This window comes from Styela clava, chromosome 13 (genome assembly GCF_964204865.1).
Source record: "Styela clava chromosome 13, kaStyClav1.hap1.2, whole genome shotgun sequence".
NCBI lineage: Eukaryota > Metazoa > Chordata > Ascidiacea > Stolidobranchia > Styelidae > Styela > Styela clava.
In genome coordinates, this window is record NC_135262.1 from 11,607,998 (window position 1) to 11,676,520 (window position 68,523).

The 68,523-nt window shown below is 34.6% G+C and overlaps 6 protein-coding genes across 8 annotated transcripts in view; 2 read left to right on the plus strand and 4 right to left on the minus strand.

Moving 5' to 3' along the window:
• Positions 1-2,398, minus strand: part of LOC120333422 (autocrine proliferation repressor protein A-like) — a 4,611-nt gene extending 2,213 nt beyond the window's left edge. The window contains exons 1-6 of the mRNA XM_039400845.2: positions 2,204-2,398; positions 1,821-1,980; positions 1,278-1,461; positions 480-584; positions 261-411; positions 1-90 (exon numbers count right to left, since the gene is read on the minus strand). The exon at positions 1-90 is cut by the window's left edge and continues 3 nt beyond it. Of these exons, the coding sequence (XP_039256779.2) occupies positions 1-90; positions 261-411; positions 480-584; positions 1,278-1,461; positions 1,821-1,980; positions 2,204-2,221 (708 nt within the window). The 5' untranslated portion in view covers positions 2,222-2,398. The remainder of the gene's footprint in view (positions 91-260; positions 412-479; positions 585-1,277; positions 1,462-1,820; positions 1,981-2,203) is intronic.
• A 1,349-nt stretch (positions 2,399-3,747) lies between these two features.
• Positions 3,748-10,227, minus strand: LOC120333421 (autocrine proliferation repressor protein A-like). Its single transcript, XM_078119203.1, has 11 exons — positions 10,141-10,227; positions 9,910-10,072; positions 9,641-9,824; positions 9,063-9,167; positions 8,835-8,985; positions 8,406-8,498; positions 8,195-8,324; positions 7,787-7,992; positions 7,238-7,368; positions 6,756-6,918; positions 3,748-4,021 (listed from the first exon to the last, which is right to left on the minus strand). The coding sequence occupies exons 1-11, from the start codon at positions 10,168-10,170 to the stop codon at positions 3,902-3,904; spliced, it is 1,476 nt and encodes a 491-aa protein (XP_077975329.1). The 5' UTR covers positions 10,171-10,227; the 3' UTR covers positions 3,748-3,901.
• A 3,628-nt stretch (positions 10,228-13,855) lies between these two features.
• LOC120333392 (sorting nexin-13-like) lies at positions 13,856-53,284 on the plus strand. Of its 2 annotated transcripts, XM_039400808.2 has the most exons (26): positions 13,856-14,041; positions 18,854-18,969; positions 19,490-19,592; positions 20,164-20,250; positions 21,184-21,305; positions 22,161-22,269; positions 23,124-23,165; positions 27,722-27,817; positions 27,928-28,038; positions 28,541-28,618; positions 31,531-31,614; positions 32,688-32,826; positions 33,729-33,838; positions 34,824-34,920; positions 35,444-35,557; positions 36,385-36,464; positions 36,737-36,841; positions 38,243-38,389; positions 45,755-45,824; positions 46,351-46,505; positions 46,703-46,909; positions 47,589-47,801; positions 48,252-48,440; positions 48,700-48,838; positions 48,919-49,063; positions 49,174-53,284. In XM_039400808.2, exons 1-26 carry the CDS (start codon positions 14,036-14,038, stop codon positions 49,301-49,303), a joined length of 2,994 nt encoding a protein of 997 aa, XP_039256742.2. In that variant the 5' UTR covers positions 13,856-14,035; the 3' UTR covers positions 49,304-53,284. The 2 variants fall into 2 exon arrangements, with proteins under 2 accessions (XP_039256742.2, XP_039256743.2); XM_039400809.2 differs by lacking the exon at positions 23,124-23,165.
• LOC120333415 (uncharacterized) lies at positions 38,285-44,729 on the minus strand. Of its 2 annotated transcripts, none has more exons than XM_039400835.2 (7): positions 44,421-44,729; positions 43,840-43,937; positions 43,014-43,123; positions 42,271-42,546; positions 41,398-41,595; positions 40,670-40,946; positions 38,285-39,620 (listed from the first exon to the last, which is right to left on the minus strand). In XM_039400835.2, exons 1-7 carry the CDS (start codon positions 44,645-44,647, stop codon positions 39,205-39,207), a joined length of 1,602 nt encoding a protein of 533 aa, XP_039256769.2. In that variant the 5' UTR covers positions 44,648-44,729; the 3' UTR covers positions 38,285-39,204. The 2 variants fall into 2 exon arrangements, with proteins under 2 accessions (XP_039256769.2, XP_039256770.2); XM_039400836.2 differs by having other exon boundaries at positions 38,290-39,620; positions 42,271-42,543; positions 44,421-44,720.
• Positions 53,285-53,976: 692 nt separating the features above from the next.
• Positions 53,977-57,149, minus strand: LOC120333053 (4-galactosyl-N-acetylglucosaminide 3-alpha-L-fucosyltransferase FUT5-like). The gene is made up of 4 exons (XM_039400403.2): positions 56,698-57,149; positions 55,902-56,088; positions 54,898-55,028; positions 53,977-54,665 (listed from the first exon to the last, which is right to left on the minus strand). The coding sequence occupies exons 1-4, from the start codon at positions 57,147-57,149 to the stop codon at positions 54,128-54,130; spliced, it is 1,308 nt and encodes a 435-aa protein (XP_039256337.2). The 3' UTR covers positions 53,977-54,127.
• Positions 57,150-63,532: 6,383 nt separating this feature from the next.
• LOC120333431 (4-galactosyl-N-acetylglucosaminide 3-alpha-L-fucosyltransferase FUT5-like) overlaps positions 63,533-68,523 on the plus strand; it is a 6,124-nt gene continuing 1,133 nt past the window's right edge. Inside the window, exons 1-4 of the mRNA XM_039400854.2 lie at positions 63,533-64,222; positions 64,869-65,055; positions 67,988-68,118; positions 68,287-68,523. The exon at positions 68,287-68,523 is cut by the window's right edge and continues 1,133 nt beyond it. Of these exons, the coding sequence (XP_039256788.2) occupies positions 63,891-64,222; positions 64,869-65,055; positions 67,988-68,118; positions 68,287-68,523 (887 nt within the window). The 5' untranslated portion in view covers positions 63,533-63,890. The remainder of the gene's footprint in view (positions 64,223-64,868; positions 65,056-67,987; positions 68,119-68,286) is intronic.

Sequence of the window (68,523 nt, forward strand, 5' to 3'; positions counted from 1 at the left end):
AACCATGTTCAATACGTCAAGGACAATTGGAGTAATGCATTTCACTCGTTTGTAATCAACGGCGCCGGTAGTCCAAGTAGTCCATCCACGCTATGTAACAATACGTATACATATAAATATTTACAAATGTCAGTAAGTAAGGTTATTTATTAGCAGAATTAAGAGCACTCAATTATGTACATATGACAGCTTATATCAATTTTGTTTGTAGTAAAGATGCGAAGCATTTACGCTTCTTGAATAAGGCATAACAAATTTACCTTAGATGCACCGCCAACACAATAGTTTTCAACGACTTTTCCAACAGTTTTGTTGACGAAGTCAGTAACTGCATCCATTGCCTTCACTGATGCTTTTGTCATGGGCATACGTAGAAGCCATTCTGGCTTTGTAGGATCGTCGATGAAATGTCTGAGACAGATTTAGCAATTTAGTTCAATTGTTTTACTACTAATTTACATGAAATTTTCATGCTTTACCTCCAGGTATACGCGATTATTCCATCTTCCGTTCGTGATTTCTTTTCAGGGTCTTCTTTGAACATCAAATGCTCATTTGGAATTTGTTTCAAATCCGCAGTTACGCTAATAAAATCAAATTTTGTTTACAAATCTGTAATATAGAATTTTGATACATTCGGTGACACACATATTATTTCACGTGACTTTTTTCCCCAACAATCCGAATGAGGCTTTGTACACGCGCTCACTCATTCAGACATAGGAATCTTTTAGGATGGGATATGATTTTCATATCTACCTCGGAGGAGAGGGAAGCCTATAAACCGCATAATCATGTAGCAAACCATGGCCTCTCGCCCGGCTACGAGTCCATGACGGGTATTATAATAGTTACCCGGTTGTTTTGTTTTGAGATGCATGGTATGCTAGTATGTCGATAGGTATTTGTTTGTCTGTCAGGCACTTTCTTATGTTACGCGATATCTCACGAATGCTCCAAATTTTGCATGTGCATTCATCATATCTCGGACTAAAAGCCTGTTGATTTGGATGAATTATATATATAATTATTATATATATATAGTTATTAATTGATTAGTGATATGACACGCGGTGTCGCTCTTGAGTCAGAGCGAAGGAATCGAAACCGCTGATCGATAAGTCGGCGGTCTCCGATCGCTATCTAGTTCAACGCTTTTTCCTTCTTCAGTTTTTGCTAGCTTATAAATTAGTCAAAGTAACCTAAGTTGTTTTCGGCTTATAGCATTTCGTTATTTGATGTATACCCACATGATAAAAACAAACAGATATATATACCTTCCCGTCGATACTGCAATCAGACTCATAAATTCAACAAATGTATCTGTAGTATCCGGGGGAGTGTCTGTGTTACCCCCGCCGTCAATAAGCAAATATCCACTATTTTCCATGGCAGGATCGAAAACATCGGGAATGTTAATGATCAAATAATGCCACCATATTGACCTGGTTGTATCAGCATCTGTAACGTAAAATTGCAAACAAATTTTTCAATGTACCTAATACCTGGCTCTCTAGATATAGAGTACAAAGTATAGCATACTTCAAATTTCGAATCTGAGTCTCGTTTTGCTTAAAAAGCAATTGACTTAAGTTGAATCGATTCGAAGTACCGTCACATACTTTAGAATCACCCTATGGATGTTAGACTAAGGAACAGCAAGGCGAACCACCCGAGGTCTTCCCTATCCCTTATGGAAGTAAATGTAGTAATTATTAATAGGAATGACTGATCTTGGTCGTAATCGAATCGATACATCACTTGCGACATCCTAGCTTTGCTGTCAAGTGTTCAGATCTATTAGTATTCCGCCAAAGTACCTGTCAGCCACCTCTGTGACGTCATATTCAGCGTGTATGACGTAACGCCTGGTGATTTGTACGTTCGATCCCGAAGAAGCTCGTATTTGAAATACCCATCGTCTTTCCACACGTAGTCGTCTAAAGGCGTGCTGCTTACTGTGGCGATCAGAGCACAAAACTACAAAAATCAAAAGAAATGACCATTGCATGAAATAGATCACACTCCAGAATTCAGTTATAATTTTTTTTGGATAAGTTCACATTTTAAAACATCGAATAGCTGCTTGATAAAGTTATTGTTGAGGAGACAGTATAATATAAAAACTTTTGTTTGACACGGATCACATATGTACATAATCCGACATATTCTTCAAGACATTATAACAAAATAAACCACTTACCAATATCACGAATTTCATGTTTTTCTTCGTATTATCGCTATCGCTACGTTGACGTTACCTATTGCTGTGAGATATATCACAAAAGTTCATATACACTATTGAAAAATTCAATTTCCAGTTTCATTTCATCTCAAAACACTAGTGAAAATAGGAACAATCTGAAAATGAATCTTCGTATACTTGTAATAAATTTTATAAATACTGATTGCCCATAACAGAATCATGAGCACTCCTTGATCAAGTAGATATTAACAACTCGGGTCGCATTTAGATTTTGCCAGCACATAGATAATTGCTATTCCAAAAACGGTATTTTTTTTACCAGTGCTCACATTTTGTTACCATTACTATATTTAATATTATTGGATGTTCCTGCTTTTAGCAATATAATACTGGCTACACTTATTCTACCCACTCAACTTTTACCTCTTTTACATCACAGCTGATTATCCAATAAAGAATATACGTTATGCTCATAAGCAATGCCTATATTGTTTCAACCAACTTCAGCGTGTTACCCAATCGTATGCAATATTTATGTTTGATCATTTGCAAACTCAAAAATAAATATTTATACACGAGACATGCTTGATCAACAATGAATCGAGAATAGTTTTGATTTTAATTGCAAATGTTTAATTATTAGCGGCACATGTGACAAGTTAATATTTAGTCAGATGCATTGCAAATCTGTTTGTATATTATTATAGTTCAAGCATGATTTATCAAACATATTCGAATTAAATGTGTTTTACCCTAGATTGTGTTTGAGTGTATTAAATTTGAAAATGTCAGATCTTCTTGATGTACTTTGAGTGGTGTTTCAATTAAAATAAAGTCCTTGATTAGAGGTCGTTCTGATAACGATATCAACAAAATGCAATAAGGGAAGAGAAGTTTTTCGTCCGTAGCAAATAATAGAGAACAGGAAAGTGTTATAAAAATCCCTTTGCTAACAATAAATGTATTGCTCACAAAATATCATTATAAAGTTAAGTTTCAAGGTCACATTATACATTATAAAGTTTCAAGGTCATGTGTACCGACAATGTACAACACAGGATGACCCAACAAACAGAAACCAGATCATATAACAGGTAATATTTTAGAGAGAACATAACCTTTGTCATAACCTCCATAGATCACTGCAACTATCAAGTACAATCATACAAATATAGAAGTTTGAAATGTTGAATGAATTTTTTTTATTTATCTTTCAATTAACTGAGAAATATCTGTTTTTCTAGGTCACCATGCAGTTGGAAATTTATCAGCAGCTTGTCAGTTGAACGACACCACATATCAATACTTACACATGTCTGGTTTACGTGCAAGCGATTTAGGTAAATCGCCCACTGTGTTGGTTCGTGTTATAGTATAACATACAGACGAATTCTGCCGTCTGAATAAATGCTAAAAATTTGTTCCGTTGCTTGGAAAACTAATCAGTATAGTCGACAGAGCCTAAAAGCCAGTACTCTATGATATCTACAGTGCACCTTTATACGTTACTTAACTTCTGCCGAATACTGACTACAATTCTAATCTGAGAATGAGACACGTAAAAATAATTTATAAATAGTTTTATTTTTGAGTGAAACATAATGATATTGCAATAAATTATGCAAAGTGATAATATAATAGTAAATAATTGCTCAACTGATTTTTCTGATACATGCCTTGGAATACTGAAAGAAGTTATAAAAGAAACCCAGTACAGCCGACCCCATGACAATCTTCAAATGGGAATGTATTCGGTGCTATATTTGTCTCTGTTGTGCACTCGAAAATGGTTCCATTTGGTCCTAGAAATCCCAACTGTAAAACATGAGAGCAGGGCATTAATATTTACTCGTGATATTATCGAAATAGCTCAATGGCGTCGACTATGGCTACGATTTTATTTTGTTCGTTCATATACCTTTTATTAAATTTTAAAGTATATAGGACTGCTATTACATATTAGAAAACGTGGCTTGTTTGACAATCGGTGTGAATTCAGAAGTCCATCTCGCTATGCACAAAGTTGTGATTGAAATATCCATTTTGATATTCGAAAATGTAACAAACCTCACCGGCACAATCATTTAGATTAATGGGAAAATGAGATAAATTATACATTTAAGACTTTGAAGTATGATAGAATGTTAAAGATATCTATCAATTTGATATCGGTAAATAGCTTTGACAATCCATTATCTTATCTTTTTATCTAGGCTTGCACGTAATTTACGGATTTACGGAATTACGTAATTATTTGGAGTTACGGAAGGGAAGTTACGAATTACGTAAAGTCGTAATTATTGCATTGAAACGAGCTTTCTTCAAAGCAGTCAATTTCGTCGATTGCGAAAAATGAAAGCTCAACAAGTAGAAGAAGTTAGAGTTCCGGTATTCGCAGCCGTTTTTCTCTCTCTTGTTACGTAGGTGAAGGAAGGCATGACGCGTTGCCATTTACTAACCTATTATCAACTTATCTGGCATGGCCAATGTAAATTAGTAACGTAGTTAAGGGGGAAGAACTGAGTAGGGCCGTTTGACGCCAACACACCTGGTTTTAACTTCTCCCGCAACTTAACCGTAGATAAGGGATAGAATTGCGTTGAGACCGATTGACGCCAACACACCTGGTTTCAACTTCTCTCGCATCTTATCTAGCATGGCCATGGCCAATGTACATAACAACCGTAGATAGGGGGAAGAATTGTGTTAAGACCGATGGACGCTAACACGCCCGGTTTCAACTTCTTCGGGTGAAATGACTAATGAACGCAGGAGATCAATCTATCAAACATGGTCTATCAAACATTTGTATCCATTTTACTTTTATTTATTATTTACTTGTTCCAGTTTTCCGTTACTTATGGTATATATGTTCCGTTTCTATTTTATAGTCACGCGTTTAAATAGTGGGAATTCCCCACCAAGTGTGGATTAGCAATGCTTAACCATTCTTTATTGTTAATATCAACACTTGATATATGAACATGGAATATCATACTGTTTTTGGCTGTTTTATTTCAGACTTGGGGTATAAACAGGAAAATATCTATAACCTTTCAACACGACGATCTTGTGAAATTTAACGAAGAGCTTTCGCGACGAATTGGAACCAAATAAGCGAAAAGAGCGATCGATCACTCGCGCCAATACCTCGCCGTGATAATAAATGTCGCGCTTATCAAATAGCAATATAACTACAAAAGAGAGATTGCGTAATGAACCAACGCAACTTCGTCTTCTCGGCATCGGTAAAGCGACTGAGACGGCAGAGAAACAACAAAACGATGGATTCCTCGCGGACCGCTAAAAATTTAACTGCTATCAAATATGAGCCAGTGTGTTTATTCTGTGCGAGATCCATTTTCTATTACAAAATCTTGATGTTCTGTTAACGGTTTTATCGTTATATATCAGTCTGGACTTGGCCTTGCTCATGATGTTTTTCACAATTCCTCTCAATATTTCGGCCATGTATGATTAACTGTCTTACCAAATGCGGCAACTTATTTTGATTTATCGTCGACTTGAATACCGACCAAATTTGTGTCAATCTTGGCCGATAGGATCGCCGACTTGAGTTAGCAAATAAATGTCGTGAGTGTAAAATAAATGTCACAAAATGCATTGTTTTGCGATATAACTTTGTATTTTCGGAGAAGGCATATCATATAAGTTCGGTATTTAAATTATACGCAAATAAATAATATTTGATCTAAATTTATCGCAAATAATGTTATAAACATTCAGTCCGCGAAATGATTAAATGTAAAATGAAGCATGGTAATCGGAATATCGTCAATAAGTCGACATCAATAATTATTATTATAAAATGCTAACAAGGCAGTAATGTCGGATAATGCAGAAGACGCTGCAAAAACAAGTCTTCGTCGCGAGGAAATCGCAAGTATAATCAAACGAGAGAATACGCTCGTCGTTGGTTAATAAATTAGAAACCCGTAATTTTTATTCAGTACTAAGGTGGTTTTAAAAAACTATCGTTTTCATAAATATCCGTATACCAGTGTCGGTAATGATAAAATAAAATTGATCGCATAAAAATGGGACGGTTAATTTGCGAAGGTGATAAAGGAAAACCAAAGCTAACACAAAAGATAAAAATCAGAATAAAATTAATTTGAATTCACTCCTTGATATTTGTCTTTAACATCTGACGACGGCGTGTAGTACTGCCAAGAATATGAAAACCCAACTTCAATGTCCCATTCGGAAAAGAAGTGGATTCAATTGGTTGTTATGATAGGTTTAAATGCGTGGAAAAATATCGCAATTACGGGGTCATTACGTAATTGATTTTGCCGTAATTACGGAATTGATTTTTGTCAATTACGTGCAAGCCTATTTTTATCGTTTACAAAAATTATAATTTTAAATGACGCTGCCAACAAATGTTTTACTCGTTAATTTTACGCTGCAATATCATCCGAATGCCCTACGCTACAAACAAACTTTTCTCAATTGCATAAGCATTAAATACGTGTCGCTAAAGTGTAGATTAAATCTTCCATTTTTAAAACAGCGAGTAATTAACCTGAATAAAGAAAGCTGTCCATCCTTTCTCAGGCTTATCCACACTGTGTGAAAAATGTGTTTCACTTATTGTGGTGACATCACTTCCAATCCACATCACATTTTGAGGTATTGGTCCGTTCAAACTATCCTTTGGATCAAGTATATTGAGACGAAAATCGCGTCTGGAAGACAGAGAGAAAACATAATTGATGTATTTTCCCTACGCGTTCGCTGATACTGCGTTTCTCGTTTTTTATGGCACGCCAAGGTAACAAAAATAACAAAATGCAATGATTGAGTATCTTAAGCCATATAATAGGCCCTACCACTTCGTAAGGGTTATAACAATGCCTATCATTTGTTTCAGTAATAAACCATAGAAGAAATGTTCAAATGAAATTGGAATTTTGTTTAGCTAAATGGGAGTTCCACTTTCAATCATTCCATTCCCTAAACTATTACTCTGATTAGTACAATATAAAGGAGTTGAAAGGTGCTTACCTATCTTGAGACAAAGTAGTCGCCGTCCATGCAGAAACTCGAACCGGTTTTGTGTCGGTGGTCACATCAATAGATCCACCACCCGTAGGTGTAGTTTGTAGCGTCCAAGCTACTTTCGGAATTTTATAACCCTGTGTCAAACAAGAACACGAAAAGTGAAGAGCAGAGTAAAAATACATCCGTTAGTATCCGATTAAGAATCAATCTTAGTTACACTGCTTAATTCGCTCTGGGTCGCGCGTTCCCTGCCGAAATACCACGAGGCAACTCTTACATACTCTTCTCATGGACTCATCCGTGTTCATAAAGAAGAATAATATCTTGGCAAGAATAAAGAAACTACTGCTACAAATGGATGTTTCCACGCCCTCCAACAAATTCTTCCTATACTCTACTATTGCAGAATATTTTATGCTTGTTTTGCAATTCTTACGTCCTTCTTACGACTTATTGCTGATTGGTTATTGTTACGGACATAAACAAAGAAATCGATGCTCGGGGAAACATCCATAATCTAGTCTTTATCTAATAAATTACTATTATACGTACACCCATAACAGAAACGTAAAATGATCTTATGTTGTTGAAAACTTGTAGATCGTGACCGTGAAATTCGTGTTCGTCATTGGGAACCATGTTTACGTATGTTGGACCTTCCATGTCTTTCAAATAATAATGAGAATCATCAGGAAGAAAGAATTCATCTCCTCCCATACTTATGACCATTTTAGGCATGGTCAAACGATCTCTGTATGCTGTAATAAAATTATTAATTGATACTATAAATATGTACATAATTACCATGCTGTTTTTTATACCATTTGTTTTTATTTTTAATTTCCTTAATTTTGTTAGTACTTTGAGTGCCGGGCTCATGCTGTATCCCGCCATAAAACGATGGCATCTGCTCAGTAGATGGATGAAAAACTTTTTGACTGATAAGGTATACAAACTCACAATATGGATCAACAATGTCCGCCATCTTCTGGGTATTCGGGTTATCGAGATCTGCTGTCACGTTTGCAAAGAAATAATCACCCAGGGCAAATGACCAACCTCCATAAGCACGATAATGATGATGTAAATTCTGTAATAATGCCATAAACGTAAGGTTTTATGTCGGAGCATAACTAATAAGTAGAGTATTCTAAACAACAAAAATAGTTACCTCCACCATGTTCAGAACGTCAAGTACGATTGGAGTTATACAAGTCACCCTTTTGCTATCAACAGCCCCAGTTGTCCAAGTGGTCCATCCTCTCTAAAATAAACATATATATATAATATCAATCGTCTGGCACCTATTCAGATATGTTCACCACATTCAAGTTTTCTTGGTAGATTACATTATGTTGAAGAACGGCATCTGTACGTTTACTACTCGGGGCACAGTAATGTTTTTATAAAAGATCATATTTGGATTCGAGCCAATGGCGCCAGACCTTAGCAGACGGAAAATCATATATATATATGTATATATCTGGTACAACATCATTCGGGATAAATATAAAAATCATATCCTATCAACATACCTGATAAGCGTACCCCATATGCGAGTCACCTTAGCATTAAATCTTAGTGGATATATATTACTCACTTTAGATGCCCCTCCTACGCAGAATTTACTGACTTCTTGGCCACGTGTTTTGTTGACAAAATCAGTTATTGTGTCCATAGCTTTAACTGCTGCTTTTGTCATTGGCATTCGAAGTAACCAATAGGGCTCGGATGGGTCATCAATGAAATGCCTTGAAATTCAGGATTAACACACATTTAAAAAAAGGTATAAAAAAGCAGTGAAATGTAGAGCACAATCCTTTTTTACCTCCATGTATAGGCAATAATTTCGTCTTCCGTACGGGATCTCTGAAGTATATCTTTTTTGAAAACAAGACTCTGATTTGGAACTTGACGCAACAATGCAGTGACACTAGATAATCAAAGTATCTCAATCAATAGAATATTACTGTGAAATTCCAAGATTAACAATACTAATACTGTAGCTACAGCCATATTTTGAAAACTGCGATGAAGGCCAGTTTACAGCTATGGCGTCCCAATTAGCGGAGAACTTGGGTTTTCTATAAGATGTCATTTCGCGATATCGCTATAAAATACACTCCCCCCTATTTTTGCAGTCGTATAGATAAAAATAGTGGCTAGGATGGCATGTTTGATTCAACCTACTCAAATCGCCGTACTCCAGATCACCTAGTCAATTCGGTTGAGTGGTAATTAACTTGAAATGAATCGACTTCAGAATGTCAGATTTCAGTCTACACGTCGTTTAACATGAGTCAACAAGGGCCATTCATTGCCTATTTTCCGTTTGGACGAGACTCATTGCTGTTTTACTATCGATGAGTCCGAATATAATCAAAAGAGACCGCATTTCAATTTTACCTTTTTGTCGTGGAAGCAATCATTTGCATTTCAGTAAAGAAATCGTCTGTTGTTGAGGGCAAACCTCCCGAATTAGAGCCTCCTTCAATGAGCATGTACGCGCTGTCTTTCATCCGGGCATCAAACGTATCAGGGATATTCACAATCAGATCATGCCACCATATGGATCTTGTGACATCGTCATCTTAGTAAAAGGTTCATATATGTAACAAAAATACAATCAAATCTACACAAGTTCAACGATGCAAAGTGAAGCAAGCTATAGGTACCTGTTAACCATCGCTGTGAGGTCATGTTCAATAAGTATGACGTCACACCAGGGGCTTTGTTGGTCCATTTGTCAATGACTTCATACTTGTAATACCCATCATCTCTGAATACGTAATCATCTAGTGGTGTTCCGCAGCTGGTTGAAATTATAGCAAAGATCACCTGTCAAAATATTGCAATATACAAACTATTCTCTTATTGCATAGAAAAATATCTTCGAGGTAACCTACCGTAAGACCGATAAAACTCATTCCTTCCATGTTACAAAAATACTAAAACCTAACAACCACCTAACTAACAGAATGATTGAGTTTATTTAATGAAGATATGCCCGATCATGTTTACTGCGATGCATTGAGCAAACAATACTTTCAGCTGTTTGGCGTAGCCGCGTGACTATTAATTTGCCAACTATTTCGTTCCGTTTGATTAGTACTGCAAAGCTGTTATCTTTCAGAAACTTTGGCTAAGCCTAAAAGTGATTGTGTAAACGGGTTTCTTGCACGTCGTGCAAATTCGTACTATCTTGTTGCAGCCTTAACTCGAACTACGCCGTGTTGATGCCGACGCAAATATTGCCAATACATTATTAGATCCTTGTTTGACTTTCAGAATAATGCTAGGGTGGAAGTCGTAATGTCATCTTACTTACTTATGGTAATTCATTCCACTTTTGCTCAAAAAATCTACTATGACTCAGACTCGACTTGTGACTCGATTAGATTTGTGACTCGATTCGAAATAGGAACTCTAATTTTAAACTGCCATGAAACTAGAACCTGACTAGGGACTAGTGACTCGACTTGCCTTGGGTTCAGAGACTTGTGCTCAACACTGTGTAAATAGTCAATGGAACATACAGACAAAAAACGGAATATTTTTAGTTTTTCAATCATCAATAGGTAAAGGTAGGAATGATGCTTTAGTAATTTATAGCTCAAATAAGTGTGCAGGAAAGATATAGCTTTTGTTAACATGTTCAGTGGTGCGTTTCATGAAAAATCATCCTTGACAAGTCCTGAAATCCTCAGAAGATTTCGTTTGCTTCAAAGTCACACAATAATTTGGTGACATAAGGCCATTTACATTTCGATGCACTAATTTGCAATGAGTAGATTGAATGCGAATTCCATAAACGGTTTCATGCTGACGGCTTAATTAAAGATCTTTTTTCTGAAAATATATACTATTGACCTTAAAACTTTATTATTATCTGGTTGACTTTAATGAAGATTTTTCGGACGTCTGTGCTTACGAGTGCTTGCTTATGAGTAAAAATTGAACACATTTACGCTGATGTCTTGCAATGCGTGGTTTCCTATTGAGAAGAATTACTCACACATTAAGTAGGCTGGAGGTCTTTTGAATGAATAAATTTCGATATTTCTGCTGCGGCTCTCATTATCCTTTAAAATGAATCATTTTCAGTGAAATTTTTCATTGAGAATTAATCGAGGACTTGGAATTGAAAGACTGAATTTCAGTACAGTGGTTGAGTTAATATCATTGTAGCTGTTAGGTCGTGTTGAGGGCAAATTTTCAACCTTTCATTATGATGTCATAGTGTTTGTCCCCAAAATGTTTAGTCTGCGTACCCTTCATTCATTGTTCCAGTAATCACAACATTCACTGTGTAGTTTAGATTTAGATATTATTAAACACAATATTAATTTGTTAGTTTGCCAAGACAAAATGTCAACCACACATTCAAAAAAGCTCGCACTCTTCGTAAATATAATGAGGCGGCTCAATGTGATTGGAAGCAGAAGTATTTTCAAATTGAAATAGACTAGATATCATTATGAAAATATAAAACCGGCTATTGTTATATATTGCTGGAGAATGCATCCATCACGATTGTGGCTCGCTTTTTCAGAGTTCAGAATCGAAAGTCGAATCTAAAGTCAAGTTTAGCGTTAAATTTTTTCAGTGTTTAGCTCGAGTTTTGTTCATGTTGTTATTTCAAATGACGAACTTGAGTTTTGTCCTGTTGCTATTTTAATTTGCGTTGTTTTTACAACTTTGAAGTTTGAGATGCGGCTCTGAATCTCAAAAAAGGTTGGAAACCACTGATCCTCTTGCTGTAGAGCAGGGTCGTCCAACCTTTTTTACCGAAGGGCCACATTTTGCTTACTATTAAGTGCGCGGGCCACTCAACTTGGTAGTTATGTTTCAGTTTTGACTAAATGTTAATGAAAAAACAAGCAATACCCTCACGCTAAATTTTGACAATTATTAGAACAAGAAAACTGTTTGACGGGGCGCCGTCAGTGGTTATTCCAGAAAGTTTTGCCAAAGACAAGCCAAGACGCTTGATCATTTTTATAGCAGCTTCCCACAAATCAATGCCTGTAGTCGTGCCCTTAATCGGGACAATGGACTTCGGCAATTTAAAAATTATCATCAACTCCCCGCATGATAAACAGTAGACTTGATGTCAGTGCTTTAGCCAAGCGCCAGTGAATACAATGAAAACTTTCCCGATTTTGCAATTGAAGTTTCTGCTATAGAATTCCCAAGCTCTTCAACCCGAAGAGAACCGTCTGTCCTGACAAGCCTATTTTTGCAAATGCCTTTTTTATTTCCGGACATGAAACATTGACAACCCGAAAAATACATTGCTCAACGGATTTTCAATCTGAAGCTAGCTGTAGTAGCTCGCTTTTATGTATGTGCTATGGTTTTTATGTATGTATGTAGCGACTATGGCACCTTGAAAGGGCTGGCAGAGCGCATTTCAGGAAAATAAGCAAATCGTTTGCATCACATCTTTGCACATTACATCAGTCGAATGATAAATATACTCAACTTTTTATTAATAAATTCCGAAGAATACAGCGCGGGCCACTCGAAATATTTCCGCGTGCCACATATGGCCCGCGGGCCACGGGTTGGACGACCCTGCTGTAGAGCGTATTATATATATATACACATATAAACGTTATATGATTCTCAATATAGTCTTTGTTGCAAGTTTTTCTAAAGCTTATTAACTTCTATTTAACCAATCACTTACGATTTATTCAAATTGCCTTTACTTAGCCTCCCCCTCGTCGTTTGTTTTCTGTGTAACCTATATACATTTATCCAAACATCCCATTTATGTAAATTTCTCGAGTTGTTTTTCTTTTTCTATTCTATTATATAATTTTAGTAAAGTTGCGTTTGCTGCGAAGCTTTTCGAAAATTCAAAAGTTAAAATATGTGTACCATAACGACTATTGCATAGACAATTTTGTAGCAAATGTAACAATATTAGTATATTTATTTATTGTACCAATTTTTTGTGCATTTGCTTTTTTTGTGACGACGAATAAATGAGTGATTAATTGACTGATCTAGATCGTGAAACTACATTTCTCCTGAAATTTTTGAAATTTTGAAATTTTCTTGGCGCACTAGCGTCATCGTGCGGGCTTGTGGCTGCGATCGAGGCCAAAGCGTAATAACTTGGGTCGACGAAGGTGGTTGAATTTATGCGTTTTTGCTGTTTTACTGTTTTGGTAATTTCTGTACACTTGAATAACGGAATACTGGAATAAAGAAATTCAAGATTGCCAGATTCAATATGTAGAACCGCTTATGTCTGTATGTGACTTCCATGAATCATTTGTCAGTCTTTTGGGTTTGACCTTTTTTTTGTATTCAAGTACCGGTACCGGTACTGGTACCGGTAACGGTACCGTACTGATACCGGTACCGGGTACAGTACTGAATTTCATCGTACAGTCGTACGGTACTGACCTATGACTGCAGTGAAGTTCGGGTACCGGTGATGTTTGAACAATGGCTCTACTGTCAAAATTTATTCAAACAACATAATGACATATCTCAATTTCTGCTTTTATATAGGTACGGTGTACCAGTATAGGTACCGGTACCAATCATTCTTAAGACAGTAAGATATGATGTTAATCTATATCTTTTTGTTGATAATTTTTTAGATTAGCGTAATTCCTATTTTTGAAAAACATGGTGGTCATTTATTATTAGTTGATGCTTCTACTCTTGTGTTATTTTCTTATGGATACGTATAGAATTTGAAGGATTCTAAAAGACGAGAAAGGATCAATAACTCTGTAACTTGGATATGGATTATTGAACTTATACAGCTGTGCAAGAAAGATGCAGGTCTGAATTTTTTGTTACATTTTCTGTTGTGATAATGATTCTAACTAGTATTTTTGTATTAGGACCTGATAGTAATTGATAATGGTAGGTAGAACAGTGGTTCTCGAATGTTTTTCTTTTGTGGCCCATTTTTGTTGCACCAAAAAGTTCTGTGGCCCATTAACTTTTATTTGCAAGAGAGAAAATACAAGAAAAACAAAAAATTCTTTTTGCAAAGATAGGCACTTCTGTTTCAATAATTAAAATGAAAATTACCATTTAGTACCAAAGAACAGCATTATCATTAATCACAAACTTAACCAAGTCCAAAAGTTTTTATAAGATCTGTGGCTTATCTGAAAACGCCGCTGTGTTCTAGCAGTGAACATTGGATGATAAATCTATGTCTATATATTGTGCGATTTTGTAATGTGATTAATTAACCAAAATATCCAATTTATGCAAAACTTATATTCTATGAGGTTTCGAATTACTGAATTAGGCAGCTTAATGATCATGATACTGACTCAATTGCATAGCCTTGTTTTGACCTATTAAAATGGTCTGAAAGTTTTTTTATATTTTATTTTTATATTTTCTTTAGTTCCTTGATGTATTTCTCTTGAAAAAGTAGGGTGGTGCAGCCAGTTTGCGGACGATTTCATTCAAACCACTATAAAATAAAAACCAATATTTCTAACCCGGTAATTTTTTCACTGTATGTTCATTGGCATTTATTCTACACGCTACAACTCGAATTAACTTTCTACGACCAGGGGTTAAAGCTATACAAACCACCAAAGTACGACACTCAGAAGACGAAATTGCGACCGAACGACCAGCGTGCGACCACGGATTTCGAGCCTTAAACATCGTTTCGGCTGCGTCGAGACTACAACATATGCAGTCATGCGTGGAAAAACTGGACTTTTAATTGCATTTTTGACCGTCATATATTTTAACAACACGGTTATTTCGACAACCCACATGTTTTTGAATATACGTGCCGCGATTTAGCCTTCAATAGTGGCATCAAAACAATAAAATAGCATAACCCTTAACCGTCCTTGAAACAATAAAATTTTACTAAATGACTTTGTTGCTTTCGACGCAAACAGCAATTTTTACCTAATATTTTCAACAAAATTGCCATTGTGTTCACTTCTCATCAAAAGTTATATGTGATATTTTCAAGTTTCTGCCTTATATGTTAGAAACATTACCCTTTTGCGTGTTTCGTACATCACTGGCAATTTTTAAAGACTATGTTTTGATTTAAACTATGACCATATTTTTGTGTACTGGTAGATAAAATGTTGCTTAGAGAATATAAGACACACAATCAATTCCAACAACAATTTTTTATTACTCACATAGTCGCAGTAAAATATTCTATATGGCAGAAATACATTTGCAGCAAAACCAACGAAGTCCCTCTACTGCTGATGCGCTTAAATGCGGATTCAGCTCTGTGCAGTGCAGATGGAACCACTTATCGCACTGATCGCACGCAATCCAGCGTGGTTCATCAGGCCCACCATTGAACTGCACCTTACATACATTGCAATCTTCCTTCTTTTTTTCTTTTTGTATTATAGACAAATTTCGTCTCCTTTTCAGAGGTTTGACCTTTTCTAAACTCATATTTTTCTGTTTTTCTAATCTTTGAATTTTGCTTATCTCTTTTCTGTCTGCCCTTTTCCTTTTTTGTTCCTCAGCTAGCCTTTTTTTCTCGATTGAATCTTTCAACTCCGTTACAGCTCGATCAGATGACAAATTATATAGTGGCATATTTTTGTAATTTTTCACGGGCCTTTTCTTTTCTGGTATTTTAAACAACTCTTTTCTAGCCAAATTTGTCGAATCCGTATTAACACAAAAACTTCTTATTTCTCTTTTTCTATTTTCTAGTTCTTTCAAAGTCTCCAACTTCAGGTGTCTCCATGCGATATATACCCCACTGCCTTCTATGTCTCCACACTCTAACTTCTTTTCAAACAGTGTCTTTTCATCTCTATTCATACCCCTTTCCAACGCCTCTAAAGCTCTCCTGCACTTAGAATCAATTGGTGACAGACTCTCGTACATTTTGGAAGCCGGGGATGCTAAAGCACTTGTAATTTGATCATTTAGATTTAGCTCAACGACATCTGATGTATTACAACCAGGATCGGGTGATCGAGATGTAGATGGCTGGTCATCCAATATATCAGACATATTCAAAGTGATAAGTGCGTCTTCAGGCTGTTCGTCGTCAAATAAAAGTAAATCCAAGTACGACACATCATGATCTAGTTCATTCGACGCCAACATGCTTTTAGTCGGGAATTCTATATTTCCACCTTCAATAAACTTTGGTTTAAAGACAGGTTCTACGTCAGTAATCGCAGAGCCATTCGCTTCCCATATCTGTTGTTGAGAATTAGCGTGGGCCGAGGGCTTTGGGGATTTTGACATTGATGGTTCATCGTCAACAAATATGGTGGACGGTAATGCTTTTTCCAAATCCACAGCTCCAATATTTGGAGGCCAGACGCCACATGATTTGAATGAATTTACTATCACATCCAAGCGTGAGGTTCGTAAGTACGCCTGGGTAAAAACTCGACCAAACGTGTACTTATCAACCACACACTGCTCTTTTCCAAAAAAAGAATCACAACAGCGACTCCAATTTCCTTTGAAAGGGCCATAAAATCCTTTGTCCAGTGGCTGCAGAATATGTGTAGTGTGGGCAGGCAAACAGTAGAGAATGATATTATTTTCTCGGGCTAACGTGCTTGTGCGAAAATCTTTGTGGGACGTGTGACCATCAAGAAGAAGTACGACGGCCCCCCTTGTTGACTTGTTAGGTAAATTAGGTATGAATAGTTGTTCCATCCAGTCATAGAATGAATCTTTAGTCATCCAGCCCTTATCAGTCACATGACATCTGCTGCCATCGGGAAAATCCAGTGCATGAGACGGATTCATACGCTTGCCGGGGAAAAGTATGTAGGGCGGAAGGATGTTACCGCTGGCGCTGATGCAAATCAGCACCGTGATTTGAGTTTTATTGCTGCTGGTGATGTTATAGCAGGTTTTCATCCCTCTGCCAGCCACGACTTTTTTACCGGCTTTCGTTTGAAAAGAAAATCCGGTTTCGTCGCAGTTGTATATACTACTTCCGTTCGTGATGTTGTTTTCCTCTAACATTGCCGTGTACTTTTCCATCCAACTGCTCACTTTTTTTTCCGAACAAGCCATGGCTCGCGCCACCTCCAATTTTTCCGTTGTCATGGTTTTCAGGTCCGGGTTCCGCGACAAGAATCCGCACCACCAGGAGTCACTTGGGAGATTATTCCTGAAATACCGCACACGCTTTCCCGACAGATCTAGCATGTTTTTTACCGTTTGAAGCACCTGAAAAAAGGTAATTATTTGAAAAAATGCTATCACTCAGATTTGGTGTAGATTAGGATATGTCTCACGTCTCTCTTGCCCATCCCGAGTCCACGCTTGGCCATGTCCTTCAAAAATGTTTTCAGCGACTCTTCCTCTTCGGATGATAAAGCAGTGGGGGGCCCACGTTTAGGCATTACATCCAATGACCTTTTTCCTTGAAAATGTAAGATATGACGCCGTTACTATGATAAATTGGAATGATTTGTAATAAAAAAAATATACATACCTGTTATACGATCGGTCAAAGTAGATTTGGGGATTCCGTAACGCTCTGCTGCTTCGCGATGAGACATTTTTTTTTCAGTAATGGCTTTTAAAGCTTCTTTCAAATTTTCCTTCGTGTACTTCATTTTACGTTTTGTAATGTGTCCAGGCATTTTTTTAATTTAATATATCTGTACGGAAGAAAAACTAACGAAGTTCATAAAATTTCATTTTTTTTTTCATTTCGGCCAACAGGATGGATGTTTCCGTGACCCTTGACCCCATAAAAATTCTCTTTAATTTTTGGAAGCACTACTAAAAACTGACAAATAAAAATCTCTCTCTTTGAATAGCACGCATAACTACGAAAGCGAGGCAATGTTTACAACCATGCATGTATATCTGCCTGGCCCGCTGCACTAATTCAGTCATACTCACCTCGTGTCAATTTATCAATAAATGTTGCTTAGGCCAGGAATATTCTGACAATTAAACTTCTACGCATTGATTCTAATAAGTTAAAGGACGAACTGTTAACTCAACCTTTTAGAACATAACCCGTCAAATTACAAACGAAGCACCGCATGGCAGCAGTCAAACACACAAAAACATGGTGGTCGCAAATTGGCTGCCGAATATATTATCGACTTATTGGGAATGCGCACCCCCCCATTCCCCCCCCTTTTGATGTAGAAACGTGAAATTTTGAAGATGGTTAAATAAACCACAACTCCACTCACCTGCCAATTTTCATGTTTTTAGCTATCATATTTCTATAGATTTTCAAGCTATTCCAAAGGGACGATGGGTAGTTGGCAACATGAAAAAATAGTCCGTTTTTTTTCTTCGGTCAGTTTTTCGGTCGTAACTTTTTTGTTTGTGGCCGCATTTTAGTGTAATTTCGCAGAGCTACGAGGGATAAGTGGGCGATAGCGTGTGAGAAATATCGTCGCGGTCCGTTAATTTTTTCGGCATTAATTAAATCGATGAAGTTGATGACCGCAAATAGGTCGTGTCCGCAAAGTGGGTAAGCCACCCTATTTTCATTATGAGAAGCCGAGAGTATTATGAGTGCGAGAGTTTTCCTTATGCCTGACTTGAATCATTACAGTACTCAAAATATTATTACATTTCTAGAGTGCTGCAATTCACCATGAATCTCATAGTTTGACTTACTCCTTTCAGGCGACACAATCATGGAGTGTATTCTGGTGTATCATTGCTGTAATTCTTCTTGTTACAACATTCGGACTAGTTGGAATGCTGTGCTTCATTTTAACTGTGGCCGTTTTTATTGGAGGGTGAGCCTAAATGAGAGTCATTTATCGGTTTAAATACATGATGCTTAGATTTTTGTCAATGTCAAAATTTTTTGCCAAGAACTTGTTTTCCTGATGATATTGACTGTTTTGTTAAGTGTCCCGCCAGTAAATATTTGTCAACGCACAGTTTTACACTATAATTCTTTATAGACGCAGCAAGTCTTGTCATTTTAGTGTACGCTCGTGACTTCACTCAGAAATCAATCTCCTCAATCTCTGACTGACCTTGCTATGAAAAAATTAAAAAAAGAATGCTGCCCAAAGTTAAATTCTTCAAAAGTGAATATATTATAGAATGGAAATGATGAGAAGGGTTATTTTGTTACTGTACACATTTATTTATACATAGTTTGTAGTTACTGAGGTATCAACCCTTGGAAGATTTTTTTATATCACTCTACCGTAATTATTGTGGGCCGCAGGAAGGCCCCTGACCCAACTATTGGTTTGAAGTTTCGTTTTCGTACAATTACATTAACTGGATTAATATATTTTTTAGAATTGTTGCGATGTTTTGCCAACAATGCAAGCATAACACAGAAGTTCGTCTTTATTGCATGCATTCAGAACTTCAAAAACACAAAAATCGTGAAATTCAGAAGGTAAACAAATGTTTATTGATTTTTAAACATGCAATCTAAATCAATCAATATGTAATTATAAACCAAAGCCGGAAAAACTGATTTTTAAAATGTAAAAGGTTTTTTATCAATAACAAGACAACGATGCTCAAATATATGAACACGAAGACCAAAACAAAGTAATATCAAATTTCTTACAGTAACGGTAGTCTCACCACCAGATCACTGAGATGTGATTACGGCACGGTGCACATATTTAATTTTGATGTCATCAGTCATCACTTTAAATTAAAAAACGAATCCCATAGAGCCCACAGATATTTTTGGAATAAACAAACGTGATAGCTTTCTAGCGACAACATCAAGTTCTAAGCATTGAAAATTTCAAAGATATTGGTCAATAGTTAAAGAAAAAAGCAATTTTTTTAATATAATAACAAAATGAACCATAAGTCCACTTGGTGTCTTTTATGTAAAATTGGTTTGTATTTCTTATATTCCCAAAAGTGTACTACTGAAACAAATCTGGCGTTTAAATAAAATTTTGACTCGTTAACCTGAAAATAAGACAACATAACTTTTTTGTTTCTAGGCATTATTGAAAGCAAATGAATGGGCTCACTTTGAAAATGAGACGCGACTGACTGGCTCTGCAAGTATTGATGATAGCATGAAAGAAGTTGGTACCATTTTTTGTCACAAATTCCAGCTAAATGATATGTTCTGTTTACCACCACTCTGCTGTTTTTGACCGTATCATTTTAAATTCTGGCATCAGATGTGATTGTCAGCTGTGTGTATTTCAGTGTTGGGTAGCAGTCCCTGAACCCTGAGTAAGTCGAGTAACGATTCATGTGAGTTTCGAGTCGCGGTCTGAAGGTTTTTCTGAAAGTTCTCGTTATTGTGACGGCGCAGAGATCTGGGTATTAGACTTATTTTAGGTCCCACGATCACCACCTAAGGTGTAATTGTACTGGGAAGGTATTGTTGAAAGAGAAAGATTTTGATTCCTCTAAAAACAATATCTCCTTATCAGACGCTACTTTTACAGAGCAGAGTGGAGGTGTGAAACGCTTCACAAGAATTGGAATTATACACATTGAATCTAATCACTATAAAATGTTCCTTTAATCGCATGACTGTAAAATATATATATAAGATGTTATAAAAATATATTATTGTGAAGATATATACCAGGGGTAGGCCATGTAAGTGTGATGTAAAAACTAAAACGTTACATTTCATGAACAATTTTTACAGTGTTGCAAAAGCAAAAGTGGAAAACAATAAGCCTAGTGCTCAAAACTAAATTTAATCACAATCTCAACAAATTACTTGAGATATTTTTAACTAAATCATCAAAATTTTGGTTTAAGTTTGGTTTTGGCAGCATCAGGCGGCCCAGATTGAATTATCCAACAGGCCGGATTTGGCCCGCAGGTCGTAGTTTGCTCATGTCAGATATATACTCTAATTAGTTTTATTAATACGCAATGACTTTGCCCGATTTGGGATGAGCAAGGGCTTCTCTCTTCTGCGTTTTCCGTTTTTTCTGTATTCTTTTACTTTTTGTTGTGTAGGCCTACATGAAACCTATTTTCTTTTTTCCCAGTGCCTTGAGTATGTGATGAGAGATTATGTCAAATACTGGTATAATGATTTATCTGATGATGAAGAATTTCTTCAGTCGTTTGAAAAAACTTTACATGAAGTTGTGAGGATAATAAGTACAAGGTCATTTTATTTTTTTTTTCAACAGTATTTAATTCAAATATCAAGTCTGGTCAAGATACAAAATATTACCGGTAATAGCCTAGTTGTTTCTGGGATCATTGCATCTGAATCGGGAAACACTTACACCCGACTTCGATTCCAAAGTCCCAGCTGTTTAAAAACGACTCTCGACTTTGGGCAGATGAAAATTTTGATTCACTCCCAGTTTCAGGTTGAGATAAACGCTCTGAGAAAACTATATTTTTATAATACTTTCTTTAATTATTTCTTGGGATTGCTAAGTCAACTCAATTTTTGTCAGAAATTTGGCTTCGATTAGCACTAATAAATGTCTGAAATTTCGACTTCTCCTCCAGCCAGACTCCACCAACTTGACTTTGATACCAACCATGTATGGTATAATAGTAGCTGATTTTGTTGTAGGTTGTATTCTCCATTATTTTTAATGGTACTTTTATCTTTGATGGCTGATATTACCGAAATTCCTGTTCAGTTTTTGTTCAAAAATACAAAATGTGCTTTGAAATTAATTTTCTTCCAATAAAATACAAATATCACTGACTGCTCAATCACACTTTTTCCTGAATTTCATCAGCTCATCATATATATTTCATATGTGTAGCTTTGTATTTAATTTTTTGATTTCTGAGTGACTTTAGAATTCATTCGATGAATTCAAATTTGGTCTTTTTTGTGTACAATTACATTTTGAATTTACTTAATAAAACATGGCCTTATTTGGGATATATTCTAAATTCTAAAATGATCTCACAGAGGTTTTTTCTTGATTCACATATATTTTTGAATATGATGAAATTTTGCTAATAATAAAAGTTTTTATTATTTCATTTTTAGAGCAAAAAATATTGACTGGCAGACGTACCTTACTACAAAGCTGGTCGATGACTTTGCCTCTCATGTTAGATTATATAGAAAAGCCCAAGAAAAAATTACGAAACTGCAGGTAAATTTTTACATTGTTTTATTGTGCTTTGTATGTGTTTAGTTTGATGTGGATGCCTCTTGGGTGTGAAGTTACGGTGTTAGGTGTGGTGGTTAGATGCATGCTTTTTAAACCATGTATTCAGTGACTTTATTGGTATTGTGCTATTTTAATATACTGGTTAGAAGAATAAAAATATAGAATTAAGAGAAATGAAATGGCGTGATTGCCTGTTATTGCGATACTGGTTCTGCTTATAATATAGTTATTATATTTGCATTGAATTATTTAATAATGTACTATTAAATTAAATTAATCTTACTATATCATAATAAGGAAATGTTATGTTATCGTAAGTCATGCTATAAGCTTCTTGCATTCAAACTGTCTAAATAACTGCAAGTTAACTTGATTGTCATAATTTCATTGATTGTATATATATATATATATCTGTTCCATTCATATTCAATGGCATTGCTTATCGATCCGATGTTAAAGAATTTTCGATTTTGCAGACAAGTAAAGTTGAATCACTAGAATTATCGTAGGTTATTTGTTTTGTTTTTCTGTCTAGTTCAGGGTTTCCCAAACTGTGTCCACTTGCCCCCTTAGAGGGCCACGTTGGGATTACAAGTAAAATCCTTCAGTAGTATCATTCGCGAAGACAACAATTCTATATTTTTGCATTGGCTTATTATTGTACTTGTCCCATAAAATAACCTACAATAACGTGTGAAAAGCAAAACTAGCCAGTTTATTAACGACCAAGGGGCTCAAGTTCTCAAGTTTGCACCTGTATGTTTGTTTTATCTTTATTTGTTGTTAAATTGGAATCCAATGAATCAATCCCACTGATTTTATCTATGTATGTACAGGAGGTTTCCCAAGCATGGAAACAAAGGATTACCGCTATGAAGGTATAATATTCTGTGCTGATTTTGCTGAAATTATTCTGTGAAAAAATTGATGTAATTTTCTTTCTTCTTGTTTTTCTTTTGGAATTTAGATATACTTACTTTGATGCTGCTTTTAGGTTATTGCTAAAAGTAAAAAGCCCCTTTTCCCTATTTTGTCGCAAATAATTTTTGACAAATATATTTTCACATCCTATATCTCTGTTTTAGTATAGATTTTTCTATATTAATTGTTTGTATGGATAATTTTGCATGCATTATGCTTGTTGGATCATTATCTGCAATGCTTCTAGCTTATGATTTTGCTTCTAAGCTTAAAATGCATCTTGTCTTCAGTTGATTTGGGTTGAACATTTTAGAAATATATTAATGGCACTTATAATAGATAAAAAAAATTATTGATATTTGGATCTGTATGGCCATTAGGCTTGTTATTTACTGTTGTAGCCTATTTAAGAAATCAATCGTAAAATTTCAGTTAAATTAACCCTGAATTGTATAGCTAATCGTCTTATTCTTCTATACTTAAAAAGTAGTTGAATGCTTTCACAAGTAAGCGATTTTATATAAAACAAAAAACCTTTGGGTTGTAAATTTCATTGAGTCATGATGGAAGTATAAGTAAAATTTTATTTGTTCATAAAGACCTGTGGCCCCTAAAATAAACTTTGATAGGCCTGTGCTAGGTGCAAATAATGATTGGCATATATGAAGGTACATCAAATGAAGTAAAAAACTGAATAAACACTGATTGAAATGAAACAAACCTGCTTAAGATATATTCAAAACTGACTTCATAACAAAATTTTAAATGTAACAGCAGGACTTTATAAACACTGTGTATTACTACTACTAATTATATTTCCTTAACGGAATCTTGAAAGTTTTTTGTTTTGTAAAAATTTTACAACTTTACCTATCACCAGGTCATATCACACAATTTAATCCTTTTCTCTCTAGTATAGCAGAATTTTCGGATTGTTCCTAGAATTTTTGAAGGTCATTTTCCCAATTTCTCTTCATACTTTACAGATTAAATCTTTTTGTCTCTTGAGGTTTCATTTTCCATACTATGTGTGTTAGACTTGTGGGTGTTAGTATAGATTTTTTGTATATTCCTAATGCACTGATGCATTGGCCTGAAATCTATTGATTTTTGACTCGTTCAAATTCTATTTAATATATAACGATAGCTGAACTTTGTTTTAAACTTAATTAACATTTGCCATTTTAAATTGATTTGGAATGACCTGTATTCCTAAACTTCCTGTTAACTTTGACAATTAATTAATTATTTCACTTCCCTATTTTTTGCAGTTTTTTGTTTACACTATCTAAGTTAGGGTCATATTATATATATTCCAGCATGCTTTTATTATTTATTTGATATTTATTGCTGTTAAAAGTTGGAAAACAAATTTTGTAAAATTGGTTATTATATGCTTCTGGTTACCCCACTATATTCATAAGTGAGTGAGTAACTAACATTACTTGTGTCCTACTCTAATGCCATGTCCATAGTGATATCTATGGTATGGGTCTCAAACCTGAAATGAAAAATATATTCATTTTGCCATGTCTATTTAATAAAGTCTAGTAGAAGTTTGAAATGTGAACTTTTTCTAAAAATCACCATCTTAGTTGGTAGGTAGTATGTTTGAGTTTAAAAATAATTCTCAAACTCTAATCTAAAACCGGAATGTCATGGGATCAGATAGCTGTGTAGTAATTAATTATTCATGTTAGTCCAGCTATGTGGTATAATCCCAAATGATATTCCTCCCACTTATCTTATGACTTTACTAATCAGCAAAATGTAAATTCATTATGATGGTGGTAATGTACATATGATAGCATACAAATATATTATTATTATTTTGTGATGTCATTTAATTTGTTTAAAGGATATTGCAATTATAAAAAAAAACTATTTATTTGGGAAAAATCAGTAAACGTTTTCAGCCTAATAACAGTCAATATTTTTCCTAGCTCATTCATTTTTCTAATATAAAATTCATAAGCAGACAAATGGAAAATAATATTCATTTTTTAAGTTCTAGATAATAGTATTAAGTAATAAGTAATTTATTAAATTAAATTAGTGTATTATCCAAGTAATAGTATTATTAATAAAAGTATTGTGTGTGTCTGAAAAAGTTAGTTCGGTGGCTGTTATAGATACTAATAAATTTCCAACACATAAGGAAAATGTTGATTCTTGCTGTATTTGTTGTAAATAGCCTACAATCAACAATAGAACATGGCTAATTATACTCTTATCATGTTTCATATGCTTGGAAATGAAAATAGTTTTTAAAAACGAAAGACAAAATAAGAGGAAATACCACTTTTTTTACCATAAAGTTTTCAAAGACCAAGAAAAGGGTATTGAGCAATGCTTATTAAATAAGGTCAAATAAATAGGTTTTCATGGCTGTCATGATGCTGTGGAAGGACCTTTTACAACAAACATAATGCCCTCATGATATCTAGCAATAATATTATTAAGAAATATACTTTGGATTTTATGTAAAGTTCCACCATTTTCAAAATTATTTCAACCCGCTTTGCTAACTTTCAATCTTTTTCCTTGAGGCTGTCGAGTTTTGCAAGTTATGGACTGGAAGTTTTATTAACCATGTCTCAACCTCATTTTCAGCACTTTATGTATTTCTGTCATGCAGCCTACTGATTGATCACTTTATCCAGGTTTCTCAGACAATATGTCTGCTATGCAGTTTCCCATTTATGATTTCCCTGTCAGTTATTGTGACTGAGATAAATTTAAGCAGCAACAACGTTTAGCATACCAGGCAGATATTTTAAGTATTTTTTTTTTATATAAGCAGCAAATGTATTCTGATGTATACATTGTACAGTGTACGCCCACTCATAAAATGTGTAAGACAAAAATAGTTAAATAATACAAGTATTACCGGTAGTTACATTCATGGTATTCATTGGGTTTCTATTGTCATGATTTAACCTTACCTGGGTAGTCTATTGATTCATCTATTCTTTGACTGATGCTAATCAATATTATTGATTTACTGAGGCGCAATTTATATGGTTTAAAATCCTTTACCATTTCAATTCTTCGTTAGATCAACAAAGTGTCTCATGATGCTGAGCATAATGCAATGTTAATATTTTGTTAAATTTATAGTCTAATTCATAGCTATCTTTTCTATGACTTTACTACGAAAAAAAACGCAGTATTTTACTGTGATAGTAATATCAATGTTATCCCACGTCGATAATTTTTCTGTGCCTTTAAATTAACATGTCTTTTCTTGAGTCAAGTTTTAGTTGTTCATAAAGTCCTGTAACAATTTTAATTTTGTTTTGAAGTCAGATCCCAATTCCGAAGGCGTTGAATATGAAATATTAAATGTATCCTAAATATGAACACATGTTGATTCGTCAAAATTGAATTTGGTAATTTGGAATGAATATACTGTTACCACTCAGCACTCACGCACATACAATAATAAAGAAGTTTTTGTCCTTTTTGTTATTTTTTACAGAAGCAGGAATTAATGAAGAAAATCTATCATTTCTGACCAATATATTATGTTAAATGCCCATAATGATATAGGTATATTTAGATAAAATAGGCATATTCTTAATTATTCCGAGCCTAAAGTCAAGATTTCTAGTTGTACGCAATTTAATGCAATGTGTTATGTTTTGCAAATGCAATCAACCTTTTCTATAATTCTAAATTTTTAAGTAATGTATGTGACGTATGTCTTTGTCTTAAAGTAATTTCATTGTTCATTCATAATATGGTTGTATGACCTTACACATCGTTGAAAGGAATCTTTTCTATGGAATTGTTTTCGACGTTATCGATATTTAGGACCAATCTATATGCAATATAGCATGTAAAATAAATTTTTTCAAGGATAATTCATTACGTATTAGATCTGATTCATTTAGTTGATAAGCTTGCAACATATTGGTCAGTACATAAATTTGTTAAAATATTTTTCATCAGTTATTATACTTACACTGTTACGAGTAAATATTTGCATTTTTGTTTTCCAGTAGGCTATTGTGTAGCAGCATTTATCTACTGCTGTAAAGTTATTCTTGCATGTGCTGCACGAAAGGATGATGTAATGCCATAAACCAGACATTACCTATGATGATATGTAGCTTAATATTTACATAACTGACATTAGTCGTCCCCCTGTACCGTTATTAACTCGAAACGGATACAATTACAATTCAAAGCTTGCATGTTGCTTTGTTACTTTAAGTTCATTCTTATGGTAATTGTTCTTTCAAAATATGCATGATTGGTTATAAATTTCCCTTTTTGCTGAGTGGGAAAAATGTATTGCAGACAAAAATCATATTACACCTGAGACTGAGAGTAGCCTATTAGATAATTTATGCCCATTGTTCATCATTATCTCTACTTTGGCCATTGAAAAGAATTTTTTTGAGAATTGTTGCAATACTGCTACTAGTCTATTAATCTTTATTATGTAGAATCTTTGCAAATCACCATTTGTGTTCAGGTTGTGTGACATTGTACATATAATTTTCAGGGTACTGATTCATCGAGTGAAAGTCAAGATAGCGTTTCAATATCATCCAATACATCACAACAAAGTAAACAGCTGAATAATAATGAACCGAATAAGGTATTTCTAATCTTTTTTTTTTAACTTAATCGAGTGTGGGCATGGATTAATCATCCAGATTTGATCTATTTTCATGCTTAGTTAAGGAAAATTTCTGTCTTATATTCCAGACCGGTGGACAAACTATTATTGATGTATTTTTCGAATGTGAAATTAATGTGGAAAAAGTCTGTCGGGAATTAGTATCATGTGATAAAGACAAACAAATGGATTATTTTCAGGTAATAAGCAAAGATGTACAAAACAAATTGTTGGAAAGATTACAGTCCTTACAGAAATAGTAGGTCTTCACATAATATAATCGAGAGATATTAGTAGATGCTTGTTCAGTGGCTTTTAGGAGTGAAATACACGAATAAACATTGCGAAATAATTTAGAATTATATTCAACAATTCTAGCTTTATTAAATTTCATATTGTCATGGTTTAAGGTTATAGTTTGCGCTATTTGGGCTCAAACCGACTCTTATCTTCCCCAGGTGTTATAACTTAATAGTAAATCAAACACACAAAATTCTTTTTTTTTCAAAAGTGGTAGCTCTGTAGGCATCAATGGCTATTTGCCCAGAACATTGTTTCGGGTGACAAAGTCTAATACTGCAAACCATTAACGGCATCATTGTCAACAATTTTTGAGATATTGAAACTATTTTTCTCATGTTATTTTCTGGCCAAATATTGATCGATAGATAAATATCAGTTACTTTTTTAATTTTTTCACAGGACGTAAGCGAAGTTGTTTTATATTTATTATTACCTGCCAAAGAACTGCACTGTCGACCATTAAAAGCTTTGTTAAAGGTAAATAATAAAAAAATTTGTGCTCAAGATATGATTTTTTTATTGTTTTTTACTCTGGATTTATTTCCCCCTAAAAACAAAAAAAATTATCCCAGATTGAAAAATGTTGATCAATAGGCCTTTTCACTCTCCTCCAATTGATTATTATGGGCATATTTTGATGATGATGTCCTAACAATATAAACTCAGCTATGATGTCATAATGTAACAGACAGGGTTAAATGAGTCACATTTTCAATTTCGTATGAATGAAGATTAAGAATGTCGTATAATATTATTGTCATATTTCACACTGTCTCATAGCTCAATAATTTTTCATTCTATGCATTCATATGTATTCTGCTCTGAACAAGGCTCTTCTCACAGGGGGCAACTCTTCGGCATTTCCTGCCGAATTTATCACACCCTCGGCTCGGGGTTTTGAGACATGGGACTAGGCCACTGCTTCTCGAAGTTTCTTTTGATGGATTACTATCTGTTTGAGCATGGCATATGGTAAACCATACATGCCCTATACTTGACTTGAGAAAAATTTGCATTTTTATTTGTTTTGATTTTCGATGTCATGCATTATGCATCTGTGCATAGCACTTTTGTTGCCAACTGTCAAAAACACTTGATGTCACTTTCCATTAAGGTATTTTGGGTTAGCTACCGTTGAACGTAAAAATCAATAATTTTGTTAAAAAAGAGGACAGCATTTGAATTGTTTCAATCTTTTTTAAGCTTCAATTACATTTTATTCATAATTTTTTTTTAATTTTGAGTTTTCCACTAAAGGAGGTGTGTATTGTAGTAAATATGTTTTTGTTTTATGGGTATTGAATTTTAATAGTTTTGAAGTCTAATTTACTTATAATTTTCCGTTTTGTGTTTCATTATAATCTTTTTAATTGATTTAGTGGGGCAATGGGATATTTGGTTAGTACCTATCTAATTACATTGGTCAGACATTGATAATTTGCGATGACATTACAAATAAATGCCCAGTGTAGTGGTTCTCAACACCTGGGGCTCCCTGGTCTTCTATAACAATAAATAGTTTCTATTTTAACACGTTTTCATTAGTTATGCACCATATCAATAATGAAAAAGCGAACAAAATGAAGTAAAACTAAATGCATTATAGTCAACGAATTAAATAAATTACTGTCTATTTACTTTGTATTAATAATATAGTCAACGGCCATCGCGAATGGCACCTACTGAAAAAAAGCCTTTGTATCTCCAGGGGACCACTCTCTTTGTGGACCCTGAGGGCTGAGTTTGGGATATCCCTGCACTACAGGACAGGCAGGGGTGAAGCCAGGGTGGGGGGTTGAGTATCGGAACCCCCTCTTATGAAATGTAAAAAAAAAATCATTCTTCAGTGCCATACATAGCAATTTTTTGCATCTTCATACATTTTTTGGACCCTCGGGACCAACGTTTTCATCCCCGGACCCACTATCTTATACAGTCCAACTTGGCAATTAGAAATGTCAGAACCCCATTTTAAAATTTCTGGCTACCCCTGTTTTTTGGAGGGAATGTGAAATATATTATAAAAAGATGCAATTCAAGTTTCACTATTTCTATAACATAAATCATGGTAATTACTCTTCTCTACTGTTTTTGATTATTTTAAATTTCACATCTGGATTAAATTTTTAATTCGCCATTTCTAGCACAAACCTGAACTTAGAACTATGATTCAAATTTATTGTTCAAAAACAACTTATTTGTCTCGATTACAATCATACTCATACTTTGCTTTAGGCTGTTTGAAGTAAAATTACGAACAATCATTCAATAACGTGAAACGAATTCTCATTACTTTACAAACGATTGGGTTTTGAATAGGAAGGAAGCATTACATGATTAATCTGTCGTTTCATACCTAGAAAGCACAGAACGAACTTTATTACCTACAGTTTTTCTTTTCTTTACATCAGCCAATTGAGCATGGTTGATTCAAAATTACTCAGCTGTTTATTCAGTAATGGTTGATACTTGTCATACATTTTCTAAATTTGCAGTATTTCGACCTATGGTAATGAGAAATAATACATAATTGCTACTGGATTATTAGATTTGGTTTTAAGGCCAATATCTAATTTATTCTTTTACATTTTACACAACTGTGTATTATGGGTAGATAATTATAATATAATTATTTCTGGATAATTTTTGAACATGTTACACAGTATAGATTTTGGCGCTCCAGAAGTGTGTGTACCAATATGGAGGTACCTAATTTTGTTCGCCTACTTTACATCAAGTTGAATAAAGCAGGGGTCGGCAACCACCATGCCACGGCCCATCGCCGGTCCGCGTAGTGGTTACTGCCGGTCTGTAGAGAGGTGACACAAAAACGATCAAAGCCGGGATAAAAACTTCTCAATCTAACCACAAACCCTATGACTGAAAAACAGCACCCTACAGCAAACCAGACAAATACAACGCATTTGAGCAACATGTCTGACTTCACAAACAATTGCCATGTCAGTATGTCGCAATAATACTGGGTCAATTGTTTCCACTACACCCGTATAAAAATGTTTCTCATCAGTTCGTATAAAACATCTCTAACAAAATAATTCTCGCTAAGAACGTAACTACTACACTACTGGCTTGTAGCTAACAGGTCATGCCTAGTCAGTGCTAATTCTATACTTTAGAATCTGGATGATCATAAAGTTAGCACATCGCTTAAAAAAATAGTTTTGGCAAAAAACAATCTTTTAATGTAAGGCCTGGTTTTCAAATATATGGCTTGTTTTGAAGTGTTTTAAAGCTTCTCTCTGAACAAGGCAACAAAATTACCCGCTGGGGAGGAATTTCTCTCCAGTTAAGAAACATGGCATCAGTACATCGGAATCGATACAACAAATTTTTTCTAAAATGGTAAATTCTGTCTTTCTTTTTTTCAGGAAGTTTTAGTGCAAGGCATATTTACACCAATATTACAATTATACAGCGATCCAGACTACCTCAATCAATACATGAATTGGCTTGTAAGTATTAATTCAAATATCAATAATAAGTTAGCATTTTTATATGGTGAATAGTAAGTAGTTCATGTCAAATGATATTGATTTATTAAAATTATTGCGAATCATATATGGAGATCGTAAGTTTACTCCATTGCTGTGTGGTAGCCTATCGATCTATCTCCAATTTGTATAGTCAAAAATTGGTATGTAGTCTTATTTATAACATTTGTCATTATAATAGAAAAAACCATAGAATTTTTTATACAAGACAGGCCTTGCTATCTAAACGGGCGTACATGTCTCGTGCCAGTCTGGAAAGCATGGAGTTTTTGGTAACCGTTCAATATCGTTACCTGTCGGCCTAATTTATCTATTGTTACAGCAAACTAATTTATTTCACCGTAGGCTGAATTTCTTAGAAATCACCCAGCAATTTAACCTCCAAATTTCTTGGTGTTCCACGAGGCAAGATAAAAAGTGTAGGGTTTTGGGGCAAAAAAAGTTTGAGAAACGCTGCTTTATTAAATGTTAGGTTGCCGATTTACATCTTCAGGTCGACAAATATCTAGATAAAAAGCTAATTATTCCAAATCAGGGATAATTTTGCAACTATTCGGAATATTGAATTTTTGAGTTTGACAAAACCCATTACGTTTATTTTATCCTAATTAATTTTTTTATAGGGTTTATAAACTCAATGTATCAGAACCCGGTTAACGCAAAATTGTCAGGCAAAATTTTTAACGTGACTGACCAGTGACCAGATGTTGTCATCTTTGTTCTCTGACATTATTGAATACAATGAATATTTTATGTTATATTGAATGATCTTATTGATTTTTTTTGCACAGCTTCCCTCATGATTATTAGTGATATGTGATAGAGATATTCTTCATGAATCTGGATATTAATTTGTTTATTTCTTGGGTTAAACATGTTGACTGACTGCCATCATTACTTTGTAAAAAATAGACTAAAATGAAGTGAAATGAACTGTATATCAACTTGTTGATTAACAGTCATGCACGCTTTTTCTGCTCCACCCTGAAATTAATAATAGTATTTGTTTGAAATTTTGTTCCCTTTTTATTTAGATATCAGACAATTGCATAACGAGCGAAGCTTTCTTAGTAGTCGTTCGACACAGTCCGGTTGTCGGAGAATTACAAGCTACTCGTGATATAACTGATGAAGAAATTGCTCGGACGAGAGCAAGAGATGACGTAGGAGATGGTGAGTCCTAATTATGTGTATTGTTGGATCTCCGCTTTAGATCCTTTTTCTTAGTCGTTCTGTTTGTCTGTCTGTCTGTCTGTTTAGCTGTAGTGTCTAAGCGACTAGGCCGAAATTTCTCTTGCGGGTTATGCTCTCACCCTGGTAATTGGAATTTCACAGAATTTCCGAATTGATATTTTGTTTCCATGGCAGCAACAAAAAAAGCGCTTCGATCTTTGAAAAATTCTCTATTTTTTCATAAATTTTCGTTTTATATTTGTCAACCAAATCGAATATTGAAATTCTGAGAATGCTACTCTCCACGGCAGAAAATACTCAAACCGTCTTCCGTCTCGATAGTCCATAAACTGAGAAAGCTTTAGGAATTTTAGTGGACATGTTTCAATTATCAACCATAAGATAAGTTTCACACAAAGATAACTACGAGATGCACATCGCCCAACATGGGCTTCCGACTTGTTATTTTTGATTTCTCAAGCATTTTTTTTTCTGTGAAAAGATATGGTATGGAACGATCTACTATTTTTAGAACTGCAATCTTTACCAGGTCTGCATTACCCACCCAATTTATTCATAGTCAATTTAATGATTTTTTTGCCTTTTGGCTGGAATTTTTTTACTGCGATTTCTAACATTTGGTGTCTGAAATATTATCTTTGACTCAGAAATATTTGGAATTTCAGACTCTGGGGTTTCAGACAGTATGATTCTGACTTCAATCGATTAAAACATGCAATATTCAATTATTGTCTCGTCATTTCGATTTCTGGTCAACATTATTGAATTGCCACGACACAATTATTGAAAGTAACAGATAACAGTTTAATATAGCCAGCCCATTGTATCATTTTTCATTTTTTGAGATATTGCTGTATTATTTAGTGTTATTGACTTTTTAGATCCAGATGTTAAACAACAATTAAGCAGCATGGAATATGTCCGAAATCTTTGTGAAAATAGAATAAACAAACTGCAGAGAGGAGAAATGGGTTATGAAAATGACATAGGGGTATGTCGATGTATATTATGAAGTAATATTGAAAAATACAGTTGTGTTACATTATGATTATGAAGTCAGTTCTCATTATGAACCAGCTTTGTTTTTTATCTCAATCACTTTTTATTCCATTTTTTTTTTTCAACTATATATAATATTGACAAATTCTCTTTGGAATTTAAAAAATGTTAGGAACTTTATAAACACCATATATGGTAATTTTCAATATAAGTATAATTTGTAGGTTATTTATAATCCGAATTTTATCTCATATTTTCATACTTTTCACCCAAATGAATCTTGTGAATAAAGAAGTGAAAAGACACCAATCTTCTTTGAACTATACTTTTCACTTATTACGGACTGCTTTTCTGGAGTCTAGTTAAGAGCAAATATATGAAACAAGGTCAGCATGCTCCCATACAGGGATGTCTGTCTCAAATTCTATGACGTCTGATAGTCAGGCTAAAATGGACCTCATTAACTTTTTAAATTTGTAAAAATAAGAAAATTAATCAAAACAATCTTGATCTCATTTCGATTTTTATGAATTTATAATGGTTTGTGTCGATTCATTTGTTGAACATTACATAATTTGGAGTATACTCGATATTTCATATTTCAAATCATTGTTTCGGAATAGTAAATTATCTGATTTCATCGTTCGTGCTTGCACAGCATGTGCAATGTACAAGGGTTAGCAACATGTCATTTAGTGCTATGCATCCTAGATTACTGAAACTTTTGGGGACAATCATACATGAATAAAAGTTTGAGTGTTGAATAATTTTTATTTTCATTTTTGTAAAAGTGATTCAGAAATTTATCAGGTGTGTTTATTTTGAATAACCCGTAGTATCTATCCTACTAAGAGATTTTTATTTGTATTACTGTCACATAAAACGATGTTTTTTTAAGTGAAAATTGCAATATAAAACCATTGTTTTTTACTGAAACAATTAGATTCAAAATTGTCATTTCGTTTTTTTTTGTTCAGGGCATTGATTCTTTGATGGCAGACAAATCTTCCAATCTTTATAATCTTCCTTTAAGTACAACTTTACGAAATAATATCGCACTTCAATTTTTTATCGGTAAGTGTCCACACATGCTTTGAAACTGGTTAGGTCATATTTAGATGGTAATATGGAGATGATGGTTTAAAAGCATTGCATCCATGAAACATTCTTTGTCTCAGCAGAAATATTTGTGTTTACACTTTACACCCAGGATAGGATTTAAATATTTGTACCGTGGTAGAGGAAAGCCGATAAGACGACCTTATCTTATGGCAAACCATGGCACCTCATCTGGTGACCAGTCTGTGTCGGGTATGGGATTTGTTAGCAAGGTATTTGTTTTCATATGCATGCACTTGATAGTAGAGGAATCTGTAGTCGACCAGCAGTGAATTACCCTATGACAGCAAGGAGTCGAGCAATCCTCTCGCACATAATTAACCCCGCATGGGATTCGAACCTGCGAACTGACGCAGGGTAATCAGGGGTGCAGTGGCGAGCGTATTACTAACGCTTATCACGATGCGTCACACCGTCGAAATGGAAATCCCAATTTTCTTTACTGACGAGGATCTATCGTTTCTTATTTTCTTTTTAGACTTTATGCAGACAGTTGATGGACAGGCATATTTATTTTTTTGGTTGACAGTGGATGGATATAGAGCATCTGCTGAACAACAACTCAACGCTGTTAAAATTCAACAATTATCTGGTAAAATAGTGTTCACTATTATGTTTGTTAAGTAATCATTCAACTCTGCCTTTGACTCAAAATCTAAAAAATTATAATTTGCAATATCTTAGTTCGTTGTCTTTGAAGATTCAAAGTTTTTTTACGGGATTCACTTATACTGTATCCCATTGGTTCTCAACCTTTTCTGATACATTTTTCTCACTTTGATTATTTTTTATACTCTTTTTTTTTTATAACTCTGTTCGTTGTTTAACCTTTAACCTTTCAACGGATCATCGGCAAAAGAACATTTGACTCATTTCTCACATTCTACAGTTTTGCCTTTTAGTATATTAACATACTTTGAGTTTAATAACCAAAATGAATTCCCCAGATCAGTGATTCTCACACGATGAGACGCGTACCACAAGAGGGACAATACTTTGAGGGGCCGGTGAAGCTAATTAAAAATAAAAATATTTGTTAGATTTGATCTTGCTTGCCTTGTTTTGAATATTTACATTTCAAAAATTTTCATTTATTTCATTATTAACATGCCATCCACATATTTTTAAGGTGTTTTTCGAATAAAACAAACTTTCGCCGTACTAGCCTATCTGTTATCTGTAGCTTGTTATTTTTGAGGTGGGACGTGATACATCACAAATTCTAAAAAAGGGGCGCGGCTTAAAAAATTTGAGAACCACTGCCCTAGATGTTACTTCGTGTATATCACACTTTTGAGAAAATTCTGTTGCTCGATTTTGCTGCCCAGATAAACTCACATTTGCCTTGTCAAGTAGGCTAGTCATTCATATTATCATTCGCTATTTCATTACATTTACTGATTTTTTAAAATTATACAGGGCAATTGAAAGGAACACCAGACATGGAAATGTTACGTGTAATAGGAAGAAACATATACGAACAATATTTAAGTAAAAACGTAAGATTAATCATTTTCCGTTTTTCTGATTACACTTTCCAGGGATTTATAATAGTTTGATCGATATATTAATACTGGATGAACCCAAAAACACAACGCAGGCCATTTCCAACATATTCTAAATGTAGAAACTAATTTCGGATGAAATATTTGAAACAACAAAAAATGCTATATTTCACAAAAAAGTAGTGATCTATTGAAGCATTTCTTTCCTACAATAGTATCCTTATGCGTCTTAATTTGTTTTACTTTAAAACATTATTTGATTTTAGGCAAGTCCCAGGGTTGATTTAGATTCTGCAACGGACAAAGAAATTTTAAGAAGATTAAGCAATGAAGAACCTTCACCTAATGTCTTTGATGAATTGCAAAAGAAGGTAATATTGATTTTTCATGCAATCAATATTGAAGTTATTTGACAAAAAGTGGTCCTATGGATTGTTTTGTTATTATGTTCTTGTTGATCTTGTTAGAATTTTTTTTCTCCTTCTTGTGAAAGAATCGCTTTCCTCTTCAACTACTAGACCAATTGCTTTGAAATTTTCAGTGATTAAAGATTGGTGTTACTGTTGTCGCTAGAAGGCTATTTCCTTTTATTTTATTTTCGATGGGATTCGTTTTAGCTTCAATGATGTCATTAAACTTGAAAATTGCGCATAGCGCCTGGTTCCGTGATCACATTTCTTGATCAGACTACCAGTACTCTAAAAAATTCGATACTTAGTTTTGGCCTTCGTGTCCATTTGTAAGCATTGCTTTCTTGTTTATATATCCTAACTGATAACAAACATCACAGAGAAAACAAAGGCCCTATGATCAACATGAAAATATACTGATTTATGTAATTTTTCGCACAAACTTCGATAATTCATATTTGAAAGGTTTTTTAAAAACAAGTGTGAATTATTTCAACATTTGATATATATCGTAGTTTCAATGTGAAGGGTCGATTTGCTAAAAAAATACACTATTCATTTGTATATATTCTGAAAGATATATTTTTCAGTAAATATAACTTCTTTCAACTATCTGTTATCTCAATCCATCCCATTGTGCCTACTGCTGAGGGTTACGCTTGCAATTGCATGTCTGATTACCCTCCGTGGGTTCGACGCCTCGAATTGTGTGCAAGAGGATTTCTGACTCCCTCACCGCCGTAGGGTGGTTAGCATTCGACAGTTAACATTCGACAGCTTCCTTCTCTATCATATCCATGCATCTGAAACAAATAATTGACCAACTTATCCTATATCGACATGGACTGGTAATTGTACGAAAGGTTGGGACATGCTAGATCAGGGGTTCCCAAGCTTTTTTCAGGACGACCCCAAGAAGAACTTTTAAGCGTCCAGTGCGACCCTAGGTCAATTTTTCATGAAACTTTAGTTTAGAATTTCTTTCACTGGACTTTTGAGTTTGGTCATGTGGTGGTATTAAGTAAAATAAGCTAAAACCAAACAGTGATGTCACAAAAAGGTTGTACATTTTCTATAGTTTAAGCATAGAGCGATGCTCATGAGCCTGTTTTACAGTAAGCCATGGTACAAACTGCCAAATTTAACACATTTCGTCAAATCTTAGATGATTTGTGTATCCATCCTCTACCATACCTCAGCGACCCCGTTACCTGTTTGCGACCCTACCTACGTATCACTCCGACCCAATTTGGGGTCGCGACCCCTGGTTTGGGAACCCCTGTGCTAGATGATAAAGCCCTTCAGCTTTCCTCTTCCATGAAAAAGTATGAAAATACTGAAAAGAATTCGAATTTTTCAAAGGTTTTTCAGACAATGCAAAGAGATGAGAAATTATATCCAGCTTTTATGAAGAGTCCACTGTACATTAAACTGCTGGCTGAACTCGATTTACTTCGAGAGCCAAGTAATCAGTCCGAATCGAGCGTAAATGGTTCAATTTCAAGTGCGGTAAGTAAACATGAGATATGAAAACTACTAAATTTAAGATTTGAAATAGTAAAATAAAAAAAGCAAAAAATATATATTTCGTGGGACCAAAATATCTCTCAAAAAAACTTGATTAAACAAGTAGTCTTATTGTTCTTCAATAAAAGGTTATATTATGATAATAGGAATGATAATCATGTTCTACTTGTACAGTATTGTACATGAACTAAAGATCTTGAAGGGCATTGAAATATCGAAGTTCGGGAAATATCCAAAAATATTCCTTTCAAGTAATTAACTGGCCAGAATTTTGCACCTTTGATTTGTGCTTTAAAATTCTGCAATTTTGAAATAAAAGTTTATCTGGCATAATTTCTGTTAGGAATAAATATATACAAAATGATTGCTGTACTACTTATCAACAACATAGAATTTCTGGTCATTTGTGTTTACTATACAAATGATATCTATACGTTTGGGAGAAAATGGTCTGCAGCTCGCTTTAAAACTATAATGTATAGGTCCATTATGTTTTTTTATAAGGAAATATGCTCTAAGCAAAGTCGCACATACTCACTCAGAAATAAAAAAGATTAGGTCTGATGAAGTTGGCACAAGTTCAACCAAAGTGCCAACAGCTATAATGAATTAGTGTAGAATCGTATGTTAGTAAATACCCTTCAACACGGAACTTGAAGGTATTTCATGACGATGCGGTCTGGAAAACAGTTATGAGGTAGTGAATTCCACATAACTAAAGTAAAACTGTTTACTTCCATCTACCAAAGTAGTGATACAAATATTTTCTGATACTAATGTTGGTATTGGCTCATTGTTTATCCTATGGTTGTATCCGATACTTCAATCAGGTTTCCCATTTGAGCTATTTCAATTTGTTCCATCAATGTTGATGGCAAATCTTCTTCATCTACTTCATGAAATACTTCAGTATATTCTACATCCGATACTCCCGACGGAGTTCCAATTCCAACACTTTCGCAAGACACGTATGATGCTGTAAGATTTGGCACCGAAAGACTGTGATGCTCTGTATGTTTACCGTTGTATGAATGATATAAAGGGTTTGCAACTGTTTTTCTGTATAATGAGTCGTCGTCATAAGGAGTAAGTATCGATGCTTGGTAACTTTCCATATGATTGTTGCGAACGCTCCAATCGCTGCCAAATCTAACGCTCGAGTAGGTATGTGATGTGTTGCTCGTAATACCAGGTGTTGATGGAAGTCTTCTACCTAAATGTATGGTTGAAAGTTCAGCAAAAAATTTGACCCTATTTGAGTTAAATCAATTCATGGCATGGCGTAGTGGTGAAAAGCGTTAGATTTAATCACATATTAGAATCTCGGGTTCAAATTCCATGCCCACTACCTCCCGCAAGTTGTAATAAATCAGGGGTGTGCAACATTTTTTATTGGTGGGCCATATAACCAACTACGACATCTAATTGGGCCACAAAAAAAAATATTTTTTTCACGTATACAACAAATTGAAAAATTTTCATAATAAAAGGCTATCACTTAGCCCTACAGTAAACTGAAAAAGATTTGACGCAGTGACAAAGAGCAAAAAAATTTTTTTGTAATTTTACACATCTGTCCGCCTTTTTAAACAAACTTTTGGATTAGGATTTAACGCTTGATGGAAAAAAAATCTTCTGAGTGTTGAGAAGGACCACACTGAATGAATTGGCAGGCTGGAATATGGCCCACGGGCCACCTGTTGCCAGCCCTGATTTGAACTATTGAACAACTTTTTAGAAATGGGAGAAGCTACATAACAGCAAAACAAGCAGACTCTGTTTGAAAAATTGAATATTGGGTTGTATCACGAGCATCAACAGAAAGAACGAGGGCCATTCTGTAGTAGGAACAAACCCAAAACGTAAAATTATAGTAAAGCTAACGACAACTTGTTGGTTTTTATCAACTCAAAGTTGAATATGAAAATGCCTGTCTATGAGGTATTGAGGGGATTCCTGAATGCTATCTTACACAGCCTCATTTTTGAAATGAAATGCTCACAGAAGTATGTGCTTTGACACAAAGTCAAAAATGCTAATGGCCGCGTTACAAATCAGTAAAAATTTAAAAATGATGTACCTAAATAGGTTTTAAGGCCATAGATTGGCTGGAGGGCCATATGTTTCATGCCTTCGTCATTGTCTTTTACCAGTTTTGGCAGCAGATATTGAATTTTGTATTCCAAATTGAAATTCGAAATTAATCTTTTCTATTTCTAAGCTACTTAACTCATCGGGATACTCTAACTCAAGTTAACTCACTCTGTAATTGAGGTGGTGTGGTATGATTCTCGTTATTCACATCCATTGGTAGCGGAGAAAGTAGAGAATCAGTAGGATGGTTTGCAAATGTAACAGCAGCTTGTGTGTACGATTGCCATGCTCGTTTCTGACGCATCACCATGTTCATTATTAATAAACCTCCAACTAATGTTAGTGTTGAAGCAAGAATAATTACTAGAATCACGGTAATGCTCAGTTTACCGCTTTCGGGTACTTCTGTTGTTGAGGGTGCACAGTTGCAAGTCATGTTTCGGTTCTGTCCAAAATAAGTGATTATAACTATAAGAAGATATTATTCAGTGAAATAAAGAGTTGTCATTTGGGCATTGAAAAAGTTTCGATTCACTTCTAAAACACAGAACCCAGGTCATTTGTAACATATTCTAGAGCAGTGGTTCCCGAAGTTGATTATACGGGGCCATACTTAGAAGCAGAAGGATATTTGTGGGCCGAGAGAGGGGAGTGATCGCAATCTACCAGTACTGGTACAAATAATTAAGATACCGGAATAATGGAATTGTTATGAATATACGCATGTTTAAACTGTGATAATGGCCACACTAACTCGTTACTACTGGCCCACCCAAGGATCCATAGAAGATTGAAGGATTGAAGAATTTTTTATGCATAGTGGGGGAGTAATAATGAGTTCCGAAACAGGTAAAGGACAGAATGTAACAAAAAAAGGATGGAATCAATGATCTAACCTCTGTATTTGGTCCTGTACATTTGTTTTCTGATTTCACATGAATATGGAGAGTTGCGCAATATCTGTTTCTATTCACAACCTCAATTCCATCTGATGCTGTTAGACATTGACAATTAGACCATGATGTCCAGTCTTCCCACACAAAACAATTGTCTTCATCTTCTCCTCTTGCGCAATCCTTATATCCGTCACATATCTAAACACAAAATATATAAAACACAAACTTGAGTACCAAATTGGAATGTTTGGCAAAAGTAGCTAGCTCCGAGCAAGCATAGAATCTAGATAGGGATGGATATACAATGCCTGACCATATTATAAAAAATCCTGCATTTTCACATATAAATTTGAAACTCAATGGCGACCATAAAACAAGTTTTAGGTCATAGGTTTTCCTGTATCAGGATTGTAGCAATCTTGCTTCTTTCGTTTATTTTGATAAATTTGGAACAACCTTTACTAACGATGTATTCCTATCGGGGTTTTCCACAAGACTGCCCAAGGACGTTCATTGGGAAAAATACAAATTGGGAGAATAGGACATTGCAAACCACGTGGGCTGTTCTACAGCAGTTGCATAAAGCCGATTGGCTTTCGCTGAACAGTTGCTTGGTCAAGCATCTGGAAATATGATGTCTAGCTGCTGGGAGAAATCAGACAAAAAGGGATTTTGTGCTTCGAATCGCCTTGCCTCTGATTATTGCTGTGAACTGGCAATTTCAATGTACATTTGGTCGATATTAAATTAAAATTAGGGCATGGAAAATGTTACATCTTGACACCATGTAGAAGCCCACCTGAAATAGGCGCTCGTTGGCAGGCTAAAAATAGTTTTCGTCTTTCCAGGAAACCTCAGTATTTATCTACTTACATCACTATAAGCAAATCCTTCTTTTTCATCTTTACTGTTACATTCAAAAGCTTCTGATTTCACGAATTTTTCGCAAGTAGTTTCATCACTTCCATCAAAACAATTCTTTGACCCATCACAGACTTCTGTAACATTGATGCATTGTTCCACTCTAGTGCACAAAAATCCGTCACATTTTCCATCATAATATACACAATTTGATTCGTCTAATCCACTGATGCAATCTTTTCTTCCGTCACATAATTTGTTAACGCTGATACATTGTTCCACTTTCTGCTTTGTAAATAATCAACCTTAATTACATTTCATAATAGTACACAGTTTCGGTGCTCCCGAAGTATTCGTACCAAGATGGCGCACAACCTGACATAGCATGTGTACCAGGTTGGGGTTGTTCAGGTTGTGTGTCATCTTGGTACGAATACTTCCGGTGTGCCCAGTTTTCTTTAACACAAAAGTTGAAAAAAATTTTTTGCATAAAATTTTTAGGCCATTAAATATATATTCTTCCTTTATTAAACTCTGGGTGAGGTTGTGCGCATGAGATTTGAACTCAAGATTTTAATATGTGATATTATCATAATTAAGTCTAACGCTTAAAACCACGCTTTTATTTCTAAGTGGTTAATTATTCACTGTGCCATCTTTCTGTATATGGATTGAAACCTTCATTTTTTTTTTCAATTTTGCTTGTCTGTGATCTACATGATTTACATTACATCCTCAAAAAGAAGAAAACCTACTTTTCCATTCTTGGATGGATTTCTGCAAGAAAATTGTTGACACTCAGCAGTACAGTTAACCTCATCTGTGCCATCAACACAATTCTTTATTCCGTCACATTTTTCACTCTCTGAATGTAAAAATGTAAATTGCACAATATATGTTTGAAATGCATTTCTAGCTAACAGTTTGTGAATTATGCCCATCATTAAGATCACTCTATCCATCTCAAATTCTGGTTGAAGATAATTGTGTTTGGAAGCATGATCTCTTGGTCTTTCTCAGTACTAATTTACTTCTTTCTCTACTATCCAGATTCGTTCGTCTGGAATGATTTGACTGGTTAAATCAGCGATTCCCAAAGGAGGTGCAGAGATTTGCTAAGTGCGCCCGAAAATTAACAGAATTGTGTTAAACATAACTAATATATGATTGAATATTTTACATATTGTAGTTATTATGAATGTTTTATGTGAATCCATAAATTAATTTTACATTACCATGTTGTTTACTTCCTGTTATGTAATGTATATTGTTACGTAACAATAGGGGGAAAACTACCTGCTGCAATTTCGTGGGCTGCAGTTTATTTATCTGCTGAACTGAGTTTAGCGAATTGTGCCTTGAGTTTTTCTTTCTGATAATTTGGCGCCACACGAATTAAAAGTTTGGGAACTGCTGGGTGAAGTATTTTATTACCTATTGGTTATAGACTGACAACTAACTGAAATGTTATTTGGTTCACCAACTGAGTGGGTTTCTTCACTGATTCCCCTAGGTATTTTATCATAGGCTATCACACTCCAAGATTGTTGGCGAATATTTTGGTACTACTGTTATATATACCTTTGTAATATCCACCACTACTGCACTTTAATTCTTCATTTGTACATTTTGCCTTCAGTTGACCATCAGAACAACATTTTAAAGTTTTCATATTTTCTCTAAAAACAAGTAATATAGGGATTAATGTAGTATGAATGCTGAAACTGGGATGGTGTAATTTTATAGCAAATAATAAGCTGTAGGCTTATCACAATAAAAAAAATTTTTGATCTTTTTATGGGGGATATTTGCAGGGACAGGCAAAATGCATTACTTGAAAAATACATGCATTTGACATTTTAATAATTCGGAAAGAAAAATTTTCATTTTATCATTTCAAGCAATTAAATTTTGTGCTAACACTAAAAATGCTGTATGTATTTTCTGAATACCATAAAATTAAACCAATCATATCAAAAATCATATATGTTCACTGATGCGTGTTTCCTTTTTAGCATGACGCAATATAAAATATATCACATACCTAAAAATATTAATTCAAAATAGTGGAATACCTCATTTTGGTCATTCCTGGTTATTTGTAAAAAAAAAATAATCATTTTTTATTTTAGATTACTCAAAAAAAATATCGAATTTCTCACCTTGTTTCCAGAGTAAATTTTCCTCCGCATTTCACGCATGACATCGTCTTTACATTATATTTTACAAATCCATCATAAAAATTATATTTTCCAATTCCAGTTTGACACCACCCAAATTCTCTTTCAAAAATTTCTGAAGATACAATCCTAATCCCAATAAAGCACAAAATCACTTTTAAGACAACTTGAAAATATTTTCTAGTATCTTGATTTCCAAACAACGCCATAATTGAATGCGATAATACAGTATTGTTTATATACCATATGTTATTACTGAACCACCTGTGTATTATGGTACCTATTGGGCCCATATTTATTTTAAATATCCCATTTTGTTTGTTCATTCAACCACGGGCCATGGTTGATCTTACCATAGTGATAAATTTATATCATATTCATGCTGATTCGAGTGTGAGATAATGTAGTTTTTAAGTGAATCATACCCATGTCACCTCTACGAAGACGTAAAATGATATATCTGACAATATGACTAAGTTGTACTATTGACAGGACAGTCACAACATTGTTCCTGTGATGTAGTATACATAAACGTACCCAGGTGAAAGGATGATTAATACAGAGCGTGTGGAAATCATCTTGATTGCTCATCTCTTTAGATTGTCATATTTTTATTATAGAATTATTGATGATGAATATAGTACTATCTATATTAATAAATTGATACTGAATCCATATATATATATTTTTAATAGTCTGCCTGTTAGAAATTGTATTTCAGTGAAAAATTGTTGAATAATTGTATATTTTCCTGACTCGGTGGCACAGTTGTTCACGCGCTGAATTACCTATGGTGCTATCGGGGGTTAAAAGGTCTGGATTAAATTTTATGCCCACTACCTTACCCAGGGTATAATGAATTGGGTAGGCCTTGGAAAGATTCTGGTTCTTTTAAAATAAAGAGCATCTACAATAGTGGCCGCTTCTCAGGGCTTTGTTCACAGTGGAATTTGTCTAAATACGTCAAATTAAAGAACAAAAAAATATATCTTCACTGGAAATGTATTAAGAATTTAGATCCAACACAATTAAAAGTTTCTAATTTTTCAATATACTGCTCAGGGGAGTTCTGGGAGTCAAACCCTCCCTTTAGAAATGTGAAAAAGGCAATATACATGGCAATTTTCATAGTTTGAAACGCTTCTTAGACCCTCAAAACTCTCTTTGGAACTGCTAGCTGTAACGTCCAACTTTTCAATCAGACATTTCAGAACCTCCCTCCGCCCTTGAAAATTCCTGGCTCTGTCCCTGATTCTACTTTTTCCTTCAAAATCTTCTGTTTCCCTCATTTAATTCATCACTTCTTTTTTTTACAGTCAATGGATGACCTGACGACAGAGAATGAAGAGTCTGGTTCAAAGTTCAAAGCAGTTATAACACAAACAGGTAGATGTTTTTCTTTCATTCCATCATATCCATTTTTACTTGCGCCAGTAGCAAAAGTATATATAAATTAAGTTTCTAGTTTTTCGCCATTCCAATACTGATTATCGTGCGTGTCTTTGTGAGTTAAATTCCTTTGGGGAAATATTTTGTGTGAGAGGACTCTTCGATCTTGCAGGGTGGTTTATGTAACCGCTTGCCACTTATGGCTTCCTTTATCATTCGAGTGTATATATCTTAAATACCAAACTGGCCAACTACTAACTGTTGTCATACTCGAGCTTGGCTGGCAAATGTTTTCCACATTGTTTAGGGCGATTAAATTGGAAATCCTATGTTATCCTGTTTTCCCAAATCTCCTTTGTAATCTAACAGTCTGCATTGTTGGCATTGTGATAGCTTTATATATTTGAGTGGTGGCTGCTTGTAACGTGCCTTGTTTAGAGAAAATTTCTGCAACAAAAATAGTTTTAATTGTTCGTATGTGGTAAAATGTCTATTTTTTAATATATCATTCAACATTTTCCAGGTATTTGCAATGAACACGGAAAATCTTACGCTTTGTTCGCAATCAATGTAGCGAGATATTGGTCTGTTGCTAATGGAATAACGAAACAAGAAAAATGGGATACTTTTAGAAGATTTAGTGAATTCAGCGATCTACATCAGAGCTTGAAAGAAAATGTAGGAATTATTTAATATTCAATCATTTTGATTCTATTAGAGTGCGATATTTTTTTCATTTATTGCCAGATATTAGGTATAAAAATGATGAAAATTTCAACTTTTGTGCAAAAACATTTTAGATTACTGAAACTTTGTGTACAATCATACTCAAACAGAAGTTGAAATGTTGAACACAATTTTTTCTCTTTTCCTAGGGTAGCAATCTCGGTAACCTAAGGCTTCCAAGCAAAACAATTTTCAAAGATTTGAATGAAGAATTTTTAGAAAAAAGACGAGCAGAACTCAATAGTTATTTGAAGTCTGTTTTATCAATGGAACATCCACCTCGTGCTATGGAAAGCATTCATACTTTCCTTGATGCCAAAGCTTACCAAAAAAATAATAGAACACTAAAGAAAAAGGTTTGATGATTTTCTTTTTCATAATTGCAAGTTTTAATATTCAGTTACCCAAAAATGATCCCAAATTTCTATTTTTTTATGCTATTCAGCATGTATTATTTTATTGTGACACATGTTCATACCCTCGCTCTGAAAAAGTCTTCAGGCAAGCAAACATGTATATGTAACGAACGTTATTTTTAAAACTACAAGAATCTTTCTGAATTGAAACCTCCTACTCTGTGCTGTGAGAGGTTGGAGGCTAAAAATTGACTTTAGTAAATTTACCCCCGTTTCTGTTAAAATTTCACATCTTTCAGAAGTAGGAAATTTCAAGCATATCTTGGCAAGAGAGAATACGAGTCCAGCAAAAATATTGCTGAAAACTTTGTGAAATGGTGCATGTAACCACTGGTTGCCTATTACTTACCCCTCTAGTTGAAATTCAAATTTGGAATGATGGAATGGCTAGCTCCTTCAATACACAGCCTGGAGTGATTTCCCAGAGAGAGGTCATGGTCCATTTGATTAAGCTGCTAATGCCCTGTCTTTGTGTCGAGATGGATAAGAAAATCCTGTCCCACTGACCCAAAACATCAGTCTCTAACTCAACAGCTTTCTTGTAACCCTATTTGTATTATATACGCCATTGTTAAGGAAAATTCTCACTCCCTATAATGCTGGTTCATTTTTTGTTTAGGTTGATTCCGTAATGCGAAATTCTGTGAGAAGTGTAACTAATTTTGTTATGCAAGCACCTGATAATTTATTAGACGGAATCCATAAAGCATCTGATAAAGTATCGGGTGGAATACATCGGATTTCGATCAGAAAAAATGGCACAGATACTCACATCAACGACGATGGATTGCTATTTGATGACTGCAGAGTGTCAGAACAAATTGAGGCAAATGTGTGTATGATTATTTTTCTGTCAATAGAATAGACCTGGGGTGTACTAATGACTGGGTGAAGCCGCGGGCCACACCCTCATTTAACATGGGCTTTTTAGTAGTTGCAGGCACAAAAACTTTGGTTATTGATCTTATGACATGCGTTGTTCGCTTCGCACAAGCTAGCTGTTAGGGCATTGTAACATCATTGGCATAGATATTCAATTGTAATTAGGTATAGGCTTTGTAATGTAAAGGGATTGGAATTAATCACGCCAGTCGCACGTACCATATTAAACTATTTAAAAACTAGTTATGCGGGTCGCACACCATTCAAAATTAGCACTACTCCGCCGACCACTATTCCTTGCGGCCCGCAGGTTGCAAAACCCTGTTTAATCACTAGGCCATTAATTTTTTGCCAAGAATGGGGCTCGAGTACTTGAGTTTGATTATCTATTCTTCAATAGATCGAGGGCAACATTCCACTTCGAATTGTTCTTTTGCTTATGGATGAAGTCTTTGATTTGAAACATAGAAACCAGTGGTTACGTCGTCAAATCGTAGCCGCATTACAACAACTCGTTCGAGCTGTGTTTGGCGATCGGATGAATCGTAAAATTATTGAATATGTCGACAATGCTGTCGCACCTGAACAGGTAATGTTTGATCTTTTATTTCAACATTGTTGGTAATTTTTAAAATGTCCTATATTAATTATAGTTTGATAAATATATTATTAATTGCTACCAAGCACTCACTGTTTACATTATTTTTTGTTTTTGTTCACAAGGCATAATGCTTTCAATGTTGTCCAACAAACGGCAACCTTTCAGCATATGTAAATAATTTTGGAATAATCATTGTCTTGATAGAGCGTGGCATAGCCTTTTTAGTTTATTCTCTTATTTTTTTCAGGTTGTCGATTACATCTGTAAATTTCGTGACTCATTCTGGCCTGGTGGAATTCTAGCAGAAAAAGCACCAGAACGAGATATGGCCGTCAGAATGAGAACAAGGGTGCTGACAAAGTCCAAACTTCTTGGTGCTATTCCAGGTACTGCTCATTAAATTTTTTACACAGTCAAAAATTGAAAACAGAAAAAAGCAATTTTTTTTTATTTTATTTTTTTGCAGATGAACTTCGACCTTTAGTGGGCACGGAAACGTCACGTCGAGGCATGATGAGAGTTTTCGAACTTTTTCAGCATCCTGAGCTCAATACAAGGTTATTTATTGTTTTAATGGAAGGCGTCATGCAAAGACTTTTTCCTTCAAATAGGTAGATTGTTTTTTTAACTTTATATTTTTGCTTTGTTTTCTGACATTTTTTATGTGGTAGTATTGCAGAATGTGTTCAAAATACTCATTTTGGTTTCTTTTTTTTTCTAGATTTAAAGAACTTTTTGAAAAATTTCATTCTAACTCTCCTAAAATGAGAGCAAGAAAAAGAGAAAGAATGTCACGACGACCTCTAATCAAGGGAAATGGAACAAAAAGGACTGTTAGGTCTCGAAGATGACAAAAATTTCATACACAAATTCATCATCCTTCTTATGTCTTGACTTTGTATGGTACATTGATAACTAAAGTTGATTAGACAAAGTTTTTCTTTATATCATACAAGGCCTGGCATATAATTCTTAATTCCTTTTTGCATTTCCAATTTATTTCACTACTTTTTTTTTCACTTTTTTTTCATTATTTTTGAAATCTGACACTGCTGTAATGTACGTGCAATGCTTGTTAAACCTTAGTACTTGTTCGTTTTGCTCAGCAAGAAGTCATAGTCAGCAAATCTTTCTTTTTTTACTTCTTTTTGTGAAAATAACGATATTGGCCCAAAAATTGACATGAAATATTTTGACAACGATTTAACTGACAAAAACAGTATTTATGTTCGAAATTACATAAGACATACCGGACACCCAAGCTAGAAATTTTCTACACTCTGAATACAAAACAAAAAATTAATCTTACTATGTTAGATAGTCAATCTGATAGTTCGAGGCATTGAATAATTATTTTAAAAATTAACAAAAAACTTATCCTACTTCACCTCACATCTGCATTTAAAGCCTCTTGTCTATTCCAAAGTTAATAAAAGATTGTCCACGAATTATGTGATGCTGTAATTCTAACAGATATGATTCAAGTGATTGTAGATTATGGGTTCTTTTTCCTTGCCTTTGGATGTGTTATCTACCTGCGTACATCTACGACTCTTACCAAATTTGCAGTTATCATGACATATTCTATTTCTCTCATTTATGTGCTTTCTTTCACCTCAACATAATAATATTTCGGCTTTTCTCAAAAGTTGTTCGTTTTGGTGGGATAGATTAAGTTAAGACAAATATTTTGTTATGGTTCTTATTTGTTACAACTATACATTTATACTGATATCATTCTCTGGCTGATATTGATCCAAAATTTGAAAATGTTGATTGTTAATATTTCTGAAACAAAAATTTTCTAAAATGCATGATGCTACATAATATATAAATTGTTTTGTCCCCACCTCAAAAATAACTAGCTAGCAATAAGCTACAAATAACAGATAGTAAGGCAAAAGTGAGTGGAACATAAATAATGAAATAAAAGAAAAGTTTTGGAATTTAAATATTCAAAATAGAGTGGACAAGAAATCTGCAAGCAGCAGATAGCAAAATTTGGCATAATTATGTTTGCAAAACCACTCTTTTCATTGTGACTCAAACAGTAATTTCATCTCAACCCTACCTTTCGCCTACTACGGTATATCATAACTCCTTTTAAAGCAAAATTTATAAAAACTATAATTTTAAAACTTTATAATATTTCATCAAGCATGCCCAAACATAAATAATTTCGGAATACATTCTTCAAAAACAGTTATATATAAATATCAGATAAGTTTAAAATTGGGTCGCATTATGCCATATTCAATCTATATTTTGAAGATTGATTTTGATATGATATATATCAAAATTGTTGTTGAGAATAGATTTTAAATTATGTCCACTCAGTTTTTTGTTTCTACAGATTACACTAAGTTTTCTAACCTTGTTCAAACCAACTCTGTTCAAAATAATTTTTAGTTCCGTAACTTTGTGGTGTTTTTTATCACTTGGAAACAATCCCTTCAAGTTCAATAATAATATGTTTGAAAAATCATAGAACATGTTCTTGCTACTTTACTCGGTTGAATAAAATTGGGTTTACTAATGTCCAGAATATTCCATTTTGCAAATGTTGATTTTCAATTAAACAGGCTGACCTCAAGAAAAACAACACATGTCATTTGTGATATATTTTAGAGGGAACATAACTTTTGTGCTAAGCATCCTAGATTAATGAAACTTTTGCATACAATCATACACAAACAGAAGTTCAAGTTTTGACTAAATTTTCTTCATTGTTATGGAAGTAATGCATGGGATCTGTCTTTTTTGGGGTCACCCTGTTTTTTTTTAATTTGCCAACTGTCCAATAATATCTTAAGGTGAAGTAACCAATTTTCTTATCAAATGTGGTTAGAAAGATTTTCATGATATTTTTTGGGGAGCAGAAAATGATATTTTGGGAGGTCGGATGAAAAACGAATCAATCTGTTACAGATAAGTCGTAAAAATATCCAAGGACGATCAGGTTTTATGGTCTACTCGATCTTCGCAAATATTAACATTCTAACCACAGCACAACAAGTCTGACAATCTTACTTCATGATAGTTAAATTTTTCGTGAGTAATATGGTTAGTACCTATTACGTGGCGCAATTTTTTTTGATGGAACATTACTTTCCATTTATTTTTTCCTATTTTTCTTTGTTTATTTTTATGTAGAAATGAATACTATGTTCAATGGTAGTAGGTAGTACCTGTTGAGAATATGTGCAATTTGCTTGTTTAGAGATTTGTTGTTTAGATATTTCTTTTTCTTATTTATAGATATAATATAGAATCCTGTTGTGCTCGTTTTACTTTATCTGTATATTTAGATTTATGGGAATATCTGGGCAGGGTATGAAATGAGATTTTTTCTTTTTTTTCATTTTGATTGGTATTGAGGGATTGAGAAAATTTTATTATCAGAAATTGTCTGTTATTGAAATTTTCGATTACTCGTGGAAAAGGTTTAAAATAAATCCATTGTGTAGCTATACTATGACATTTATAGCATGTTTAATATATAGCAAAATTTTCAATTTCTGATTACATTTAACCATTTTGCTGAATCTTTTTTACAAGTTTGAGGTTTTCAATCTAAAAAGGCAAAACTTGTGAATTGAGAAGAAGACCGAACTTATATTTTTTTAACATAACGCATCTTTGTATTATGTTGGTGAAAATTACTTGAAGCTATGGTTAAATACCAACCTAAAGAGCACCTAATTCTGTGTAATATCGTGAAACAAGACTGTTTAAAATTTCAAGTTCCACATTTTTTCTTGAAACCCTTATGTCTTACCTTTGGAACAATGCCATCATTTTATCAAACAATGCTTAAGGATTCAAATTTTTTTTAAAAAATTGTCAAACTTTTTTTCAAATAAGGATATAATCCATAAGAAGCAAAGTTGCTACGGGACACTATGACCTATACAACACTTGGAACTCACAGTATCCTATATCATAACATAGATCCATTCCATTAGATCTGAATCCCTATTTTAAGATTTAAAGAGAAGTATGTTCTCAAGAAGACCAAGATTTAACAACAGCTGCATTTTGTTTTCGACTTTTGTAACCATGCTTGTGATGGGCCTATATGAGTTGGGTTATATTCTATCTGTCATCTGATTTTGATTTGGGGTGTATATGCCAAATTTATATGCTTATTTTACATAAAGTCTAATTTCGTTGCAAAACTTGAATTTCATTTAAGTGAAATTCATCTACAATCACTACTTTTTTGGAACTCTTCTGATTTTTTTTAAAAGCACAGTCCATTTCCTTATAGATCACCGAAGTTGTGTTTATGCTTACATGACTAACTACTTATTTCAATGCTCTCTAGTCAATTTCCATTCAGAAATATCTGTTTAAAAGGTGTACTTTTTATGATTATTCCATGACCATTTTTATGACAGTAACAAACGGGAGTTATACGTTTCTGAAATTCCCTAGCCCATCTTTGACTACGTGTTGTTAAAATCGAGTTAATTGCGACAGGACTTTGCCCAGTAACAGCTAATGACGCTTAGACATCTGCTGTTGTCCTCAACATAAAGTCACTGTGAAACCACACGAATATTTTCAAATCATTTTGGTCATACAAGACACTGTAAATTGTGGGCTAAATGCTTTGGACATAATGGTTTGAAATCGCCAACAACTGGCTGTTTTCCATGCCAGATTTTCAATGCAGAGCCATTACGGCCGAGATTTTAGGCCTACCTGAGGAACCCTCGACTTACTTGCATTTTCTGGTATATCTTCCTTGGTCGATCGAATGGTTTTGTACTAGAGATGTGACGATGATATAATAAAGTTTTGGAAGAATGTTTATTGATTTACGATGATTTATCTTTTTCATGGACTGTTACATTGAAAGAGGGATCGAGATAAGTACAATACACATTGCTCTAACGAACAAATACGACTTCATACAATTTTCATATTTATTTTGGATAAGAGGAGAAACGAAAGACCAGTTGTGGAATTTTCAGGGTTCTCGGAATGTAATAATCGACGAACCTGTTCTTGATTCAGACGAACGCAGCAAATGGGTCATCCTACGGCCGACAACTAGCGTTATATTTAGAATTTCAAAAGTTATTTATTAGAATTATGTGAAGCGTGTCATGTTAATTCAACACGTATGAAATGAACTTGTGATGGAAGTAGATATGTATATACAGGCCGCAGTTCAGTGAAATTCAGGTAAAAGATTCACAGCAAGTTTAAAAAAGTGAATAGTGTGTCACACTTTTCCTTCACGAGAGCCACTAGAGATCCCACTAGTGACGATATTTCGCGGGATCGTAAGTTTTATATCTTGATAATCAAATTATGCGATTACTTCTAATGAGTCTCACGCCGCAGTCTGTTTTTGGTACCCCCCGTAGTATATGTACCAGGGAAGGCTAGGCCATAATTTTATTCCAATTTTCCTTAAGCTTCCCGGTTAAACTGAGGATATTTTAGTTATATATATTACGAGTTCAGGGACTGTCTGTTTTAGCCAAGTGAATATACCCCGTGCCCATAGGTTTAAGTCCCTTTATACAACTTGGTGTAAAAGTAGGCGAACAAAATTAGTTACGTCCATATTGGTACATACACTTCTGGAGCGCCGTTTTTTATAGAATATCAAATCTTATATAGTGGAGAATTTCAAACTCCAATTCTTCTCAGTTTCTTTGCTATTTGATGCCGTATTGTTTGTTGAAATCTAATTCCAACTGTGTAAAATTATTTTGAAGACAGTCTGGATTCTCGCCACCGTACCACCATTTACTTAAACTTAAGTTCGGTTTTCCTTTCGAACCATCGGTTACGGTTCTACATAATCCGCAAAATTTTTCATCAACCAGGTTCATTTTCCCACACGCACAATAAATGTTAGGTTGTCTTTCAGGAGGTTCCAGATTACGCCATGCAAAATACTTTAAATATTCGTCGTCGTTTTTATCCAAATAGTTTAAGTATTGTACTAAATCTTTCAACGACTCGAAATCGTCGACATAAATAAAGGAATTCGGTGGGGCTACACGAACGATATCTTCCTTTAGTGGTCCCCAAACAACGGGCACGACACCATTCCATAATGAATTCACCCAAAATTTTTCAGTTATATAGTCTTTACAGTGTATACTATTCTCAAACGACATGAAAAATTTATATTGATAAAGTAGTTCTGTTATGTTCCCTTCGTATCGCGATCCAAAGCATTCCCCGTATCTGGAACAGAATGACAATAAGTCATCAATAACACTTACATATCACGTTAGACTTCTTTAGAAAAGTATCCATTAATGTATTTGGGTATATCTATAAGTTTCGTTATTCAACATTGGACAATTTCAGATATTGTGGCATCGGTTAAAAATATGGTCTCCCACTTTAGCACCGTAATAAGAGTGAAATAGGGCATCTTTTCATTTAGTATTGATATTAAATTTAAGAGTATTACCGTGTTAAATTCAATCCTTCTTCCACAAGTGCATCCGATAATTTTATTCTTAATTGGGACCCAGCTCTCCAGCATTCGCTTGCTAGCATAATAGCTAACTTCGTTTTCTTTTTCAATGAAAATGGCTGTATCTGTAATAAAAAAAAAACGCTTTTATTTCAATAGAAGTATGCTGTTATGAGTTACATAAAATTGAATTTCACCTAAAGATGTAAGATTTCTAACTCAACTAATTCACACAGGTCAGAAAGAGGCAGACAATTTTGCAAGCTTGGGCTTGTAATTGTTTTGCTTGTGTCGGTTTCAGTCCGTAAAAATTTAGTACGTTCGTAAATTCATTTATGACCCTGTCAAAACCCTTTTATCTTCTAGTAGTGGGAAAAGTCTGATATTTGGCGAGAGCAATACTTTTAGATCACTCATTATGGACTTTTAAAGATTTTCGACACGCTGAGTCCCGGGAGGGAAAGGATTTACCGGATGTTATAGCCTACTAGAAACTAGTGCAACTTCTTCCCAGAAAATACTGATCCTGAAATAACACAGGTATGTTGTTCAATTTGCAAAACGTTTTAACACCAACGGTATTCCACGGCGCTTGAATATAATGATGGGACTGTCAAACTTATTTCATGACTCGATTCAGAACGTCAATTATAATCAAAGAGGCGCCTTGAAATGTTAACAAATGATATTCTGATCAGTAGATTTCAAATTGCTTTATGAGCGAACAATTCCTGCAAATGAAAAGGGAAACACCCTGGGAAATACCCTAATCAGGTAATAAAAATAGGGTAGAACGAAAAAAAAATTATAATGAAAAAGTATGCAAACGAAAATGCATCAAAAATTTTTGCATCTAGTATTATGGCCCACTGCAATTGCTCGGTATCCAAGGTAGGTTTCACCAGTAGGATGTGTGTTTGCTGTCAGCTTGTCCGGTCAAATAGAGTAAAATATTTCACGATATGTACATATATATCAGGTACTGCTGGGTTACTTACTGTTTTTAACATATCTTTCTGCCATATCCCGTAATTATTAACTATGTCAGAATCTCTTCTATATGACACCGTCATATTGAAAATCTTGTCGTATTCATTAAAGATCACGTCCATTCGTTTTTCGAATGCGTATCTAGTGTAGTATGGATTCTCGCCACTCATAAGCACGTATATGTGATTCGGCAATCTTCAGAATGAAAACAGAATATATATATATATTATTGGAAAGCACACACAAAAATTACTTGGCCTCTCTATTTCTATATTATTTTCGTACTATGGCTTCATCGCAAATCGTTTGGCTATTTGAACCTATACACCAGTTTTACAATAATTGAAAAAGGCGGGATATACTTCAACAAATCAACAGTGATATACTTACTAGTTATAAAGGACGTTGGTTTCTGTTGATGAGCAATAGTAGGGCAAGAAATAACACCGATTTGCCTTCGTATCAATACCGACCAGTGGATGAAAGACTGACAATAATTTTCTCGAAATGAGCATTGCCTCGATTTTATGATTATGTGTTTCCTTGGGCTTTTTGTCAGTTTTTCCTCGTGTTTCCGAAAAATTAGAGCCATCATAAAACACTCTCAAAATCAGCATAAAAAATATTGCAATGGTAAATATAGGAATAATTATTATTCAAGGGTCGTTGAAGTGCGGATTTAGTAATTCACAGATTACTCGATGATGCGTTTTTGTTAAATATTTTTGTTTATATTGTGAGAAACTGTCAAAGCTAACGTACAAAGTCATTATTTGTTAATTCTAATATCTACGCTAAAATTACCTTGTAGGTGGCATAATCGTTTTGTAGATAGTAAAGTATTCTGGGTGAAAAAGAAGGACATCACTATCATTTAAATGGTTTCTGTCCGGAGTAACGATACAACCACCGCAAGCTGTTGATAAAGTCCTTGAAATTAGCAAATACTTCTGTAGAAATTCTGGCATTCCCCAAAATAATATCACCTTCGGCTTTGTAATAGTACTGAGCACAATATTCACACTCGATTCATGGCTTTTTTCCGATTTTTCAACGTTGTAAATATTCACAATTTCACCAACAGTTGTTCCTTTATAGTTTGATTGGTGAAATACTTGTTCAATTCGAGGTGGAAAAAGTTTCAGAATGAATATGATGAGCAGAAGAAAGCAGGAGCTGATGGCCAAACTTCGTATAGAAAATCGCATTGCAAAAAGATAGTATAGATTAATCTCATTCTGTAGAAATACATTCATGACTCAATTGAACATTAAAAAATATGTTGGACAACGTAAAAATGAAACCGGCAATTCATGAGGGCGAAAAGCCCAATCATGTTTCGCTCTCTTTCTTGTTCACGATGCTTCAATCTTTAGATAAACCTTATCGTTGAAACTGCGACGTAGCTGGGCAGTACTGGCCATGTGGCAATATTGAAGAGAGGCATTACTTAGTTCCGAGTTGATAACGAGTTGATTTCAATAAATCGCAACTTTAAATTTTATGTGACACAAATTTAACAAGATTGCCACCAAGTAGTTTGGAAAAACTGGCTTTCATGAAAGCATATTCGTGCTCATAGGAACAAATTCATCAAAACAGTCCATAGTAAGTATTACTTCTAACCAGCATAAATGATAAATTCCTATTATGATGGGGACTCATACTGAAGTTTGACAAACAAATTCCCTTACGAAAATGCATTCCTGCAAACAATATCCAAAATATCGTTCATGCAAAGCAGACCTGATCATGATCTGCACAACTTTTTTGGCCAAAACTGGATCAAACATCAGCTAAAGGCTCGCTCTTGTCAGAATTGTAACAGGCATTTGTGAAAACACTTAATCCTATTATTTCTCATCAGAAAACTATGTGAATAATTAGAATATCATTTCACAACTTTGCTTTCGAAATTAAATCAAGATCAGATTAGATAAAGAGACATTTCGAATGTTAATTAACATAATTTATCAAGAAAACGTAGCAGCTAACAGCGTTTAGTAAGTTTTTTTTATCGATTGCTCAAAACTTTACATTCAAACAACATTCTATGCTATCTTGAACGGGCTATTGCCCAATACTGAGTTACGAAAAGAAGGCCACATTTCAAGCAATTAGTCACCAGGTTTAGATAAAATTTCGTCCGTTCTTAAATGACTAATACCCATTGACTGTTGCATACATGCCCTTTCAAAGTCCAATTATGTTTTAGTAAGTTTTCTGAGATCTTTTTTGAGTAAATTTCCATCAATTTTAAGTGAGTTTCCGCAATATTACTTTTTAAAGTTATTGGCAAGAAAAAAAACGTATTTTTTTCCACCCAATCATGTAATGGCAGTGAATTTTAATCATTTTGGTGGAGGAGAAACCCAATAAAATATTTCAGAAGATTGGACAACCACCGTACTACAGTTTAATTGTCTGAATGGTATCGACTAAAATATATATAAAAGCAAACCTAATGCTGACAAAACAAAAATATTTTTGAAGTGTAGCAAGTTTGATAATAGTGTTAGGTTTAAGATGCATTTGATCATATTAAAACAATATATTAAATTATAATATTATATCGATTGACTCTTAGATTTGCATGTAAACTTGCGGAACATTAGCACTGTAATGGTGGAATCCTGACATACCGCGGAACACTTTTAAAAACCACTGCGTTACTGTGTAAAGTATTCGAGTTTTAATCTAAATTGTCCAATAAACAATAGCTATACAGATACATCTCTTCTCGGAAATAGATTTGAATATCAGCCAAACAAGAAATCAACAACCCTCACTCACGTGGACTCTACAAAATATATCCAACCTATTCTTCTACTGATGCAGGCTACCTAAATATAATTTGATCTAGCTTAAGATTGCGATACCAGTTATTTATGCCTCGGAGACAAATGTTATATATAATTATTTTCTTGAAATGTGTATTCCCGAGGCTGTTTTTAAATAACTACCACACTAATTGAAACATCGCCAAGCCAGCGTTTGGTTGACTCGCAAAGTTCAAAATGTAAAGTTTATAAGAAAATAGATTTTTTCAGCCCGAGCTCGACCCGACTCACTATAGTCTAATTCCAAGGAAACTGAAATGGTAGAACAGTAGAGAACTCCGTTCTTTTTCAGGAATGGAGTACAGGAGTACGGTGTGGAATTTGGATGCGGACTTTCAGCAATTACTGCTATTACTAAATGAGTATTCAACTATGTATGTGTGAATAGTTTGTAATGTAACTTGATATGACCATACCAATGCGCAACGTTTTTAAACATTCACTCAATGGTATATTTTTGTTTTGTTCTCTCTGTGCGTATACTGTTTTACCAATGCGGGCCACGTCAGTCTATCAATTAGGTTACAGACCTGTTCACGTGTGATTAGTGTTTTTCCTCATAATTGTTTTTATGAGCGTTCGTACACCGAATTTACGGTCATGGTTTTTCGTTTGTTTGTATCTTAAAGTTAAACCACTTTAGCATTTTTTCAGCAATGCCCAATCTGGCGATCAGTGTAGTTTTTCATGGCTCGGTTTTTCTTAGCTTTCGTGACTATCGTCGCAAATTTATTACATTGCACTCCCCACACTATCTTTGTATGAGATTGTATTGGTCATTATCAATGTAAGTGTTAAAAGTACAACAGCCCGAAAGTATAATACTATCGCGTATTTTGTCTGTTCAACTTTGGCCCATGCATCATTTAATTGGGTTTGCGTTTTTGTGTGTGTGCTGGTGGGCAGGCACATGAGATAAATCTCATGTTCTAAACTTCTTTATAGGTTTTGCTTGCTCTCCAGAGTTTTTTTTAAATTTATGTCTGTTATGGGATTTTAAAATAATTTATCTATTCATCCATTCATCCCCCCGCGAGTCTAAAAACGCTTTTCTAGGCATTGAAAATGCAAAATTTCTTTATGTTTAGTCGGCGTTTAGAAACATATCGTCACTAAAATCGAAACATGGTCAATTGTGAGCTGGATTTGCCTTTTTATTCATTACTTCAAAATTGCCGTCGTAAATTTTCGTGTTACAATAAACAAGTTTGAGAACGCGACTTTTTCCCGGTTTGTGATGATATATAACAGGGGTGGCCAATCTGCTTTTGATCACGATCGACTGATGGGTAATAAGATCATACACGAAAACGAATGAGTACTGAATATGCATGCAGATTATTGAACATAAGCGTATAAAATATTCCACCACTGCCAATAATCTCGGTTCTGTGGACACATTGAAATCGCCACAAAACTTTGTATTTACGTCCCACTTGCACCACGTTTCCCACTTGTACTACATGTGCCATTTGTCCCACTTAACGGATTGTGTTGATAAGTTAATTAATTCAATCGAGTTTCATTGTACTAAAATAGATTTCACGTCGCAAGATTATAACGGTTATATATTAAAAATAATATTGCGATTGAGCGAATCGGTGTTACAAGTACAGATTTCTCTAATTCGCAAAATGGCAAAAATACGGATTCCTAACGGCGATAAGACTGCAAACATACCTATCAAAACTAAATATAATTAGACAGTTTATCTCATGTATTTATGTCCACATATTACATCTGTTTTTTAGAGTAGCAATGTATTTGAAAGCTGCCACCGCGAGTTACGTTAGACACAATCAAGTAAAGTACCATGAATTGAATATTATACGCCACAGAAGAGTCTCACTGAAAAATTCGTTTTTTTTAACGAGCGAATAATCACGGCGACAATCTTGTGCTGTATATGACACAACTTCATAAGTTTCCGACACAACTGGATCGTCTTGGTGGCACTCGGCGTAGGAAGGTTCAATCAAGCCTAAAACGTTGGTAAAATGATTTAAAATGAAGGCAGATAGAATATGAAGATGCTTGGATTGAGCGGGCGAGAAGTTATGGTTCGCCATATGATAGAGCCATTTCATCAGCTTTTCTCTTTCCATGGGATAAATATGTAAATCCTACCCTATCCTACATTCAAACTAGCAACTAGAGATTATGTTGGTAATGTTCTTTTTTAGAATTTCATCTCAGTTATTATACTAAGTTAAGTCTTGTCTTGAATATCGAATATTGTCGATATCGAATTTCATTTTAATTTTTCCATTTATCCGACCTCTTCGGTTCAAATTGGCATTCTTCAATATGACTCTGAAAATGAAATGAGTTGTTATACATGCAACATGCTTTTGAAATGACAAACGTTCAGCATCCCATTTTCACCACATAATATAATTGACAGTGACTGAACCAAACAACAGTCAGTTCAGAAGTTCAAAATATAAAGCATTATATTCACTGAGCTCCGAATTGTCTGTTCATATTGCTGCTAATTATATAAATTGTTGTGACCGCAGGACTTCAAGCAATCATGACAGTGAATCTTATACATTCAATGCGCTGATTTGTGACTTTGCATTACTTAGGATGATTTAAATACAGTTTTCCTAATCTGACACCTGAAGCCAGCGTTTAGAAATCTTAGTAGTTTAACTTAACTTTAGATACCTTTTCTGGGCTAACTTAAATGAGTCGTATCGGCAACGGCAGATTACTAGCCTGTCTTTCCTGGTGTCAGTTTGACATTAGGCCATTCGTTTGACTAACCTCACACAGTCACACAAGAAACTCCCTGGGCCGGGTTTCCAGCCTCTACAATTATTTTCCCATTTGTTTTTTTCTCTCGGCATCTGCTGATAGCTTCAATAGTTGCACTGTTTGCTATTCCCGCTGCAATTAGAAGCAGAGCAGCCTATAATTCTATAGCAGAAGGCACCAGCCTGGCCAAGGATTACGCAGAACCGCCGTAACTTCGCAGGCGACGTTGATTGAAAATGACAGCCAATTTCCATTGTTGCGCAACTTAGGTATATACAGGCTTTGCGTGGGACACTTAGGACAAGTGGGACACGTGGGGCAAGGGGAGAACGTGGGACAAGTGGCACACGCGGCACACGTGGGGCAAATGGGATACGTGGAGCAAGTGGGACACGACATTTTTGAGACACCCCATTTGCAGTATTGTATTATTCCTGTTTGTAAACACACAACAGGTGGTTCATGAAACTGGCTCAAGGTAATTTTTTTGCGTATGTTATTAAAATACACTCAACATCAGACGCGGTCGACTACTCGAGACGTTGCGATCGACCGGTTGCCGTTGCCGGTATTTAAATATAGCCTCAGGGAAACACATTTTAAAAAATAATACATATATCTATATAACATTTGTCTCCGGGGCATGAAGAACTGGTATCGCAATCTGTAGCTCGATTAAATTATATTTAGGTAGCCTGCATCAGCAGAAGAATAGGTTAGATATATTTTCTAGAAGTCAACGTGAGTGAGGGTTGTTGATTTCTTATTTGTACCATATTTAAATAATATATTTTGGAGGAGAGATGATCTGTATAGCTATTGTATATTGGACAATTTCGATTAAAACCTAACACAGTTACGCAGTGGTTTTCAACGGGGTTCCGCGATAGATCAATATTTCACCAGTGCAGTCCTGAGGTTTCGCAAATCCACATGCTGAGAGTCAATATGAATAAAAATATTATTTAATATATTGTTTTAATATGATCAAATGCATCCTAAACTTAACACTATTATCAAACTTGCTACACTTCAAAAATAATTTTGTTTTGTCAGCACTAGGTTTGCTTTTATATATATTTTCAGTTGATACAATTCAGACCATTGAACTGAGGTGGTTCATAGAACTTCTAGAATATTTCATTGGGGTTCCGCTTCACCAAAAAGGTTAAAAACCACTGCCATTACATGGTTGGATAGAAAAAGAAATTGGCTTTTCTTCATTAATCACCAAGTGATATTGCAGGAGTAGTCATCTCAGAGCGGACGAAATGTTATTTAAACCTGGTGACTATTTGCTCGAAATGTGGCCTTGTTTGCGTAACTCAGTAGTGGTGAGCTCGTTTGAGATAGCACAGAACTTCGTTAGAATCATAAGTTTTAAGCAAGTGATAAAAAAAACTTCCTAACGCCGTGAACTGCTCCGTTTTCTTGATAAATTACGTTAATCAACATTCGAAATGTCTCTTTATCCAATCTGATCTTGATTTTATTATGTGGGCAAAGTTTTGAAATGGTATTCCATTCAATCACCGAGTTTTCTTATGAAGAATAATAAGATTAAGTTTTTCACAAATGCACATTACAGTATCAATTCGGGCAAGTGCGAGCTGATGTTTGAATCCAGTTCTGCACAGAACAGTTGCAGATCATGATCAAGTCTGCTAGACTTTACTTCGCATGAACGATATTTTGCTAGACTATTGGGCGCTCCCGTAGTATGTGAACCAAGATAGCGGACACCGGAACGTAGTATGTGTACCAGATTAGGGTGACCTAATTGTAGCCAAGTGACTCCCGTAGTATTTGTACCTGAAATTATGATCTTACTCTAACCTGGTACACACATTACGTTCCGGTGTCCGCCATCTTGGTTTACATACTACATGAGTACCGATTACCGAATATTGTTTGCAGGAATGCATTTCCGTAGAATAATTTGATTGTCAAACTCCTGGATGATTCCCAATCATAAAAAGAATTTGTCATTGTTACTGGTTAGAAGTCATTAATACTATGGACTGTTTTGATGAATTTGCCAATATAAGCAGGGGCACGTTTTCATGAAAACTTGTTTCTCCAAACTACTGCGTGGCATTCTCGTTAAATGGGCGTCACATAAAATTTGAAGTTGCGATATTTTAAAATTCTTCTTAGTAATGCCTCTCTTTAAAATTGCCACATGGCCCGTACTGCTCAGCTACGTCACAGTTTTAACGAATACGTTTATCTAAATTCTGAAGCATCGTGAACAAGAAAGAAAGCGAAACGTAATTGGTCTTTTTGCCCTCAAATTTTCCGTTTTCTTTTTCACGTTATCCAACAAATTTTTTGATTTTCAATTGAGTCCTGAATATATTTCTACAGAATAATACTAATCTATACTATTTTTGTGAAATGCGATTTTCTATACGAAGTTTCGCCATCAGTTTCAGCTGTTTTCTTATGCTCATCATATTCATTGTGAAACTTTTGCCACCTCAAATCAGATATAAAGTATTTCATCAGTCAAACTATGAAGAAACTGTTACAACTACAAAGCAGAAGATTATATTATTTTGGGGAACGCCAACATTTCTACAACATTTTTTGGTAATTCCAAAGAATTTATCAACAGCTTGCGGTGGCTGTATCGTTACTTCGGACAGAAACTATTTAAATGATAGTGATGTTCTTCTTTTTCACCCAGAATACTTTTCTAAGTACAAGAAGATTATGCCACCTACAAGGTAATTTTTACGTATATATTCGAAGTTAACAAACAATGACTTTGTACGTTAGCTTTGTGACAGTTTCTCACAATATGAACAAAAATATTTAAAAATAAAAATGCATCATTGAGTAAGCTGTGAATTACTAAATCAGTACTTGATGAATGATTCGATACAGTAAATGATTCGTCGACCCTCGAATAAACACTTCTTCTTGTATTTACCATTACAATATTTTCCATGCTGATTTTGAGAATGTTTATGTTGGCTCCATTTCTTTTGGAAACAAGAGTAAAAACTGACAAATAGCCCAAGGAAACACAAAATCATAAAATCAAGTCAATGCTCAAATGAGTTATTGTCGGTCTCTAATCCACTGATCGGTATCGATACGCGGGGCAAATTGGTGTTATTGCTTTCCCTACTGCTGCTTATCAACAGAAACGAACGTCCTTTATAGCTAACATATATATATATATATATATATCACTGTTGATTTGTTGTATTATATCTCGCCCTTTCCAATTGTTGTAAAATTGGTGTATAGGTTCAAATAGCCAAACAATTTGCGATGAAGCCATAGTGCAAAAATAATATAGAACTAGAGAGGCCAAGTAATTTTTGTGTGTGCTTTCCAATAATATATTCTGTTTTCCTTCTGAAGATTGGCGAATCACATATACGTGTTTATGAGTGGCGAGAATCCATACTATACTAGATATGCAATCAAAGAACGAATGAATTTTATGTTTAATGAATACGACACGATTTTCAATATGACGGTATCGTATAGAAGAGATGCTGACATAGTTGCTAATTATGGGATATGGCATAAAGATATGTTAAAAACAGTAAGTAACCCAGCAGTAATTGATATATATGTGCCTATTGTAAAATATTTCACTGCTATTTGACCGGTCAGGCTGGCAGGAAACAGTGATCCTATAGCCTTTATAATAGTATTATTGAACGTTGTGTTGTGAAGGCAGATCGGAGGGGGGCAATCCTTAGCTTGATCTCTATTGCACCCGCTTTCTGAGATTGCCTGATCTCCACTCTTAACAACGAATACCATACCACAATACCAGGCGCAAAATGTTTATAAAACAACTTTGTTTTCATATTTTTCCTTAATAAGAAAATTCCCCTTTCTTCCCTAGTTTTGTTACCTGATTATATTATTCCACAGTGTGTTTCCTTTTCTCGTGAATAGGCTTGCACGTAATTTACAAATTTACGGAATTACGGAATTATTTCGAATTACGCAAGCGAAGTCACGAATTACGTAAAGTCGTAATTATTGGTCGAGCGCTTTCGCGATTGAAACGAGCTCTCTTCAGAGCAGTCAATTCCGTCGATTATAAAAAATTAAAGTTTAAGTAAAAGAAGTTAGAGTTCCGGTATTTGCAGCCGTTTTTCTCTCTCTTGTTAGGCAGATGGGGAGGGCATAACGCGTCATTTACTAACCTATTATCAACTTATCTAAGATGGCCAATGTACATATTAACCGTAAATAAGGAATAGAATTGTGTCGAGACCGATGGACGCCAACACACCTGGTTTCAACTTCTTCGGGTGAAATGAGTGAAGAATGTAAGAGATCAACTTATAAAACATGGTCTATTTGTAAATGTCGTGATAATTAATGTCGCGCTTATCAAACAGCAAGAGACGGAAGAGAAATTGCGTAATGAACCAACGCAACTTAGTCCTTTCGGCATCGGTAAAGCGATTGAGACGGCAGAGAAACAACATTACGACGGGATTTCCCGTGTTTATTCTGCGCGAAATCCATTTTCTATTACAAAATCTTGATGTTCTGTTACCGGTTTTATCGTTATATATCTGTCCGGACTTGGCATTGCTCAATATGTTTTCCACAATGCCTCGCAAATCGCAATATGTCGGCCAAATATGATTACCTGTCTTTACCAAATGCGGCAACTTATTTTGATTTATCGTCGACCTGAATACCACCGGCACTCGACCAAACTTGTGTCAATCTTGGCAAATAGGATTGTCGACTTGAGTTAGAAAAATAAATTAATATTTTCATGAGTGCAAAATAAATGTCACAAAATGCATTGTTTTGCGATATAACTTTGTATTTTCGGAGAAGGCATGTCATATAAGTACGGTATTTTAAATAATGCGCAAATAATTAATATTTGATCTAAATTTATCGTAAATAATGTTATAACATTTAGGCCGCGAAATGATTTAATGTAAAATGAAGCATGGAATTCGGAATATCGTCAATAAGTCGGCATCAATAATTATTATAAAATGCTAACTAAGTAGTAAAGTCGGATATTGTAAAAAACGGTGAAATAACAAGTCTTCGTCGCGAGGCAAGCGAAAGTATAATCAAACGAGAGAATACGCTTGTAGTTGATTAATAAATTAGCAACCCGGAATTTTTATTCAATACGAAAGTCGTATTAATACGTCAATACGATTTTAAAAAAGTGAACTATCGTTTCTTAAATATATTACCAGTGTTGGTAATGATAAAATTGATCGCATAAAATTTGGTGATAAAGTTGATAAAGGAAAATCAAAGCTAATACAAAAGATAAAAATCAGAATAAAATTATTTTGAATTCACTCCTTGATATTTGTCTTTAACATCTGTCTCCGGCGTGTGGTACTGCCGGGAATATGAAAACCAAACTTCGATGTCCCATTCGGAATAGAAGTGGATTAAATTGGTTGGTATGCTAGGTTTAAATGTGTGAAAAAAATATCGCAATTACGGGGTCATTACGTAATCGATTTGGCCGTAATTACGGAATTGATTTTTGTCAATTACGTGCAAGCCTACACATGAATTGTTAGATCATAAAGCAATTTGAAATCAACTAATCAAAATAACACTATGAATACCTATGTAGTCGGTTGGCAGACCTTCTGACCAGCAGACACCGGAAGAACCTAGTCTACTTATGAGGGCAGTTTCACTGGATTACGAGACAGCTGTTGTAAAAACTTAATGTAAATTCTGAAAATTATTTTCAAATTTCAAATATTTCTAAGAAACGGAAATGGGACGACAATTACTTCGCCGCGAGAAATATGCAAAATAATCTTGATTTAACTTAAAAGCTTGATTTTTTTTATATTTTTGCATTTTAAATAATATGTATATATGAAAGAATCAAGTGTCATGTTATATGCATTTTCTAAATATTTTAAGTGGAAAACCTAGAGTGCAAAAACATGATCTATAATAACATTTGTTTACATTTTAATGCGACTTTTTAATCATGATTGGAGTTTTGAATCGTGTCATCTGTCATGAAATAAGTTTGACAGTCCCATTATTATTTTCAAGCACCGTGGAATACCGGCCGTGTTTCACAATAATTGCAGATTGCACAACATACATGTTTTATCTCCGAATTAGTCTTTTCTGGGAAGAAGTTGCACTAGTACAACATCCGCTAAATCACTCCCGGGAGCCAGGTGTCGCAAATTTTTGAAAATCCATAATGAGTGATATAATACTATTGCTTTTACCAAAGATCAGATTTTTCCCATTACTAGAAAATAAAAGGGTTTGGACAGGGTTATAAATAAATTTACGAACGTATTACCTTTTCACGGACTGAATCCGATATGAGCAAAGCAATTACAAGCCCAAGCTTGCAAAGTAGCGTCTCTGTGTGATCTGTGTGGATTAGTTGAGGTAAAATATTATATCTTCAGGTGGATTACAATTTTATGAACGCAGTACGTCATACTTCTATTGAAAAATTCAAATCAAAGCGTATTTTATTACAGATACAGCCATTTACTTTAAAAAAGAAAACAAACTTGGCTATTATGCTAGCAAGCGAATGCTGGAGAGCTGGGTCCCAATTAAGAATAAAGTTATCGGATGCACTTGTGGAAGAAGGATTGAATTTAACACGGTAATACTAATACATTTAATGTCAATACCAACCGAAAGATTTTTCATTTAACTCTTATTATGGAGCTGAAGTGGGAGAGCCTATATTTTTAACCAATGCCACATCTGAAATTCTCCAATGTCGAATATCGAAACTATTAATGATAACCTATATTGTTGTTCTGTTCAGATACGGGAAGTGCTTTGGATCGCGATACGAAGGAAACTTAACAGAACTACTTCATCAATATAAATTTTTTATGTCGTTTGAGAATGCTATACACTGTAAAGACTATTTAACTGAAAAATTTTGGGTGAATTCATTATGGAATGGTGTCGTGCCCGTTGTTTGGGGACCACTAAAAGAAGATATCGTTCGTGTAGCCCCACCGAATTCCTTTATTTTTGTCGACGATTTCGAGTCGTT

Excerpts from the sequence above, each read along its gene's own strand:
- LOC120333421 (XM_078119203.1), bottom strand. The coding sequence starts at position 10,170 with ATGGAAGGAATGAGTTTTATCGGTCTTACG. Across the intron at positions 9,168-9,640 it reads ATTGCTTCCACGACAAAAAG|TGTCACTGCATTGTTGCGTC; the intron begins GTAAAATTGAAA and ends TTGATTATCTAG. Across the intron at positions 4,022-6,755 it reads GGACAGCTTTCTTTATTCAG|TTGGGATTTCTAGGACCAAA; the intron begins GTTAATTACTCG and ends CATGTTTTACAG.
- LOC120333392 (XM_039400808.2), top strand. Across the intron at positions 19,593-20,163 it reads AAAATCGTGAAATTCAGAAG|GCATTATTGAAAGCAAATGA; the intron begins GTAAACAAATGT and ends TTTTGTTTCTAG. Across the intron at positions 27,818-27,927 it reads ATAATAATGAACCGAATAAG|ACCGGTGGACAAACTATTAT; the intron begins GTATTTCTAATC and ends CTTATATTCCAG.
- LOC120333415 (XM_039400835.2), bottom strand. The coding sequence starts at position 44,647 with ATGGCGTTGTTTGGAAATCAAGATACTAGAAAATATTTTCAAGTTGTC. Across the intron at positions 43,938-44,420 it reads AAATTTACTCTGGAAACAAG|AGAAAATATGAAAACTTTAA; the intron begins GTGAGAAATTCG and ends ACTTGTTTTTAG. Across the intron at positions 41,596-42,270 it reads AAGGATTTGCTTATAGTGAT|ATATGTGACGGATATAAGGA; the intron begins GTAAGTAGATAA and ends TTTTGTGTTTAG.
- LOC120333053 (XM_039400403.2), bottom strand. The coding sequence starts at position 57,149 with ATGAATGTATTTCTACAGAATGAGATTAATCTATACTATCTTTTTGCA. Across the intron at positions 56,089-56,697 it reads ACGATTATGCCACCTACAAG|ATTGCCGAATCACATATACG; the intron begins GTAATTTTAGCG and ends TTCATTCTGAAG. Across the intron at positions 55,029-55,901 it reads AGAAAGATATGTTAAAAACA|ATACAGCCATTTTCATTGAA; the intron begins GTAAGTAACCCA and ends TTTTTATTACAG.